Here is a 57,567-nt window from a genome sequence, read left to right as displayed (position 1 = left end):
CTACGAAGTTTTGATCTTGAGCGGAGTGACTTCCGACAGGAAAACTGCTCTTTTATAGTCAAGATTCCTACACTGTCCCACACTGTGGGAGACTTTAAGAAAAGTGTAGGAAAGGCTCCTAAAGGATTTCCTACAGATCCAACACCTCCCACAACTTACATTAAAGATAAAAATACAACATAAAACAATATATTTAAACACATATTACATTAAGCTATTAATTATTGAAATTAATAAAACATGAAACCAATGAAATATCGTTATTATGTGTAGAGATATGAAATTTTAAGATTAATAAATTAAATGTAACCCCACTTTGTACCCCACAGGTAAAGAAAAGTTTTTCACAAGATGATGATGTCATAAATCAACTAATGTGTGACGTCATATTTGTAAGCAAACAAAATGGCGGAATATCAATACAATGGTTACAAGTTAGAATGTTCTTCTTTGAATAGAGGAATAGTTAATAAATCTAACGGTAAAATTACTTGTGAATTATAAAGTTAATGTATCTCTTTGACTTTATGATAAACTTTGAACTTAGTTAAAAGAGTTTTTATTGATAAACACACAGTTTATTTAAACAACAGTTCATAAAAATGGGGTGGGGAGTGGCACATCACAATATATTGGTATTTATATTGATACTTATGGTTGTTAGGTTTCTCAGATTGACAACAATAACAGAAACATTAAACTCATACTCAAAAAACTTTAGAATTATTCCAAAAGAACTGAAAAAAAGAAAAAAAAGGACTTTAAAAGCAAATGATAAAAGAAAACAGTAAAAATTTCAAAACTAGAAGGACTTGAAAACTATAATCTCTAATCAAGAAATGTCAAAAAATCAAAACGCCTGTTAAAGATGTTCACACAAGGACAAAAGATATGTTTTTTAGTACAGATGACGAAGAGTTTAAGTTTCAACTTGGTGTCAACTTATTTCACAGAGCCCACATTTATGTTGTGTTTCAGGGGAGTGTTTGTTACACGAAAGCTACTGTCAAGACCGTCAACTACAAATGATTCATCCAAATCCATCTGAAATACATGTATATGGCAATTTATAGAAGGGAACTGGATTTATATATATCTTTTATAAAACCGTGTTTCAAAAAGCATATTGAAATCAACGGTAGGTGTAAAGCTTTCAACATGTTGAAATAGGTAATCTGCCAAAAAATCCTGTGCTGATCTTTCGAGGAGGATGGATTGATATGTGACGTTATACAACGGTCACGTCAAAGCCAACAACAATGCCGTTGAACTTAATATATTTAGTAGAAACGTTTATAGTACTTATGTTATATCTTAGCTGTATATCTTTTCAAAGAAAAATGAATGGTAAATGAAGATAAGATTTGTTGGTTGATAATTCCTGTCAAGAAATAATTTTCTTCCTAATTCATATTACCACCTACTTCATTCTGGTATTTCCATGGAAAGTGAAAGCATGATGAAGGTCGATTCATGTGCAGTGTTGGTTACTTATATAGAACTAAAAGATGTGTCATATGCTCTTGTGACACAATAACTTCATATTCTGCAAGATATAATTTGGAACATAGGACAAAACAATAAAAATCATCAAAAGTGACTCGCAAGTTATGGTTCAGTGAAAACACAAGTAGGGTACAGATCATTAAAATTGTTTTAGCAAGACGGGTACAGTTATCAGAATGTTTGCCTCTATTATTTACTATGTTTTTATCAATATTCAAAGATATCTTCACAAGTGTCTGTGCGGTAGCACGAGGTAAGACAATAAAGTTAAGTTTCAGATACGAGTTATAGTGAAATAGAGCAATTTTAGGCATACATTTGTTTGTGTAAACGGCGTGTGTTGACATAAACAAAACACGAAGCGAAGAGCACAGCGTTTTATGCGCATAAATTTAAAGAACCTGGTTATAGATGTATCTATAAGCAAAGAAAAAATATTTCTAAATATGATTCAAATGTTTATATACCGTCGCAGATTAAATTCAAGCCGTCTTAAAAAGTTTTATGGGTCACCCCGCCTGTTTGTACGGAACTGATGTTGAGATCTTCTCACAAGATCCGGTTGGGGTACAAATCGTTTATATACTGTGTTGTCTGTATTTGTAAAGAAATTGATTTGCTCTTTAATCATTGTTCTTTCACGGTAATGATTATGAAAAATCTATTTGTGTCATGTAGCAATACTAAACGTGGAATTGAAAACAGAAACCCTAAATATCGCCCAAAACGGCAAAATTGAAAATGTTGCAGGCTCGGATTGACTTAGCTAGCCTGTCCAATGAACGTGCACATTCAGGATCACTTCGATTTGTATGCTGTGAAAAGGGTTACGCCTCAACGCGGCAATTTTAAAGTCAAAGGTTATTCTTTTGTAAAGAGTTATTTATACGTATAACCATATATATATATATAAAGAACCTGTAGCAATGTTTTAGTATGATAGATTCAGCTTTTTAACACAGTGGCACTCGTTGATAAAAATATTTTTACATCCTGTTTCATACCCACGGTAACCGTTTTTCGTGAACTGGATATAACTTCGTTCACTTAAGAACACTATTAAACACACTATTTAACACTATCTATTTTATAATTGCATTTATTTCTATTGATAAACTGCATATCTGACAAATTTAGTTAATTATATCAGTCAACTCAGCTCACCAATATACATTGTAAAGAGAGGAAGGGAACGGAATATTTATGGTTTGAAAACATTTAAATCGAGTAGAACTTTTTAACAATAATGTCTCTTTCAACTGAATAAAAACGATAGGGCTATTTGGGACTATTTTTTATCGATGTGGTCATTGGCTTTAAATGCATGGATTATTGCACGCGGCATGACCTGCAGATGTCCAGGATTTTTGTAGCATTTTAAGATTTAAAAAAGGACCACACATTAAAATCTAAAACATGATAAACATGACGCATATACTAAATAAGTGAATTATCTGATATGTAAATAAAGAAGTAATTAAGTCATTTGACAGTTGAAGGATAAAAATTGAATATACTCTTCAAATGTAATCGTAATTTTACTAAGCTTATGTTAGCTATCAATTATTCAATGGACGCATCAGTGGTATATATGGACCCCAGTCATAGATCTTGCCGATGTTGCTATAACAGATGTTAATGTAAATATTTATATAATTATTGATTATTATAATCATTGTTATTTCCGTCTTTTTGAATGTTTTGTTTCAAGAAATTTGACTGTGATCGATGGCTGTTGGTTTGTAACATCATTTATCTGTTTACTATTTTTGAATTTGTTTACTGACGTTCCACATGGCGTCCATTCTCGTTCTTATTCATGGCTATTTTGGGTCTTTTTTATATATAGAGAGAATCACAAGTAATGCAACTAAGTAACAATAAGTTATCAGCTAGCTAGATTTACACGGCAAAGTTCCAAGTTCAAATTGTGATTTCGTTTATCAAACACTATACAAATTAATTATACAACAATTCCAGAAAAAATATATACCTTTTAAAAGTCTCTCTTTTGAGGACAGAAGAACCTATTCGTCACATTCAAGAGTGTCAGTGTTAGTCAGTTACTCTTTACAAAAATAAACTGAAAAAATACCTTTAGCTTTACAACACTCGCGTTAAAGTGTAACCCTACCCATAGCATACAAAAGTGTTTTTTTTTTATTTTAACTCTTACTCTCACTGAGACCACATATACATTGCATTTCTTATCAATTTCGCCATTGTGAAATAGAATAAAACACATTTTACTACATAGGATAAAATGAGCAATACTTTAAACATCTTCAAAACGAAACCAAAATATTATTGTCCAACAGGACTAAATCTACGCGATTTGACGTGCACTATTGCGATACAAGTAAAGGAACAATCAGTTTTTTCACAATCTCTCTGTGAAAGATCAACAATGAAAAACTAAATTGTAGAAAGAGAACGGTAGGCATGTTGCTTTGCATTTGCAACGGATTCTAAAATCTGCTTTAAACTGTAGTCCTTTTTTTTCGACTTGGAACTGGTGCCAGAATTGACAATTGAAGAAAAATTTAAGATTTATGTCATTCATAATAAAGTTATGAGCATATTTAGGTAGAAATCTAGAGTTTTGCCTGATTTTTCAGGTAGAGTAAACCTGACTTTTTAATCATGACGTAGACAAGATAACGCCAGAAAACGAAATAGCTTGCAACTGAAGCCCGCTCAAATACAAGCAACTTCCAAGGTTATGCAAAGTGTTTGATAAAACGGCTTATAAACTGACGAAGATCCAATATTCTGTGGAAAGCTTATATTTTTCCCCGTAGACTGGTGTATATCCCAAAGAAATTGGTACAGAAATGAAATATTCACGGCTACTTTCTTTTCCGAATAGAGCAACATTTATGGAAATGATGCCGAAAATGACGTCAATGTCACGTGGTATTGCCACACTGTTAAGGGAAACTACTCCGTTGTTTCAGAAACCGATCGCAACTACTCGGCCCTTTCCGTCAGTCTTCGGATAAGGTTATTATAGATAATAGCCCAGGCAGTTCCGAATGTTCAGAAACGCAAATTCCGCGCACCGGTTACGGTAATCAAGTTAGGGGAGATCATAAAATATATGGAAAAACAATGTCAGCTGCATAAAGGTAAACTGATTGAGTACATCTGTCATGATCACAATATCTTCGGCTGTAGTCCATGTATAACACTCAACCATAGAAACTGCAAAGTAGATTACATACCAGACGTCTCTAAATAGTACAGGACAAGTGACGAGTACAGAGAGCTTCAGACCTTCAGAAACAGTTCCAAAAAATAATTGAAGAAACAAAGGCTAACAAACAGAAAATCATGCAGGACAAGTCTTTGGTGAAAGATGAAATTAAGAAGTTTCGCCAAGAAATTAACGATATGTTTGACAAGCTAGAAGCAAGCCTTCTGAAACGTGCCGATGATATATATATATTTGCCAACGAGTCAGCAAGGATGGAATCTTTAGAAGCAAGGTCTGTCAAATTGGAGAATGATATTGAACAGCTTCAAAATGACACCAGCAAACTGGAAATGGCAAATCAATGTAATGTACTATACATCCTTTCCAAAGAAAACAAAGAAATTATACATAGCTACACCTCTGCTGAGAAACCAGCGCACAAAGACAACTACGTTAACGGCTTTGTTTTTACACCAAACATAAATCTAAAGGAAATACTGGGGTCAAAAACAGGAGTAGGAGAATTGCAAAATAGTGAGAGTGTTTGTATTTGCAAAAGTGTAAGAACTGATGCAGGCTACTTTGAAACAGTTCATGTCAAGTATTCAGGTGAAATAAATGTCAAGAGTCCATCAGATAAAAAAGATTGTTGTATTTCAGCAGCAGTGTTTCTTGCTCAGCCCTGCGTTGCATTTGTTGATTCGATTAATTGTGCTGTCAAAATAGTTGATACCAAGACGAGGAAGATAACTTGCAAAAAATTATCTTCAGAAAAGTCGTGAAAAAATATATTCCTTCCAAGTGTATCCATCTATTCTATTGTCTATATGGTATACTGTATGCCAAATGTGAAAAAAAACACGTGAAAATAAATGAATAGCTCGTGTCAAAATTTTGTAAAGAAGTCACAATTATACGTCTAATGTCCTGGCAGAACATTTCCACTCCACGAAGAACTATTAACATCTTAAAAAAATACCTTGCGCGTTCTAAAGTGATTCAGTTCACGTAGAGCTTTAAACGCCTTAAAATTCAAATAAAATGTATATTTGTCAATCCCAGCACACAATTACACTTATCAATATGAAAAAAATCTCGCTTAATATAAGCTGTTTTGAAAAAAAAGTAATATCATATTTCAACGTCTATAATTATTAGTGCAAGAAATCCGTGCATAAAATAGGGTGAATTGTGCACCTCTTGTGAAAAGCATGAAACTTGGCATGGTGGCAGGAAATAGTATTTCAATTCATTTTAGCCTGGGATCCACTTTTTAAAAATCCAATATGGCCGCCAAAATCCAAGATGGTCGCCATATATTTAAATTTTCAGAATATTTGGGTATTTCAGCTGTAGTCGTACCTAGAATAGTATAAAAAGAAAGCATCAGTTCATTATATTACAGATTAATTTATATTCAAGCCTCTGATCCAGGTTGTGCAAATTCAAAATGGCCGCCAAAATCCAAGATGGCCGCCACTCATTATTTTTTTCAAAATATTTAAGTTTTTCAGCTGTATTCTTTACAGTTCAGTATATAGCACCACTTTATTTTATTACAAATTTATATATATTCAAGCCTCGGATCCAGCTTGTGCAAATCCAAGATGGCTGCCGAAATCCAAGATGGCCGCCATATTAAAATTTTCAGAATGTAATAGTTTTCAGCTGTTGTCGTCATTACAGAACAGTATAAAATAACACCAATTTAAAATTTTGGCATTGCATATATATTTATATTCAAGCCTCGGATCTAGGTTTTGCATATCCAACATGCTTTCCAAAATTCAAGATGGCCACCATGTTGAAATTTTCAGATTATGTTAGCTTGCCAGCTGTAATCATTTTAAAATTAGTATAAAATAGCACAAATACATTATATTCGTGTTTTTAAAACATATCAGTATGAAGAAAATTTTTGGGAGACGTATTGTATTTGCCTTCGCCGTCTGTCTGTCCGTTCGTCCGCATTAAGCTTGTCCATCCTTCACAGGTCAAACTACAGGTGGGATTTCAACTAAACTTTACAGGAGTAATCACATTGTCGGATACCCACGATTGATAAACATGTCACATAACTGATAAATGTTAATGGTTCGGCCGTGGGTATCCGACGATGGAGTAATCAGTACCATCCCAAGTTGTGGACATCACCGTCACGTTCCGCTTCGCTGCACAAAATGGCCGCCAGAGCTAAAAACAGAAATATCTTGCCCGGTCTTCACTGGTCAAACTACTGGTTGAATATCAACCAAACTTTACAGGACAGAGCAGTACCATCCCTAGTTGTGCACACACATCACTTCGCTGCAAAAAATGGTCGTCATAGCTATTAATAAAAAAGTATTGTCCGGCTTTCACAGGTCAAGTTACTGGTTGGATTTCAATGAAACTTCACATGATTGACCATGCATAGTTTTGGGAGACATATGTTTTTGTGACAATAACCCATTTAGTTATGACACTGTTTTAAAGCATCCGATTCATATTGAAACATGCTCATAATTAAATTGCTCAGATTTATTTTTTAAAAGCATTTTACTTGATTAACGAAAACTCAAAAGAAACAAAAGAATATTTAAAACAAAAACTGGAAGTTAAACCATCTCATAATTTCATTATCTGCCCTTGAATAAAAATCTCTTTGCTAATTTTAGGTAATTTCAAGGGCAAGTAACTTGCAAACAAACTAAGCTGAGCCTTATTCCATGATATAATATGAAGCTGACCTCCTATTGGGTCATTGTGCAAGTGCTTAAGTAATGGTGTAGAAACTTTTGTATATTTTTACCAACAGCTATGTAATTTTCCCTAAAAAGAAAACACTTCATTATAATAATTTCAGAGAATTCTAGACTATGTAATTTGTATTTTGAAAAGAATAAAAAATTAAACGTAACTCAAGACTACTTGAGGTAGTTTATGTTCAGAGTCAAAATTGACCAGTTCTTAATAAAAATGTGGATACTAGGCTGGTAAATTGCTGAAAATGTAAGAAAAAATGATATTTCAACAGTTGTACCTCAGGTTGTTTTATACTAACTTAAGCAAGGAAATGTTTAAAGTGTTATCAACTAATACTAATCAGTATAAACAAGAAAACTTTAGTCAATTATTTATAATTAACACCTATTGATCTAGTACTGAAAGTCTGTCAAGTAAAGGTCAATTGTTCATTGTTATTGTGATTCTAGGAGTAAATAAAAAATAAAATAAAATAAAAATAAGCTGAACAAATGACAATCTCATGAATTAAGCTAAATGCGGCATGATTTCACTAGTTCTTGTGAACAGTCCTTTTATGACAGTTGTGGAAACCAAACAGAAATAATTTAATCTAAGTAAACAATTTATAATTTGTTAAAGTTTTTCCATTGATTTTGAAATACAAAAAAAAAACGAAAAACAAGTGAGATTATAAAACAAGACATATGCTTATGTAAGGCTTAATCAGACATTTCATCTGCTTTAAAATATAAAAGGGAAACATTAACAAGAAATTTAAGAGCGTTGCCTCTGGAATGCAGCCCCGAAATTCGCAGTAAGTCAGTAAGTTAGCATCTCAATCTTACAATTATAATCTCATATCAAAATTGTCAAATAGAAAGAGCTGCAAAAGTCTTAACTTGATCTTATATAAAGCAACGAATTACTAATCTTCATAATGCCAAACACTTAAGTTTGATTACAGAAAAACCCAAGATATTTTGTTCAATATCATTCTGCTTTTCTTGTTTATTCACAAGACTTTGCCAAAATAATGAAATAATAAGAGTCTGATTCCGTTATCTATGACACAAAATATATGCTGCTTAAATTACTAATGAAAAAGAACTCACAGCTGCAGTAAAACAATCACAAGGATGATGCAAACTAAATTTATTTAAAAGAATTGACAGAAGAAGAAAACCCTTACGTCTCCGACACTTACTAGTATAAATCATACTGAACATTTTGTTCGAATAAGCTAAGGAATTGTGCGCACAAAAATATAAAATACAATAGAGTATTATTTCACCCTTTTCATACATTAACATCTACAGAAGCGCGAGGACGCATTCTGAGTCCTCATTCTATGGGCTCAGGATTCAATTTCTGTAGATGTTGATGCACAAAATAATGTATTAGTCATTCTGTTTCGGTGATCTGCTAATAAGGTAACTAGGGATCATTATTAAAATCAGTGGCTTTTCATGGTATCAGAATCATGCACATCGACAAGAGCTATCGGTAGGACATCATAGAGCGCTCAACTGTTCTCGGTGCTTTAAAGCTAAACAAGAACCTAGATTATGAAGAATTCTCTATATTTAAAAGGGGCATAATTCTGTCAAAATCCATGATAGAGTTATTGAACTTAAACGGCGACCTCCTATAATGCTAAACAATAAGTCTATTAGGGTTTAACATATTCCAACAAAACCAACTTGCATGAAAAAACTTAGCCAAATTGTAAAGCTGACGCCTTTGGTGTACAATATCAGTTGCTCCCTATTCATTTAAATATCAAGCTAAATAACGTTATTTATAAATGCAAGTTTTTTTTTCTCTGTAAATGTACATCTGTGTATGCAGTTTTTATGCAAGATTGCCACTTTTTTTAGTTTGTTATATGTATGAAAAGTGTTGATGATACAAATTACCTTTATTATAGAAATTTGTCAAAATATCATCATTTAATGGCAGCCATATTAGATTTTGACGCCATTTTGAATTTTCTACCAATGCTACTTAAGTTTTTTTCCAAGAAATTAATATTTTTGACCTATAATGTCAATTTATATTATTTTCTAGTCATAAATATCTTCATTTTGACATGCCCTGTGTACATTTTACTTTTGGCGGCCATCTTGGATTTTGGCGGCCATCTTGGATTTTTAAAAAGTGGATCCCAGGCTGAAATAACTTGAAATACCATTCCTTGACACCATGCCAAGTTTCATGCTTTTCACAGAATGTGCACAATTTTTTCACAAATTTCTTGGACTATATAGACGAACGCCCAAGTTAAGGTATTTTTAATGATGTTCTTCTCTATAATTATAGATGTTAAAATTTGATTTTATTCCCAAACAGCTTATAGTTATAACTGTACGATGGCTTGCTCACTCACTGTATGATTGCTTGCTCACTCATTTTACGATTGCTTGCTCACTCATTCTCACTCATTGTACGATTGCTTTGCTCACCCACTGCATGTACGATGGCTTGCGCACTCGTTGTACAGTTGCTTGCTCACTCATTGTACGGTTTCTTGCTCGTCATTGTACGGTGTCTTGCTTGTTCATTGTACGGCTTCTTGCCCATTCATTGTACGGTTGCTTTGTTCACTCATTGTACGGTTGCTTGCTCACTTATTGTACGATGACTTGCTCACTAAATGTACAATTGCTTGAGTGCCAACTATTTTTTTATATATATTTTATTTGTTTAAGCTATTTGAGCGTAGGGCAGGATTTGGAACCATGTATCCGTCATCCGAGTACGTTGTCCATTTGCGACACACAAGTTCTGACCCCTTTATTTACAATGGATATTAATGGTGCCTGTAATGTTAACACAGTATATAAACGATTTGTACCCCAACCGGATCTTGTGAGAAGATCTCAACATCAGTTCCGTACAAACAGGCGGGGTGACCCATAAAACTTTTTAAGACGGCTTGAATTTAATCTGTGACGGTATATAAACATTTGAATCATATTAAGAAATATTTTTTCTTTGCTTATAGATACATCTATAACCAGCTTCTTTAAATTTATGCGCATAAAACGCTGTGCTCTTCGCTTCGTGTTTTGTTTATGTCAACACACGCCGTTTACACAAACAAATTTATGCCTAAAATTGTTCTATTTCACTATAACTCGTATCTGAAACTTAACTTTATTGTCTTACCTCGTGCTACCGCACAGACACTTGTGAAGATATCTTTGAATATTGATAAAAACATAGTAAATAATAGAGGCAAACATTCTGATAACTGTACCCGTTTTGCTAAAACAATTTTAATGATCTGTACCCTACTTGTGTTTTCACTGAACCATATAACTTGCGAGTCACTTTTGATGATTTTTATTGTTTTGTCCTATGTTCCAAATTATATCTTGCAGAATATGAAGTTATTGTGTCACAAGAGCATGACACATCTTTAAGTTCTATATAAGTAACCAACACTGCACATGAATCGACCTTCATCATGCTTTCACTTTCCATGGAAACACCAAAATGAAGTAGGTGGTAATATGAATTAGGAAGAAAATTATTTCTTGACAGGAATTATCAACCAACAAATCTTATCTTCATTTACCATTCATTTTTCTTTGAAAAGATATAAAGCTAAGATATAACATAAGTACTATAAACGTTTCTACTATTAAGTTCAACGGCATTGTTGTTGGCTTTGACGTGACCGTTGTATAACGTCACATATCAATCCATCCTCCTCGAAAGATCATCACAGGATTTTTTGGCAGATTACTTATTTCAACATGTTGAAAGCTTTACACCTACCGTTGATTTCAATATGCTTTTTGAAACACGGTTTTATAAAAGATATATATAAATCCAGTTCCTTTCTATAAATTGCCATATACATGTATTTCAGATGGATTTGGATGAATCAATTGTAGTTGAGGGTCTTGACAGTAGCTTTCGTGTAACAAACACTCCCCTGAAACACAACATAAATGTGGGCTCTGTGACATAAGTTGACACCAAGTTAAAACTTAAACTCTTCGTCATCTGTACTAAAAAACATATCTTTTGTCCTTGTGTGAACATCTTTAACAGGCGTTTTGATTTTTTGACATTTCTTGATTAGAGATTATTTTTCAAGTCCTTCTAGTTTTGAAATTTTTACTGTTTTTGTAATATCATTTGCTTTTAAAGTCCTTTTTTTCTTTTTTCAGTTCTTTTGGAATAATTCTAAAGTCTTTTGAGTATGATTTTAATGTTTCTGTTATTGTTGTCAATCTGAGAAATTGTTATTTTAAGCTTTTATTCTGATGTCCAAATTATGAACAATAGTGTTTCCGATTTTTTTTTTGAAGAGAAAGGGGGCAATGAAGACAACTGAATTCTTCCATTTTGCCTGTCAATAAACAAATAAATACGTTAAATAATTAACGTTCTCCATTAAATCTTTAAAAATACTCACAAGTCAGGGTACAGATAAAATTCGTAAACTCACAAGTAGGGTTCACAATCACCAGCAAGTAACGTTCAGTTTACGGAATTGACCTCCTTGCAATGCCTTGGTTAAACTGTTAATTTATTGTTCAAAATACAGCAATATTTTTTGCAGATGACTAAATTATCGTTTGTTATTGATTATTTTAGTAGTTCGATATCACAATTCAATGTTTAACTAAATAAACCTTGAAATAAGACGGATTTTTGCCAGTGTTCAGTGTTGATCACCTGAAAGCAGTTCGTGAGTTTCGATTATTTTATAGCTTTAATGCTAACATTTATATTTTGTATAACTTAAACGCTTAATAAAGTTTCTCTTCTACGATATAAATATAGATTAAATAACCTAACAACCATAAGTATCAATATAAATACCAATACAATGTATATTAAACAAGTTAAGCGTCAGAAAATGGCTGACACTGACATCTTCTCAGAAGATCCGGTTGGGGTTCAAATCGTTTATATACTATGGTTAAGGGAAACTACTCCGCAAATTCCGCGCACCGGTTACGTTACGTTCTAATCTAGTTAGGGGAGATCCAGTGAGATCACTGCTTGGGAGATTGTCAGAAACGTTTACCGTTAGAAAGCTATTTCATTATTGTTTTATTTTAAATTGTAATTGTCCACATTTACCTCACGGAGCCCCCGCCGTTCCATTTTTTAATCTCGCTCCGGGCCCTCGCTAATTAGCGTGTTTCCGCTCGGCGTCCCCGTCATTTTAACTTGTTAATTTGGCGGGGTCGCGGGGCGAAAATACGAATGGCACAAATCAGCCACCATACTTTTAGCGGAACGTGACTTGCCGATCTGTGCAGATATTTTGCTTGACCATTCCATCAAATTCTATCATATTTTAACTGCTTTACCTCAATTAACAATTTTCATGGAAATAAATGTTATTTCAACCGTAACTATTTTCAATAATAGCGTATTTTTTTTGGCAAAATGACGTCATCCTAGCATTCAAATAAGTCTAAATGACATTATTTTAACGCGGTTTATTCATAAAAGCGTTAAAAAGACGCAAAATTTTAAGTGAAATATTGATTTCAGCAGATTAACTTTTGAAAGATTTCAATGTTTCTTTCTATATTTGGCATGTAAGTATTGCGCCCTGCGGAACGAAAAAACGACATTGCACAAATCAGCCACCATTAATATCCATTGTAAATAACGGGATCTGAACTTGTATGTCGCAAACGGACAACATAGTCGGATGACGGATACATGGTTCCAAATCCTGCCCTACGCTCTATGAAATAAGATACAGAAGAATTATATCTAAACAATTATTTAATGCAAAGCTTTAACATAAATTAACCGTACAATATTTTTGGTATAATTGCCCATTTCCAAAGCATTGACATGTAAAATCAGACAGGTTCAGAACAATGTATTAGTATCTTATATGTACACATCAGTACACATCGATACTTATTTCAATACAATATTAATGTCTCTTTCATATTTTAAAACAGCAATTAAAATCAGATGTAATGAATGAAGTTTATTTGAAAATCGGAACATTATATCTCATATTCCATCAACTTTCTGTTTCTTTCTTTCAATTATATATACGTTTGAAATATCTTTTTTACAATAACAACATAACACTTGTTTATTATTTATTTAAAACCAAAGACAGAGCAGTACATATTTTTCTTCAAAACAGCATGCCTACAGATTCATATTTTTATTTCTGAATGTATTAGATATAAAAAGTAAAATACCGTAACTGAGCAGATTGCAAACGACACTTAAAATCTATGAAAAATACCAATAATAGTTTAGAATATGTAAACAAAAACTCTGACTGCATTAGTCAAGCATGATAAGTACTGCACAGTCATTTATTGCCTAGAACATGTAAATTATTTTTTGTATTTGGCATTTTTTCTCGATGTTGATTTTCTTGAAATATTTCGACTTATCTGAAAGCATACAGTTAGTCTTTAGTCTACCTTGTTTCTTAAGATATCGTTTAGGTCATGAAATACTGTATGCAGTAATTGCTTATGATATAGATACAGGAAATAGCGCCATCTGAATGATTTTGAAAAAGATACTTAAGAACTGACAGATTATAAATTGTTTATATATATCACAGAATATGAGATGCTTTAATAATAATAATATATATATATATATATATATATATATATATATATATATATATATATATATATATATATATATATATATATATATATATATATATATATATATATATATGTGCATTTCATTACATTTAAACAATTCTTGCTTTATCAATTTCTAACAGCTAGTAAAAGTCTCTTGTTGCACAAAAATACAATACCATTAATGCTTGTATTGTTTCTGAACAATAGATAATGCAAAGGATTGAATATTTGAAAAAATGAGTACTATTTTTCAAACATTACAGACATAAATTAAAAGATTAAAACCGTTTTGAATAATTTTCCAATTACTGAAAGAAAAAAACAGTTTGCTTGTTAATTCAAATCGTAAACTTTCAAAATATTACACGCGTTACCACTTCCAAGATACAACTTGTTTTGTACTTTATCTAAAGCCAAAGACCAAGGACAGATAATGTCATCTATTTCCACAAGTAACACTCTACCTTGTTCCATGTTTTCTGATATAAGAAAAATGCTGTTGTTTCCACTACTGCACACCAAAATACATCCGTCATCTAGAACAACCATACCACAAGGCCTAACAAGGCGTTCATCTTTGAATCCCTTTAATAAATCTCCTTTAAGATTCATTCTTGTAACTGTACACGTCTTCCAGTCTGAGATGTAAACGTTCTTCTCAACATCAACTACTACATATGGACACTTCAATTCGTTACCATAGAAATCTTTTTCTACAGTTTGATAAACATTACCGACTAAGTCCATGATCTGAACTTTCCCAGGCCATTCGAATGTAACAATTAAATAATTGTTACAATAAACTAAATCGTTACAGCTTCTTACCATTTTCAGACGACGGACTACAGACAATCCATCAGTTATTGATAAAAGCGTTATCATTCTATCACTAGCTACTGCAAGTAAATCATCAGGAAGTAAATCTAAATTTCTCGAAGTTTCGAATAATTTTTTCTTGCAACTTATCTTTTTTGTCTTTTGTATCAACTATTTTGACAGCAGTCTGCTTTATTGCTTGAATCAACAACTGCAACGCAGTGCTGAGCAATAAACCCTGCTCCCGGAATACAGCAATCTTTTTTATCTGAAAGACTTTTGATATTTATTTCATCTGAATACTTGACATGGAGCGTTTCAAAGCAACCTTTATCAGTTCTCTCAATTCTTACAAAGTAACTGTTATGCAGTTCACCTATTCCTGCTTTTGATCGAAATATTTCCTTTAGATTACTATTTGGTGTAAAGACAAATTCGGTAACGTAGTTGTCTTTGTGCGCTTGTTTCTCAGCAGAGGTGTAGCTATGTATAATTTCTTTGTTTTCTTTGGAACGGATGTATAGTGCATTAAATTGATTTGCAATTTCCAGTTGGCTGCATTCATTCCGAAGCTGTTCAATATCCTTCTCCAATTTGATAAAACTTGATGCTAAAGATTCCATTCTTGCTGACTCTTTGGTAAATATTTCATCGACACGTTTCTGAAGGGTTGATTCTAGCTTGTCAAAGATATTGTTAATTTATTGGCGAAACTTCTTAATTTCATCTTTCACCAAAGATATATTCTCCAGGATCTTCTGTTTGTTAGCCTTTGTTTCTTCAATTATTGTTTTGAACTGTTTCTGAAGGACTGCTAAAGATCGTAGAAGCTCTCTGTACTCGTCACTTGTCCTGTACTCTTTAGAGACGTCTGGTATGTAAACTATTTTGCAATTTCTATGGTTGAGTGTTATACATGGACTACAGCCGAAGATAATGTGATCCTGACAGATGTACTCAATCAGTTTACCTTTATGTAGCTGACATTGTTGTGTAAGGTCATGTGGAAATTTTAAATGGCCTGCACTCTGAGATTTTAGTATTTGCGTCTTGTCTAGTAGTACATGGTTTCTGCATGGCGCTGGTTTTCTATGCGTTTTGTAACAGCTCTCGAATAAGTGTTCCATACAATCGAGGCAGAAGCCATGTGCAATTAATCTTATACCATCTTTGCAACATGGGTCACAGTATATTTGTGTATGTACCCCAGATGCAGATCTTGAGTCTCTCCTTTTCCCAGACACTTCCATTTTCAAATTAAGTAATCCTGAAAATTCATAAAACGTTTATCAAATTATTGTTTTAGCTTTAAGACATATCCAGAGATAAATTTTACCGTGTATAATTAAAACTTTTCCAAATGCCATTTTGTGAACATTCAATGAATAAAACATTTCTGTTTCAGAATCAAATATAGAGCGCCAATGTAGTTTATTGACCTAAAGAACAATTAATGATAGTTTGTGTCAATTGAGAGGACTATTGGATTTCTTAGTGATTTTTCTTTCTGATTTTAAACAAAACTTTATCAGTTGCATATTATTGCGCTCACTTGGCAGCTTAGTAAATACACGCTTAAAATGTGAAAGGTATTGAAAACGTTCGGTCGATGCCCAGGAGAATACAATTATACACAATAATTTATAATTTAAATATAATGAAATTAAACTCAAGAATAATTTCATTTTAATATAATGTAAAATGAATATAAATCGTGTTTAAGATGTGTCTGCGCACATTTTTTCTTAATATCTTGTGTGTCTCTCTTTTACTGTCATGTAGAATATAGGAATATACAAGAATATCAAGTAAAGAAATTCATGAAATGGAAGGAGGTTGTCACAGCTCATAGCAAATAAGATGTTTGATTGTTCGTTTGTACAGGACCAAAATTAAAACGACTTCTCTGAGGCTTTAAGACATGACCGGGCTAGAAATATGTTTTGGAAAACAGTGTTCCATCTGATGAAGGTCTGGGTGCAAAATTTCAGATCATTCACTCAATCTGTTTTTCTTAAATGATAATTATAATTGCGAAAAAAATCTAGAATCAAAAGCGTTGCTACGCTTTTTACTAAAAAGGGCTAAGAACAGCACACGTATATTATTTTTAAGTGAGTTGTTAGAACTCTTCTTAATTATATTTTGCATATCGTTTGTTTAAAGCACCCAAATTGATCTATGTAAGATATTCAAGGTTTATATAAGTAGATATTCAAAGTTTATATAAGTAGATATTCAAAGTTTATATAAGTAGATATTCAAAGTTTATATAAGTAGATATTCAAAGTTTATATAAGTAGGCATTTGAACCTCAATGCAGTTCCTTTAACTTTACAGTACAGGAATAAATTATCCAAAGCACACACCACGCAGAACTTTATTGATACACTTTAAATAAAACTTGTTTTAAATTTTAATCAAAATATATCGATCATTATGCAGTTATGTGAAGCATTGTCTTGGAAACTTAATTCAACGGATTTATCTATCTGCCATGATTTACTGTTTTGAACATTTGACAGTCATATTCATCCAGATTTATCTATCTTCCATGTTTTTGATCTTTCGGTTGACGATTCCGTAAATTAATGCGCATTAAAATATCGAAAAAACAACAACAATTAACAACACCAAAACGGATTTATACGGTACTAAAAATTAATCATGTCAAATGATTGGTTATTTAAAGAAAGTTTTCATATATTTTGACTCATTATGATATATTTATAAAGTCGCCAACGATTAAATGGTTTGTCTTTTTTTACACAGTTAGGTTACTTACTTTTGAATGTCTTTCGGTGATGCAAATCCGTTATTTAAGTGTCGGCATAATGTTCTCATTTATAAGCTTCCTATGAAAATTTCGATTTGATTAAACTCTTTTTTTAAGTAATTCTCTTTGAATCTTAAATGACATTCAGAATTATACATATCGCTAAATAACTTCTGTTTCAACCTGAAACGGTGTTACATAAAATTTTGCATATTGATTCGACTAATGAAAACTTTGGTCGGAGAGGAATTGATTCGAGTGATTAAGAACCTTCTGATCCACTATTTCAACTTGACATAATGACATGTTATTAACTATGTTAAAATGTTATTTAAATTTTAATTCTTCTTTATGTAATGAAAATCTATTCACAAATTTCACCTGTTTAAATATATACATTCAAGCCATTGTCTGTTGAATGTTTTGTTTTTGACGACGGAACTGTCGGAGGGGAGACAACTCAATTGTTTTAACGCTTACAGTGAAGTATTTGTCCACATTAATCTCACAGATCATTAACTATATATTACATTTCAATCTGATTTAAACTTTGATTAAATTGAATAGGTTTTCAAAGTCTTTGATTTACAAAACGTGTCCATAACTAGTAATATATCTATATATGTTGCGGTTCAGATTGGAATATCCGTCCCATTGGTTGCCGATGTGTGCAAATATTTTTTCTTGCATATTCTATCATATTCTATCATATTTCAACTGCTTTACCTCAAACACTTTTTCATTGAAATAAGTGTCGTTTCAGCCGTAACTTCTAACAATAGCGTATGTTACGGGCGAAATACGTCATCCTAGCATTCTTTTTCTTTCTTAAATAAATGTACGCCAACATGACATAAGTTTTAAGGCGTTTCATTCATAGAAAATGCTTAAGTGACGCCAATTTTAAAAGTGAACATATTGGTTTATGCAGAAGGATTTTAAAGGATTTCAAAGTTTTTTATATGTGGCATGCATGTCATGCTCCATGCTGAGCGAAAATTCAGCATAGCACAATAAGTCAACATAAATATCCTTCATTGTAAAAACAGGATCTGAACTTGTGTCCGATATCGGGTCGTCGCAAATGGACAACGTAGATGGAAAACAGATACATGGTTCCAAATTCTGCCTTTGAGTTGCGGCGTAGCTGAGTGGTTATCGCGTCGGGTTAATAATCTATGGGTTGCTGACCGCGTTGGTTCAAACCCTGCCATGGGCAAGCCGTTGTTTCGTTAAGCCAGAAACATTACATTCATTGCTTAGTACTGGTTGGTTTCAGGAACGGATTCGAGAGCTTTTCAATAAGCTTAAAGCTTCCAACACAATCGAACTAAAATAAATTTGTATTAACTTAATCCTGCATTACGCTCTATAAAATTAAATACAGAAATATTATATCTGTCTTATCTAAATTTGTAAAAGTAAGAAGCTAAGATCTTTTTTGATCTCAAAAACACCAAAAGCAACGTAAACCCTATCAGCAAGCTTCTTCCCACACGTACAGGTCTGTACGGTTTGAACACGGATATTCATCATCTATAATATCACCTTATTTCGTACGACTGTCGTTTATTATGTTCTTATTAGCGTCTTATAAACTTTGTCATTTACCAAATTTTCGAAGTGTTTAACCAGACGGACTCGATGTTTCAACAGCTCAAAATAAAGATAACATGGGGGACAAAATCCTTCAAACTAAGCTCAAATGTTCATCTCCGCTGTACCAGATGAAGGTCAAGGTCATTCTTGATGGTAAAATGTCATCAGTTTCATGTCGGCACTGAAAATTCTATACTCCTTGAAAGTCTATGTTCAGAGTTACCTCAACGATTCTCTTCCAAAATAATGAGAAATGGACCTACAAGAAATTCTCTTAGAGATAGTCGGTAATTCATCATTCATATTACAGACTGGCAGCTATAGTTTTACCTGAAATCGTATAATTTGCGAAAGAAAAAGATTGATACAACGTTTCCCATACGAGCACTGTAATTCATTAGGTGTATGTACTGGCATACATGTGTCACGATTCTTTATATGATATATAGCAAGGGTTAATCAATAAATATATTCTTCCTGGAAAAACACATGCCGAAATCTAATACATTTAAATCTGGAGGAATAAAATCCAGTTCAGTGGAATTCTAAAAAAAAAAGCAATCTTGGCACACACGCCAAATAGCACATTTCTTTTTGTTTCTAGAACAAGGAAACCGCACGGCTTTTGTCTCAAGAAAATTGTCACAAACATAGAAAGCTCAATGTTTGAGTAATGCTACTTTGAGCTTCATCAGACGCATGCATGATGGCGGAACGTTAAAGCTTCTGTAACTCAATTTTTATGGTTTTGTATCATAATTCTGATGCTCAAATGAAGTTTTATCAATATTGCAAGTTTCAAAAAGCATTAATTGTAAAATATTTCCGAATTTACATTGCATGTAAAGAAAGGGAGGTAATTAGAAATTTATTTTCATAAAGTCTAATTCAATGTTACAATAAGAAACGAATGAATAGATTTTAACTTTTATTTATAATGCGAATATACATTTTTCAGAACATATCAATCATATTCTCGGATGTTCAGAATTTTTTATAGAGGATATAAAATTTCACATAAGTGTGGTTACATCCTTAATTATAACATACAGGATCTTTAAGTGGAGATCCCGTGATACATAACGTTCTATGAAACATATTCAAGCAAAATCGAAAATTGAAGACAGTTCAAGGGTTCTTTATACAATTACAACCAACTATAAAGTTTAATCATGCTATTATCAATCACTCGTCATCATAGTTACTTATTAAAATTCAACAGGTACCTCGATATCAACTCGTATGGTCGGAATTTATTTATTTTTATATTTTTTACATTTTCATAATTTTATTTCAGAATATTATTATGTTAAATATTAGTAAAATACAACAGATGTAAATCATCATTAATTATTAATCGTTTGTGTCTTAAATATTTGTTTTTATGTAGAATAAATGTAACTCATGTGTTAATTTCTACGTGTCGAATTTTTAGACACGTATATGTCTTATTAAAGTTCCTACCGTAACTATTTAGAAAAAATAAAACAGGTTTGTAAATTCACCAGACAGGTTTAATACAATGTATTAATATCCAATGTTTTACTCTTACATGGACACATCAGTACATATCAATACTTCATTCAACTAAAATACAATATTAATGTCTCTTAAACATTTTTAAACAAAACAAAGTCAGATTGTATAAAGTTTAAATCGTATATTTGAAATCTGTCATATGTCACACTTTATCAAATTTCTGTTTATAATGTTATTATTCTTACTTACAATTTTATGAAACATTTTTTTTTACAATTCCAAAATAGCCCCTGCTTTTTTATTTATTTAATAGCAAAGACCAAGGACAGAGCAGTACATCTTTTTCTTCAAAATTGCATGCTTCTAGGGAATTCGTTTTTTAAATGTATTAAAAAGTTAAATACCGTAAAAAAACTTACACAAATTGTAAACGGCACCTATAACATCTATGAAAAATACCAAAACATAGGTTGGAATATCTTAAACAAGAGGGTCCAAAGGACCCTTGAAGGCTCACCTGAGAAAAAGGTTTAAGTGGAGCCCCTTTCACCCCAGAAGAAATAGCGAAAATCAAATCATCGCGAAAAATACAGGATTTACAGTACATATAATGAAAATCAATGATCCCTGGGGCAGGGCCAATTTTGATCCTAGGGCTTTCATTTGAAACTTGGTAGGCACCCACTAGATGTTTTATGCAAAATATCTAAGCTCCAACTCTTTTGGATTTTCACAAGAAGAGTCTTAAGTTTTAACTATAAACATGTATATATAAGAAAAATCAATGACCCCCTGGGGCGGGGCTAATTTTAACCATAGGGATTTTATTTGAACAAACTTATTAGACACCCATTTGAAGATATTTCATGCTTAATATCTAAGCTGCTGCTCTTTGATTTTTTTAAGAAGATTTTTTTTAAAGTTTTTAATATAAACATATAAGAAAATATCAGTATCCTCGGGCGGGGCCAATTTTATTCCCAGGGCTTTTATTTGTACAAACTTTGTAGACATTTACCAGAAGAAGTCTTTACTATATACATATAGGGTAAACAATGACCTCCGGGGCGGGGCCATTTTTAACCCCAGGGCTTTTATTTGCAGAAACTTAGAAGACACCCATAAGAAGATGTTTCATGCTAAATATCTCAGCTCTACCTCTTTGGGTTTATTAAAAGAGAAAATTTTAAGTTTTTACTATAAACATAATTATAGGGAAAACAATGACCCCGGAGCAGGGCCAACAAACTTGGTAGACACCCATTAAAAGATGTTTCTCGCTAAATATCTAAGCTCTAACTCTTTGGGTTTTTAAAAGATTTTTTAAGTTTTTACTATATACATATATGGAAAAACAGCCGGCCAATTTTAACCCCAGTACTTTTATTTGTACAAACATGGTAGAGACTCACTGGAAGATGTTTCATGCCAAATATCTAAGCTCTAGCTCTTTGGGTGTTTTAAAAGAAGATTTCTTTAGTTTTTTTTCTTTTGGTTGCCATAGCAACCAGAGTCCTGCATGGAATTAAATTCTTTGAACAATTTTAAAGATGACCACCAAAGGAACATTCCTGTGAAGTTTGGATAAAATTGGCTGAGCGGTTTAAGAGGACATGTCGTTTAAAGTAAAAGTTTACGGACGACGGACGGCCGGACGCTGGAAGAAAAGCGATCACAAAAGCTCAACATGTCACTTTGTGACAGGTGAGTTAAAAAGCTTTGATTGCATTAGTGACGCAATAGAAATATGGTGATGAAAACTGCAAAATTAGTCGTTGATTGTCTTGTGAAACATTTCTTTAATTGTGAATCTATTCCTTTTCTTTAAATATTCGTACTTACAGTTCCAGTTTCAGTTTTCATTAAACCAAGGCATATATGATATGCAACTGGTTATAACAAACAAACAAACAGAAAAATAACAGTCAAAAAATCCCTTATATCACAATAAAAGAAGCTAATTAAACAAAAAAGGAGATCATATTGTTCATTTCAAGTACTGAATTCAATACAACATGTATTTTACATTGTAACAAATGGGAACGGAGAATGAGAAGTATTTATCACCTAAATTTTAACATAATGTTTTTACAAAATAAAGATAATTTTAGTAGAATCTTTTTATCACAACTATTCATTAATCTGTCAAGTTTAAAAATATTGGGATGAATATAAAACCTGGGAAGAAGAGATTTACGTCTTATGACATAAAAGTACGAGCATTCAAATACTAGTAAGTAGGTTAGAAAACAGGTTAGAATATGTAGAAATATTGCTATCAGCGTTTGTCACGCACTAGAAATATGGTGATAAATACTGCTAAATTAGTTATCAATTGCCTATAACTTATAAATTATTACTTGTATTGTGAATATTTTTACTTTTCTTAAATTTAAATATTCTTACATTTTTGTCAATGATGATTTTCTTGAAAAAATTTCGACTCATCTGAAAGCATACAGCTAGCCTAGCTTGTTTCCTCAGATATCGTGAAAGTTATAAAAGACTGTATTGAGTTATGCCTACTAAAACAGTCATCTGGTTGAAAATATACTCAAAGCATATTGCATTGTCAGATGATAAAATTGTATATACACCTGTATGTCACAGGATATGAGATACTTTAATAAAAAACTGTGAAATATATGCATTTCATCCACATAACGGCAAGTCTTGCTTTATCTATTTAAAATACATACATGTACTAGTAATAACTTAATAACAGTTAGAAAGAGTCTTAGGTTAAACAAAAATGCTAAGTAATAGACACGAGTTATTAATTCAAATGATTTAAAATTTGACAGAAAGAGTACTCTTTCAAACATTGCAATAAACAATTAAAAAAACTGCATTGAATATTCTCTCCAACTACTGACAAGACAATTTGTTAATTCAAATCGTAAATTTTTAAAATATTACATGTGCCACAACTTCCAACATACAGCTTGTTTTGTACTTTATCTAAAGCAAGAGACCAAGGATTTAACAAGCCATCTTTTTCCTCAAGTAACACTCCACCATTTTTAAGGTTTTCTGATATTAAATGAATGCTGTGGTTTCCACTGCTGCACACCAATATAGATCCGTCATCTAGAACAACCATTCCACAAGGTGCACGAAGGCGTTTATCTTTGTAACCCTTTAATACTTCTCCATTAAGATTCATTTTTGTTACTGTACACATCTGCCAGTCTGATATGTAAATGTTCTTCTTAACATCAATTACGACACATGGACTTTTCAGTTCGTTACCAAAGAAATCTTTTCCTATGGTTTGATAAACATGACCGTCCAAGTCCATGATCTGAACTTTACCAGGCCACTCGAATGTAACAATTATTCTATTGTCATGATAAACTAAATCCTTACACCTTCCATCTACTTTCAGACTCCCGACTTCAGACAATCCATTTGGTATTGATAAAAACAAGATCTTTCTCTTAATACTAAAAGACACTGCAAGTGTTTCATTCGCAAGTAAGTCCAAATGAGTTGGGCTATCGTGGAATCGTCTTTCAACGGTTACCTTCTTCATCTTCGTATCAACTATTTTGACAGCGCAATTTATCGAATCAACAACTGCAACGCAATGCATGGTAATAAACACTGCTCCCGGAATGGAACAACTTCTTTCATCTGACGGACTCTTGATATTTATTTCATCTGAATACTTGATATGAAGCGTTACACTTTTGCAAGTACCTACAATGTCACTGTTTTGCAGTTCTCCGATTCCTGTTTCTGATTCGAGTATTTCCTTTAAATTAACATTTGGTGTAAAGACAAAGCTGTTAACATAGTTGTCTTTGTGTGCTTGTTTCTCAGCAGAGGTGTAGCTTTGTATAATTTCTTTGTTTTCTTTGGAAAGGATGTAGAGTGCATTAAATTGGTTTGCCATTTCCAGTTTGCTAATGTCATTTTGAAATTGTTCAATATCCTTCTCCAATTTGACAGAGTTTGACGCTAAAGATTTCATTCTTGCTGACTCCTTGGTAAATATATCATCGGCATGTTTCTCAAGACTTCTTTCAAGCTCGTTCAAAATATTATTTATTTCTTTGCGAAACGTCTTAATTTCATCTTTGACCAAACATTTGTTCTGCAAGATTTTCTTATTGTTAGCCTTTATTTCTTCAATTATTGTATGAAACTGCTTCTGAAGGGCTGCTAAAGATCGTAGAAAATCTCTGTACTCGTCACTTGTCCTGTACTCTATAGAAACGTCTGGTATGTAGTCTATTTTGCAGTTTCTATGGTTGAGTGTTATACATGGAATACAGCATAAAATATTGTGATCCTGACAGATGTACTCGATCAGTTTACCTTTATGCAACTGACATTGTTCAGTCAAGTCACCAGGAACTTGAAGATGTTCAGAACTCTGAGTTTTAGGCATCTGAGACTTGTCTAGTAGTACATGGTTCCTGTATGGCGCTGTTTTTCTATGCGTTTTGTAACAGCTCTCACATAAATGTATAACACAGTCCTTGCAGAAGCCATGTGCTGATAGTCGCAAACCGTCTCTATTGCATGGTTCGCAATAAATTTGTGCTTTTGTCTCAGTTACAGACTTTAAGTGATCACCATTTGCCTCTTCCCTTTTTCCAGACACTTCCATCTTCAATCGAAGTAACTCTGAAGTTATGTACGTCGTACGTTCTTAGACAGTGTTTTTAACCTTCCTGAAATAATTTAACATCTTCATAAAAATGACTAGTGAACTGCAGATGATCTGACGGATTGATTGCGTAAGATAGATAAGATATTTTAAAGATATTTTACGCTCTGATTGCTTACAGTCTCTTTTTAAATATAAAATAATTATCTTTTGAGAACATAAAAAGTATATATCCCACGTTTTTAACTTTACACATTTTACCTAAACACAACTTTTGAGTAAATTAATATATATTATTCAGTGAACTCACCCCATAACTTATATACACAATATATACACCATTTTTCCTACAACAACGCCCACTTTTTTTAAAAATAAACTATCTACAACTGCAAAAACTGATAATGTCGGTATCAGCGATTTGTTATCTAGTTTTATAATCGTTTACCTGTCTTGTGACGACTGTACTGGTTTGTATCTGGGTAAACCATGTTCATATATTTATTTTTTTAAATCACATCGATCCAATTTGTTTTTCTCTCTGGTTTATTTGTTTAAGTTATTTTCAAAGTTACACAACATAAAGAAATTTAATACAATATCATGATAAAGTTGATTGAACTGATTGATTATAATATTCTTGATCAGTGTCTGGGTTATCGGTCATGATTTAATTTTTAAACATGTTGAAGTAATCTTATTGTTATTCAATTTCTGCCTGCTTTCAAAAAAGGATGTACTCTCTTTTTTAAGTATACTGACTTTAACAAAAACAACTTTTAAAACATGTTACACTTTCAAATGCCCGCATGTAAATTTGATAATGAAACAGATTTTTATGAAAAAGTGGTTATTTTTTTAAAGAAATGATTAAATAAATAAATTAAATGTAAATAAACGTAAAAAGAGATGAAAGAACATGCGCTTGGCATGTTCAGTTAGTGTCCTAAACTTCCCAGCAAAGGTAATTTAAAGATATTTTTAATGATTTTCGGGGACACTGTTCGATAATATTTTCAGAAATATATTTGCCAAATATCTTGATATGATGTACATATCACCTCATGCATATTAAATATTATTATAATTTGTAAAGAATGTATTCTTAAATCATTCCTATGCTTTTGATTATGTAGTCAAATTTTTAGATGAGTTGGATGTTACAATGGGGTGGGGTGGGGAGTGGTGGGATGGGGGGGGGTTACGTTTGTATTTGAAAGAATATACAATCAAGACTTGAGGAAGAAATTTTAGAACTTAAAAACAAACTTTATCATTTTTGAACAATGAACTCTCTGTTATTACCACATCACTTATCAAACATTATTTTGGATAAATCCATACTATCTATGTCTTTTTAGCTCACCTGAGCCAGCTCAGGGGTTGAATGTCCGTCGTTCGTCCACATTTGTTTGTAAACACTCTAGCGGTCACATTTTTAGTCAATCATCATCAAACTTTTTCAGGATGTTTGTCTAGGTATTGCTCGGATGAGTTCGAACATTGGTCATTTCGGATGAAAAACTAGGTTACAGAAGCTAAAAAAAGAATAGACTTTAGGGGCTTCTGTTTTGACCAAAATATCCTTGAGTTTTGTCTGAAAGTTTATTTCGAAGTAAAGTTTGAATATGAGTCACTTGGGGTCAAAAACTGGTCACATTGCCAAAATATGGGAAACCTTTTTTTAACACTCTAGTGGTCACATTTTTTAATCATCATCAAACTTTGTCAGGATGCTTGTTTATGTAATTGCCCGACTGAGTTTGAATATTGGTCATTTTGGATGAAAAACTAGGTTGTCAGGATGCTTTGTGAGGTGAGCGAGTTAGGGCCATCTCATTTTGGCCCTCTTATTAAAATACTTGAATTTTCATTACTAGTATCACTTTATATTAGTAGCATTGTTACTTACCTATTTTGCGTTATAAAAATGCCCTTGAAATTTTTGATTAAACCACTTTTGACCCCACCACTTTCGATGATGGGAAATCCGTCAGGTACTTTGAATACTTTCACGTCTTTTCAGGTAAAATGATGTTTTGAGGAGTGTCTGAGGTCTTCCTCCACCAGTTGAATTGGAAATTTGCCAAATGCCGGTGTTACTTATAACCCAACTAAACAAACAGAATGGAATTATGATATCAGTTTGGAAATTCCCTAATTGCCTTCTGAATTCACGCTACACTTTATGTAGGTTCAAAGGTGTTTGTAGAGATTTGGAGGCGAGTAGGTACGAAATATATCTGGTTTGAATAGTGTATCTTTAAACCCAGCGTGTTGCCAATACATAATCCGAAAATGACGTTCAAACACTATTTGACGGTAACTGAGGATTGTACTCAAAACCAAAACTTTATTTATCTGGTTATTCAGAATGTATTTGCTATGTATAAGATCAACGAAAGTAACAAATCATGAAATCAACACAAGAATATATTTTCAATCAAATATCAACACAAGAAAATCTTTTTCAGTCAAATATCAACACAAGAAAAATGTTTTCATTCAATTATCAACACAAAAAATAATGTTTTAATAGGATAACAACACAAGAACGGTTTTCAAAAAGATATCAGCATAAAGATGTTTTGAAACATATATATAAAAAAGAAAGAAACAAGAAGAGAATCTCCAAAGAACGCCCAAAAACTGGATAAAATTCAATTACAATTTAGTTGAACGTTAACGATGTGTTGTGGATACAATCTGATACCTATTTCTTGCATATGCTTACAATTGAATGATTATGAAAGCTCTCATTAAAGCTGCACGCCTCCAGATGAGCCAAATATTTCAAGAAATTTAATCTTTAGAAAAATGTATTAAGATCTTAAGAAAAGTAAAAAGATTCAATATTTTATTAATTGAGCGATTGATCACTGATTATGCTGTATCAATCACTATAATCTACTGTGTAACTAACACAGTAAGAGGTTTTTATGTATAATTTGACCACTTTTTGGTAATTTACGTGCATTGTAAGTGTCGTTTGCAATGTATAAATTACTTTCTTTGCTCAATAGCTGTATTTTGCTGAAGTCAGTCCTCCAAATTTTTTTTTCTTTCAGTATTCAAGGAAGATTTTATTTTTTACAACATGTTTAGGTTGAAAAAAAGACAAATCAAATAAATGATGACCCAAGATGTATTTATGACCTTTCTAGAGACATGTTAGATATATTGTCTTTATTGCGTATATCTTTTAAAAAAAAAATATACCTATCATATGGATAGAAACCTTTTGTTAACAAATTTGACAATTGTTACAAATTTGTATACCTACTACTTGATGCTAACATCCACTGAAAGAATAGTTTAAAAAATCTACGAAATAATCATAAATTGAATTAAGCGCCAGTTTATAAAGCACTTAAATAAGTAGACAATTAGGTATCGAGTATTCTTAGATTGTGTTAACTGTTTCTCAACAAAAATGTATTACCTTTCCCTCGTTGATCTAAGCAGGATAAGTGATATTGGACATACTATAATGCGATAGCAGATACTTTTTCCGGCTTAATCATAAATGGAATTCATTAATAACGCTATAAATGATAAAACTAAAAATGTTGCATGCTCGGTTTGATTTGGCTAGTTTATGTACGATGGTGAAAATTCAAGTTACTGTCCATTTGTTCTAAACCAGACTTAAGCAAGCAAAATCCAACATTTAAATATCATAATTGTGACATTTTAAATTAAGAAGTGTTAACTTTTAAATATGAGTTTGTAGATACTGAAATCCGCTTCAGTACATTATATTATTATACTATCGTTTAAGATTTACATGTATACATCATACTTGGTTATAAAATGCAAAAACTATGAAATATTCGTTCTCTTGGGCCATGTTCGATAACCAATTAGGAACAAATGTTGAAAGTTGTTTCATAAATAAATGTAGTTTAAATGACATAATTCATGTGCATGTTATTTCTTCACAGCAATGGGCGTCTAAATCACATTCTTTCAAATTTCTGTTAATTTGTCTATAGAATGTATTTAATTCAAATCATATACTTTTTAGAAAGTTCCAAAATTTACCACTCCCAACATATAAAGATTTTATCTCTATCTAAAGCTAAAGACCAAGGACAGAGCAAGCCATCTTTCTGATCAAGTAACACTCTTGTTTATTCAAGATTTTCTGATATCAAAAGAATTTTGTTGTTTCCTCTGCTGCACACCAAAATAGATCCGTCATTTAGAACAACCATACCACAAGGTTGAACTAGGCGTTCATCTTTGTACCCCTGCTAAGATTTATACTTGTATTTGTACTGAAGTCTGAAGTGAAAATTTTCTTCCCAATATCAACTATAACAAATGGGCCTTCAAATCCATTAACATGGAAATAAATCTTTTTTTATCGACTGATAAACATTGCCTGCTAAGTCCAAAATATGTACTTTTCCAGGCCACTCGAATATAAGAATTATTTTATTGTTATGGTAAACTAAATACGTACACTTTCCATCTTCTTTCAGGCAGCAAACTTCAGACAGGCCATTAGGTATAGACACCAATATGATTGTTTTTCTTTTTATTACAGTGACTGCTAGTGCATCATTTTTAAGTTATTTAAAATCATATGGATAATCAAATAATCTTTTGTCGGAATTTATATTTTTTATCTTTGTTTTAACAATTGTTACAGCACTATTTTTAGAATCATTTTTGCAACCGTGTCCTTAATAATAAACACTGCTCCCATAATACAACAATCATTTCATCTGTTGGACTCTTGACATCTATTTGATCTGAATACATAACAGGAAGTGTTTCAAAGTAATCAGCCTCGGTTCTTACTTTTCGTTCAATATCACTTTTTTTGCAGTTCACCGATTCCTGCTTTTGATCCGAGTACTCCCGTAGATTCATCTGTGGTGTAAATGCAAAGCTTTTCATGTAGGTTTTTGGACGATGGTGGAATAATCAAGCTTCTGTCCATTTTTTCTGAACCAGGCTTTAGCAAAATTCAACATTTAAATACAATGTATAATAATTGTGACATTTAGAATTAAAAACATCTGCAGATGCGTTCATGCGGCGGTTATCATTGAACCATTTTTGTGACTCGTGCTTGACCTTCCAACCAAAGCGGCCACAAATTTAAAGACAAGACATGCTCTTACGGAAAGAATTAAAATAAAAATTTTAAAAAAGTTTTATGAAGCCAGTTTATCACTGGCATACGTCAAAAAGCAGACAGCATGTCACAAAGGCGATTAAACATTATTTAATTTGAGAATATTAGAACCACCCAAAAAGAAATAAAAACTAAAATATCACAAACACAAAAGTAATGTAATGAACGGTCATAAATCTTGTAAATGTGTGTTCATTATTAAATATGAGTTTGTAAATACTGATAACCGTTTTAGTACACAATGTTAGTACACACAGTTTTAAACTGTCATGTTCACACCAATACTTGGTTATTACATGCACAAATTAAGAATAAATAGTTCTCTATGGTAATGACGAATAACCAATTAAGCAACAGATGTGGAGAGCTCGTCATAAATGAATGTAGTTTAAATGACATAATTCATGCGTGAGTTATTTATTCACGACAAACGTCTATATCCTATATCGCAGTCTTTCAAAGTTCTGTCCATTTGTATATTATTTAATTCAAATCATATACTTTCAGAAATTTACAAAATTGACCACTGCCTACATATAACTTGTTTTTTTCTCTATCTAAAGCCAGAGACCACGGACAGAGCAAGCCATCGTCTTTATCAAGTATCACTCTACTTTTTTGAAGGTTTTCTGATATCAAAATAACGCTGTTGTTTCTACTGCTACAAACCAAAATAGAGCCGTCATCTAGAACAACCATTCCACAAGGTGCAAGCAGGCGTTCATCTTTGTACCCCTTCAATACCTCTCCATTAAGATTCATACTTGTAATTGTAGATTTACTTTTGTCCGAGATATAAATGCTACTCTTGATACCAAATGTGACATACGGAAATGTTAATTCGTCACCATAGAAATCTTTCTCTACAGCTTGACAAACATGGCCATCTAAGTCCATGATTTGAACTTTACCTGGCATCTCGAATGAAACAATTAGTTTATTGTCGTGGAATACTAAATCTCTGCACCTGCCATCTACTTTTAGACGCCGGACCTCTGACAGTCCATTTTGTATTGACAGGAACGTAATTGTTCTTTTATAGGGAATAGTGAATGCAAGTTTATTTTCCGGAATTAATTCTAAACATTCTGGACAATCATGTAACCTTTTCTCAGCGATTATCTTCTTTATTTTTGTATCAACTATTTTGACAGCACAATTATTGTGATCAACAACTGCAACAGTGTCATCAGTGATAACCACTGCTCCCGAAATACAGCAATTCAATTTATCTGACGAAGTTTGGACATCTATGTCATCTGTATACTTTATTTTTAGTGTTTCAAAGGAAGCAGCATCGGTTATAAAACTTTTGCGGCGAGGTCCTCTTATTTTAATTCTTTGCAGTTCACCGATTCCTGCTTTTGATCCTAGTATTTCCTTAAAATGCAAATTGGGTGTGAAGACATAGTTGTTTATGTAGTTCTCTTCATGTGCTTCTTTCTCAGCAGATGTAAACTTCTGTACGATTACTTTATTTGCTTTAGAATGGATGTATAGCGCATTGGTTTTATTGGCCCTCTCCAGTTTGCTGATTTCATTCTGAAGTTGTTCAATATCTTTCTCTAATTTGATAGACTTCGAAGTTAACGATTTAATTCTTGCAGTCTCATCGGACAAAATGTCATCGACATGTTTCATAAGGCTTGTCTCTAGGTTATCAAACATGTTGTCAATTTCTTGTCGAAACTTCCTGATTTCATCTTTGACAATTGATTTGTTCTGCATGATCTTCTTTTTGTTAGCCTTTGTTTCTTCAATAATGGTTTTGAACTGTTTCTGAAGGGCTGCTAGAGATTGTACAAAATCTCTGTACTCGTCACTTGTCCTGTACTCTTTAGAGACGTCCGGTATGTGGTCTATCTTGCAGTATCTGTGGTTGAGTGTAATACATGGACTACAGCCGAGGACATTGTGATCATGACAGATGTACTCAATCAGTTTACCTTTATGCAACAGACAATGTTGTGTAAGGTCATGTGGAACTTGAAGATGTCCTGAACTCTGAGTTTTGGGCATCTGGGACTTTTCTAGTAGGACATGGTTCTTGCATGGTGCTGATTTTCTGTGCGTGTTGTAACAGCTCTCACATAGATGTTCCATACAGTCTTGACAGAAGCTATGTGCTGTAATTCGCGAACCATCTTTACTGCATGGATTACAATATATCTGAGGATCTACCTCATCTGCGCAATCTGAATAACTTTCAACTGAATCTTTCTTTTTTCCAGATACTTCCATCTTTTAGAAGTCGAATTTGCCCTGAAATGATTAGTTGAATGATAGTATTGTTATATTAACCCAGTCTTAATTTTCTTGAAATATTTGGAATTATACATATTTTTTAATACTGAAAATACATTGTTCCAGGGAACCATACTTCTAATTATTTATTATCTATTTGTTTAGGCGTAAAATTGACTATATAACATCGATGGATAACGGACATTTTTAGATTCATATAAATATCACTGTTTACTCTACTTTCGACAACAAAATTAAAGATAGATTTCACGTTCCATTTTTGTATCCAGATACATGTAAGGAAATAAATTTAAAAATATTCAATTTTCCTTCAGGCGATTCAAAAGGGTAATAAACAAATCTAACCTGATTAAACGTGCATTTACACGCCATTTTTACTGTTTAAAATCACATTGATATTTTTATGAATTCCTATTTCACCCAGAGACAACTCCTTCTAAAGATACTTTTAAGTTATCAGTTGTTTACATTTTTGTGTTGACATAAAGCAAAGAAGGGACAAAATTTATCGAACAAATGTATTTTATATATAAATTTGCACGTCCCTTAGAGCTAAATATCTGTTTAATTTATGTTTATTCTCTTAACAAAATAAATTGATAGTAAAAGCCCAGAAGCATTTTTGTGGCATTACTTTTGATATTGTGAAGTGTTTTCATTCAGCAAATTCTGCATACCGGTATGTGATGATGTATATAATGTGCAAGCCATACATGAATGAAGATGTTCTTGTTATTCAAGTCCTGCATTGTATGTGTGCATAAGTATTTTGTGCATGTCTTGCACATGTAAGGATGAACTTATTTTGCAAGCCCTGCATATGTGAGGATGCACTTTTTGTTTATGCACTGCATATATGACGATGTACTTATTTTAATCCACTTGGAATTAGTTGAAGAGAGGAAATATTTGAGATTTGTTTATCTTTAAGCAACCACAGCATCTGCGTTGCAGTGACATTTAGCGACTAGCCTCTTTGTGTGTGTGCGTGTTTGCGCGCGCATGCAAGCGTGTATGCGCGTGCATGTTATGAATATTTAGTAAACTTAAAAAAAGTTCTCCTTACAAACCACAAGTCCAAAGTCAACGAAACTTGTCAAGATCGTACCTTGAGTTGAGAGCCTCCAAAGTTGTTAAAAGAATTTCATTCCATGCAAAAAAAAACAAGGTCTAGAGCTTAGGTATTTAGAATTAAATATTGTTCAATGAACCTGTACTAAGATTGCATTTAGCGCAGCATGCTGAACTGTGACCTTAAACGTGGCCTTCATGTCACATAGTGTAAAACCATCACTGGTCTTCGTATTTCAACATTAGATGCATCTTGCACATTGTTTTTCATTTGGCATACTGAAATGTGACATTGACCCACCGCCCCCCCCACCCCCCCCCAAAGTTTACTTAACACTTACGAAATTGCACACCTCAATTGTATACAAACAAAAATGAACTGCTTCTGTTCCTATATTAAGTGTTATACAATTGTGTGATATAGCATTTTTTCAGAAATGCAATCTTGTTTAACCTAATTTCGTTTTCATATTCCAATTAAGATATTTTCCTTCGCTTTTAAATCATCTGACTGATATTGGAATGTAGTAAAATACAAATTTAATACATTTTGTTAAAATGAAAATGATTCACAAAACTTACCTCATTACATAATGCCTGTATGTTTTGTGTTTCTTTTTATCACTGTGACACCTTTAAAGCCCGGGTAGCCCGTTTTGCAAACGTTGTAACTTTATCGACTATACTTAGCGGGAGACAATAATAAGTCATAGATTATAGCATACAGTTGTTCACGATAGCTTTGTTATTTGTAATGAGTTGTAACAGGCTACTTAAACACACAGTAAAGATTTCAAAATATTTCATACACCACTACAACCTGGCTAAGATTAGAGGATATTTGTTTAGTTCAGTGTAAGATCGGAATAGATTTCACCGAGTGAGCACCAAAAGGTATATATTTCACGAGTGGCGCAGCCACGAGTGAAATATGAACTTTTGGTGTTCACAAGGTGAAATATATTTCGATCTTACACTAAACTGAACAAATTTTCTTTTTATTATATGCAAAGAAAATTAAAACATTAAACCTAATACTGAATGAAAAGCGCGCCAAATAATTATACAACGTGACGTCATTTACGACGTCACGTCATTAAGTTGGTCCCCAGTACTGTGCACGCTGGTATTTCACTGAAACAACGTAATAGAGGATATTTGTTTGTTTTGCATGTAAGATTGAAATATAATTTCACTGAGTGAACACCAGATGCAATATTTTCACGAGTGGCGTAGCCACGAGTGAAAATATAATAGCTGGTGTTCACGAATGAAATATATTTCAATCTTATATGCAAAACAAATAAATTTTCTTTTTATTTCATTCCTTTTAAGTGATTTTAAGTATTTTTTTACTGATTTTGCCGCGTAACGTCGCGCATTCTACTTTGTGACGTCATCACATCATGACGTCACATCATCAATTTTGAAATATAGTTCTGTTAAATTTCTCTAATTTTGTTACATTTATAACATGATGTATGGTGACATCGACTTTCTTTTCCTAAAGAAGCAAAATTTACGTATGAAGGCATTTATTTCTGCCTGATATTCCATTTTGTTATGATTTTCTTTTCATCCGCATTCAGATATAGTCCGGCTACAGTGAAAATTATATTTTATAAATTTCACTAGTGGTTTATCAGAATATAATAATCTGATATATTACAATAAAACACTGGAAAGCATGAAATAAAGGGGCTTAACTTCAAAACAGTGAAATTATCAAATTGTTTAAAACAGTGAAATTACCAGTTTTATAGGCTATCACTGATATATTTCTATAAACCACCGAAAAGCATGTAATAAAAGAAATTGTTTATATTTAAACAAGTAGATTTATCTTTGTTTTGCATTTTTAAAGTTGTTTCTTTCTACTATACACGAGTTTATTATAATATTGCTATATGAGTGTGTATAATTTGATGGTATTATTTAATAATTTCACGATTTAGGCATTCCCATTATGATTTCATTATTATTTTTTCGATGATACATTTCAGTTACATGATGCGATGATATATCTAAGATCCGAAGTTTGACGGAAAGGGCCGAGAAGATGCGATTCGAATACAAAAAGAATTTTCATTGTTTTAATATGCCGTGACGCCTTTCACTATTACCCGAAGTAAGCCCCTCAAGTATCGCGTATACATTGTATATCTTATATAATAACATATCAAGTAATCTAAGAAATACGCCGATAATTGTTTTCAGTTTCCCCCTCCCTTTATTACCGTGGCAAAACGCCATAGGTCACCATTCAAAGTTGATTGAGGTCTGTGAAAGTATAAGGCTGTGTTTAATGCGAAAATTGATTTCTTGATAAAAAAAATTTAAAACACTCTTTCCATTATATAACTAAAAATGGATGCCACAACATCCATGGTTATGTCGTGCCTACGGTCAAACAAACAGTAAGACAATGATCCAGTTTGAAAGCGGACCGGACAGTCTTTTGTTAGACCTTCACCTTACGTGGGGGCAAAAACATTGGAAAAAAATCCATGTCAATGGAAAGATATGTTTATCACGTTCAACAGATACCTTTAGCATAATTTTAACAGACAATTAAAACAACAGAATATTCCCTTTCAACATTTCAAAAAAAGAAAACAATAAAGTTTATTTAATGGCACATGACATTACATCATCTATGTGAGTTTTAGATTCTAACGCATCATACTTATCGAAGGGCGCCCTGTTTCAGTGCCGGTCCAGATTTTTGTGACTTTTTAAAAAATGGTGTCGTTTTGGAAATGCAAACTTTCGAAGTGTTTATCATTGCAATACTGTCTATATAAACATAATACCATTTGCGCCAGAAAAAACTGTGTAACAGCATACCGTTTAAGTTGTTTCCTTATTATTCATGTCATTGTTCTACATGAATTTTGTTTTACACTAGCAGTGCCCCTTTTATTGTTTTACACTAGTAGTTTTCACATTTTTGTTTTACACTAGCAGTTTCCTTATTATTGTTTTACACTAAGTTTTCTCATTTTTGTTTTACACTAGCAGTGCCCATATTATTATTTTACACTAGTAGTTTTCATTTTTGTTTTACACTAGCAGTGCCCTTAATATTATTTTACACTTGTAGTTTTCTAATTTTTGTTTTACAACTGGCAGTTTCCTTATTATTGTTTTACACTAGTAGTTTTCTCATTTTTGTTTTACACTAGCAGTGCCCTTATTATTATTTTACACTAGTAGATATCTCATTTTTGTTTTACACTAGCAGTGCCCTTATTATTGTTTTACACTAGTAGTTTTCTCATTTTTGTTTTACACTAGCAGTTTCCTTCTTATTATTTTTACACTAGTAGTTTTTTCATTTTTTGTTTTACACTAGCAGTTCCTTATTATTATTTTCACTATAGTTTTCTCATTTTTGTTACCTTATTATTGTTTTACACTAGTAGTTTTCTCATTTTTGTTTTACACTAGCAGTGCCCCTTTTATTGTTTTACACTAGTAGTTTTCTCATTTTTGTTTTACACTAGCAAGTTTATTGTTTTACCTAGTAGTTATTTTTGTTTTTACACTAGCAGTTTCCTTAGTAGTTTTTCTCATTTTTGTTTTACACTAGCAGTGCCCTTATTATTATTTTACACTAGTAGTTATCTCATTTTTGTTTTACACTAGCAGTGCCCTTATTATTGTTTTACACTAGTAGTTTTCTCATTTTTGTTTTACACTAGCAGTTTCCTTCTTATTATTTTACACTAGTAGTTTTCTCATTTTTTGTTTTACACTAGCAGTTTCCTTATTATTATTTTACACTAGTAGTTTTCTCATTTTTGTTTTACACTAGCAGTGCCCCTTTTATTGTTTTACACTAGCAGTGTCCTTATTTTTGTTTTACACTAGCAGTTTCCTTACTTTTGTTTACATTAGCAGTTATCTTATTTTTTGTTTTACACTAGCAGTGTCCTTATTTTTGTTTTACACTAGCAGTTACCTTATTTTTGTTTTACACTAGCAGTTTCCTTATTTTTTTTTTACACTAGTAGTTTTCTCATTTTTGTTTTACACTAGCAGTGCCCTTATTATTATTTTACACTAGTAGTTTTCTCATTTTTGTTTTACACTAGCACTTTCCTTATTATTTTTTTACACTAGTAGTTTTCTCATTTTTGTTTTACACTAGCAGTGCCCTTATTATTATTTTACACTAGTAGTTTTCTCATTTTTGTTTTACACTAGCAGTTTCCTTATTATTGTTTTACACTAGTAGTTTTCTCATTTTTTGTTTTACACTAGCAGTTTCCTTATTATTGTTTTACACTAGTAGTTTTCTCACTTTTGTTTTACACTAGCAGTGTCCTTATTATTATTTTACACTAGTAGTTTTCTCATTTTTGTTTTACACAAGCAGTGCCCCTTTTATTGTTTTACACTAGTAGTTTTCTCATTTTTGTTTTACACTAGCAGTTTCCTTATTATTGTTTTACACTAGTAGTTTTCTCATTTTTGTTTTACACTAGCAGTTTCCTTATTATTGTTTTACACTAGTAGTTTTCTCATTTTTGTTTTACACTAGCAGTGCCCTTATTATTATTTTACACTAGTAGTTTTCTCATTTTTGTTTTACGCTAGCAGTTTCCTTATTATTATTTTACACTAGTAGTTTTCTCATTTTTGTTTTACGCTAGCAGTGCCCTTATTATTGTTTTACAATAGTAGTTTTCTCATTTTTGTTTTACATTAGCAGTGCCCCTATTATTGTTTTACACTAGTAGTTTCCTCATTTTTGTTTTACACTAGCAGTGCCCTTATTATTGTTTTACACTAGTAGTTTTCTCATTTTTGTTTTACACTAGCAGTTTCCTTATTATTATTTTACACTAGTAGTTTTCTCATTTTTGTTTTACACTAGCAGTGCCCTTATTATTTTTTTACACTAGTAGTTTTCTCATTTTTGTTTTTACACTAGCAGTTTCCTTATTATTATTTTACACTAGTAGTTTTCTCATTTTTGTTTTACGCTAGCAGTGCCCTTATTATTGTTTTTACAATAGTAGTTTTCTCATTTTTGTTTTACATTAGCAGTGCCCCTATTATTGTTTTACACTAGTAGTTTCCTCATTTTTGTTTTACACTAGCAGTGCCCTTATTATTGTTTTACACTAGTAGTTTTCTCATTTTTGTTTTACACTAGCAGTTTCCTTATTATTGTTTCACAATAGTAGTTTTCTCATTTTTGTTTTACACTAGCAGTTTCCTTATTATTGTTTTACACTAGTAGTTTTCTCATTTTTGTTTTACGTTAGCAGTTTCCTTATTATTGTTTTACAATAGTAGTTTTCTGATTTTTGTTTTACACTAGCAGTGCCCCTATTATTGTTTTACACTAGTAGTTTTCTCATTTTTGTTTTACGTTAGCAGTGCCCTTATTATTGTTTTACACTAGTAGTTTTCTCATTTTTGTTTTACACTAGCAGTGACCCTATTATTGTTTTACACTAGTAGTTTTCTCATTTTTGTTTTACACTAGTAGTTTCCTTATTATTCATTTGCACTAAAGTTTCCTTATTATTCATGTCATTGTTTTACACTGGCATAATACAATTATATAGTTTAAATGAAAAGTTTTGTAAATTTGAATGTCTGTGTATCAGTAAATTAAGCTGATTACAAGAAACCTATTAGCAAATGATGAGGGTAAGATTCATATATTTTACATATTAAACTAAAATCGGAAACAATCTTAGAAGTTAAGAGTTTTTTTTTTTACACTGAATTTATTGAAATAAGTATGTAGGTATACACAAGATCGATACCAATAAATAAAAACCGCTTTTGGTAGCTAATGTTTCTAGGTACATGTATGAAGTTAGCTAGAGGCCATTTAAAAACGGGGCCCATTGAATATTTGTATTTTCAATAAGTTGAAGTTGTCTTTAAGTGATTCCGAAAAAATATTTGATACTTTTATACCCCTGAAGAACTTTAGAACATATTATGTTATGTCGTTTTGTGTTTGTTGGTCTGACTGACCGTCCGTCCGTAGAAAATTGGTTTGCAGCACAACTTTTGAAGGATCTCAGTCATCATGTTTATATTTGGCATATAAATAAATGTGTTATATCAAAAGTCAGGCCAAGTTTGATAATTGCTAAAATTCAGCTCATAAGACAAACTGACCATTTTGTCGTATTTTCGTTCTGTGGGGCGCCAGGTGAAAAAAAAATACGAGAAAGTCACCACTTGTCAGGTTGCTCTGCGGGGCGCCAGACAAAAACACGAAAGTAAGAGAAAGTGATTACTTTGTCGTGTTTTCGTTCTGCGCCCTGTGGAGCGAAAATACAACAAAGCACAAATCAGCCACCATAAATATCCCTGGGATACTAATTTGTGTCCGATATTTGGCTTTCGCAAACGGACAACGTAGTCGGATGACGGTTTCAATTAGATACAGAATGATTATATCTGTTTAATTTTAATCATGTAATAGACGTTTATAAGAATTTTAACAGCTCAAAAGATGCGCATAGGAGCGACTGATGTTTATTTTATTAGCGTCTCATATACTTTGTCGTTGACCAACTTTTCGAAGTGTTTAACCAGACAGACGCGTCGTTTAAACGAATGGTTAAATAAACGCTGTTAAGGACAGTTTATGTAACAGTTCGACGCTAGTAAGAATGAATCAAACGGTTTCAACAGCTCAAAATGAAGATGACATGGGGACAATATTCTACATACAAGACGAAGTGCAGAACTAACGCTGACGCGATGCCGACTCAAGGTCATCCTTGTAGGTCAAAATTAATATCAGACAATTTTGTATCCCATACCCCTTAAAGGATTCTTTAAACTTAGCTCAAATGTTCATCGCCGGTGTACATACCGGTTGAAGGTCAAGGTTATTGTAAAATGTTACCAGTTTTGTGACCTATACACCTTCTTTTCTGTTGAAATTAGGTCAAATATTCTCTTTCAAAAATAATGCTAAATGGACGTACAAAAAATTCTGTGTAATGGAGAAAGTGGGAAAATTCATCATTGCAGCTCTAGTTTAACCAATATTTTGCGAAAGGCAAAGAAACATATAACGTTTTCCATTGAAATTCACTATGTGTGAGTACTGGTATATACATGTCAATGTGTCACGAAGTACGAGGGACGGTCAGAAAATATCCGGACTTTTTATGCTCCTCTCTTTCCACGTGCAGCTATATACACACATTATATATTGGTGAAAACTACATTCATTCGCCAATAACGTGGTCAGTTTATTTTCAATGATAGTTGTGTATACACAGTTTTTTGCCCTCTGATATATGATAGGTGTTTCGTCTATCATGGACTCTTTGTTAGAGGAACAACGCTCTGTAATAAAGTTTCTGGTTGCAGAAGGTGAAAAGCCCTGCAACATCTTTCAGAGGCTTAAAAAAAAGATTTTCTGATAAATGTGTATCACGTTCATACTTCTACAACTGGGTTTCTCAGTTTCGTGAAGGCAGAACAAGTGTTTGTGACAGGCCTAGGACTGGGCGGCCAGCTGAGGCGGTGACCCCAACAATGGTAGCAAATGTTAAGCTTTTGTCAACAAAAATCGTCGATTAACTTTGGAGGAGGTAGCCAACAAGTTTAGCATCGGTAAGGCATCGGCACACAAGATTTTACACAAACACCTAGGCATGAGCCAGGTAAGTGCCAGGTGGGTGCCTAGACAGATGTACGTCCGCAGATCAAAAGGCAACCAGAGTAACCAATGCAAAAGAACATTTAAGTCGTTTTAATCGTGAAGGAGATAAGTTTTTGAACCGCATTATCACTGGAGATGAGATGTGGGTTCATTATTCCGAACCTGAGACAATAGCTCAGTCAAAGCAGTGGAAACGAGCTGGTTCCCCACCTCCTAAAAAAGTTTAAGCTGTCTCCTTCGGCTGGCAAAGTCATGCTTGTTGCCTTTTGGGATTCACGAGGAATGATACTTACTCATTTCATGCAAAAAGGTCAAACTGTCACCGCCAAATACTATTCTGAAGTAATTCTGAAAAATCTCAGAAAAAAGCTGAAGCGTCCCAGGTTAGCACAGAAAAATGTCCTCCTTCTTCACGATAACGCCCCCTCCCATACCACCGCAGCTACAGAGGAGGTTATCAACTCTTACAAATGGCAATTGTTGTCTCACCCTCCTTATAGCCCAGACATTGCCCTCTGTAACTTTTATTTGTTTCCAGAACTGAAAAAATTGCTTGCAGGAAAGAAATATAAGACCAGGGCGGTTTTGATATCTGCTGTTACACAGTACCTAAAACATAGGTCTACGTCATGGTTCACAGCGGGAATACAAAAGCTCCCACGAAGATGGCAAAATTGCGTAGACGTAGGTGGAGAATATTTTGAAAAAGAGTAGAAAGATTTTTTCTATAATGTTGAATGGTTTTCGAGAACGAGTCAAAAGTCCGGATATTTTCTGACTTCCCATCGTAAGGGTAACTCAATCAATATTTTCTTCGTGGATAAACATGTACCGAAACCCTGGGGGAATGTAATGAGTTCATGTGGAATTGTAACACAGGCGTAAAATATCGCTTTTTCTGTTTAAAAGCTGAAAGCAGATTTAAAGACCGCGTACAGCTTTTTGCTTTGAAAATTGTCACAAACATAGAACGTTCAATTAAGTATATATAAGTGTAGATCTTATGCAAGAAAAACATGATTTTCATAATGTTCTTTAAAACATATTTAAGTAAAATCGAAGACTGAAGACAGTACAAGGGTACTTTATACAATGATTTTCTAAGACTTCCAGCAAACTATAATGTTTTTTTTTTCATTTCATTGTCAATCACTCGTTATCATAGTTACTTATTATAATTCAACAGGTACCGCGATATATCAACTCGTATGGTCGGAATTTGTAACAATTTCATGATTTTATTTCTGAATATTATTGTGTTAAATAATAGTAAAATAAAACAGATGCATGTATGTCTATCAATCGCTTGTGTCTTATTCTATTTGTTTTTATGTAGAATAAATGTTTCTCATTTTGTGGTAAATAAGTTAAGTCATACACGTGTGAATCCCTACCTGTCGAATTTTTACGCATTTCTACAATGTAATTATTCCTACAAATAAATAATACGTGTTTCTAAAGTCACCAGACAGATTCAGTACAATGCACGTATTAGTATCTTATATGTACACATCAGTACACATCGATACTTATTTCAATACAATATTAATATATCTTTCATATTTTAAAACAGCAATTAAAATAAGATGTAATGAATGAAGTTTATTTGAAAATCTGAACATTATATATCTTATTTTATCAACTTTCTGTTTAGAATGTTTTGATTCTTTCTTTCAATTATATAGTTTGAAAAAATATTTTTACAAGAACAACATAACACTTTATTTAAAACCAAAAACAAATGACAGAGCAGTAGATCTTTTTCTTTAAAACATTATGCCCCCAGATTCATTTTTTATTTTCAAATGTATTAAAATGTAAAATACCGTAAAGTGAGCAAAAAAAGCAACTTCTAATTGCAAACGACACTTAAAATCTATGGAAAAAATAGGTAAGAATATGAAAAAATTAGCTTTGTCTGTGTTAGTCAAGCAGTAGAAATATGGTGATAAGTATTGCACAATAATAAATGCCTGTAAAATGTAAATTAATTCTTGTATTGTGCCTATATATTGACTTATCCTAAAGCATACGGTTAGTCTAACAGCGTAAAAAAAAATGAAAGACTGTATACAGTTATACCTAATGATAATATACATGCATGGATAGTGTCATCCAAATGAAAAGATACTCCATGCATGGACAGATAAGAACATGTTTATACAGTGAAGCTCAATTATAACTCGGATACAGCGTTATAATTAAGAAACTCTTTCGATTGGTCCCGATTTTTTCTATTCTTTATCTTATATAAAAAGTCTTTGTTTCTAGCGAGGTCGCTTATAGCGTACCATCGGTTACAAGGAACTACACATTGCGGTCACAACCAACCATTTACTACAGTAATTCAGTTGTTTATACATGTTACAGCAAATTGTGATTTTGTAATTAACATGCCTTCACACCTTGACGGGACTTAAGTAGCAAAGACGGAACGATACAGTCTAAGTATGATACATGTTTATCAGGCAAGTAATCGATAACCAGCGATTTTTGTATAGCAAAAAGTAAATTAAGATAATTTTTGTCCATTATAATATTGGAATGGGCTGGCAAGATTTATGGAAAGCCTTGACTGTCTTATGATTATAAACAAGAGCCACCGCCGGGCGGGGGCAACGCTCGACTTTTTACTTTTTCTAAACGCAAACATAGAAAGGTTTGAACATATCTTAATGTTTCCTTTTTATAAATTTAGTTGGTCTGTCTTGTCACATTAGTTTCGTTTATATATTTTGTATATATATATGAATAGAAACATTACGCAATTTCTAAAAATAGCAACATTACGCAATTTCTAAAAATAGCAACATGATGCAATTTCTAAAAATAGAAACAATGACGCAATTTCTAAAAAAGGCAACAATGACGCAATTTCTAAAAATAGCAACATGATGCAATTTCTAAAAATAGAAACAATGACGCAATTTCTAAAAATAGAAACAATGACGCAATTTCTATAAATAGCAACAATGACGCAATTTCTAAAAATAGAAACAATAGCGCAATTTCTAAAAATAGCAACAATGACGCAATTTCTAAAAATAGCAACAATGATGCAATTTCTAGAAATAGCAACAATGACGCAATTTCTAAAAATAGCAACAATGACGCAATTTCTAAAAATAGAAACAATGACGCAATTTCTAAAAATAGCAACAATGACGCAATTTCTAAAAATAGAAACAATGACACAATTTCTAAAAATAGAAACAATGACGCAATTTCTAAAAATAGCAACAATGACGCAATTTCTAAAAATAGAAACAATGACACAATTTCTAAAAATAGAAACAATGACGCAATTTCTAAAAATAGCAACAATGACGCAATTTCTAAAAATAGAAACAATGACGCAATTTCTAAAAATAGAAACAATGACGCAATTTCTAAAAATAGAAACAATGACGCAATTCTATAAATAGAAACAATGACGCAATTCTATAAATAGAAACAATGACGCAATTCTTGTTGTTGTTGTTGTTGTAAATATATATATATACACACACACACACACACACACACACACACACCAATAAATACATAATTATGGTCATTTAATGCACAAATCTGAGAAAATTCAGTAATTTAACCTTCAATGTCAAGGTCATTAAAGAGCCCAAGCAAATTTGGGTTTGATAAACAACGAGGTCTGGTCCTTAAGAATGTTCTGTTATAATATGAAGTTGATCCCTTCAATAATAGCAAAGTTACAGTCAGTTACCGCCAAAACAATGAAAAAAATTCAATAATTTGACCTTCAAAGACAATGTCATTAATGAGTGGAGGTCAAGGTCTTTCGGTATATTTTCAACAGTTATCTTTGAAGATTATTATGTTCAAGTTTCAAGACAATCCATTCAAAAATAACAAAGTTACAGCCAATAATAGCCAAAAAAATGAAAATTTCAATAATTTGACCTTCAAAGTCAAGGTCATTTATGAGTGAAGGTCAAGGTCTGTCTAGTTATTTTTAAGGGATATCCCCGAAGATAATTATGTTCAAGTTTGAAGACAATCCATTCAAAAATAACAAAGTTACAGCCAATAACAGCATGAACAAGCAAAAATTGGACTTTTAACCTTGAAGGTCAAGGTCATTTATGGATGAAGGTCAAGGTAAGTGTGGTCTACTGAAAGGTCTTGTCCGAAGGATTGATGTGGCCAAGTATGAAGACAATACACCAAGAAATAAAAAAGTTATGATCCAGGTACAAGTTTGCGGACGGGAACGGCAACGGCAACGGCAACGCCGACCTGACTATAACAATACCTCTACTTTTTTTTTCAAAAAAAAAAAGTCGAGCTAAAAATGAACGTTGTTGTGTCACTCTTTCTTTATACAATGTGCACTCATGAATATATTATGTTGATGCGTCCTTATATGAAGTCAACTGAACAATATATGATGTCAATGTGTCTTTATTTGATGTCGACCAATCATTATACGATGTGCATTTATGAATATATGATGTGGTAGAATCATTATATACAGTCAACTTATCAATATATTATGTCGATCTTTCATTATACGATGTGCATCTATTATTATACGATGTGCATTTATGAATATATCATGTGGTTGCATCATTATATACAGTCAACTTATCAATATAGTATGTCAATCTTTCATTATACGATGTGCATCTACTGTTATACGACCGCTGCTTTATATGAAGTGCAAACATCATTATATCGTGTGCTTCTGTCATTATACTGATGGGGTAAAATTTACCGGGTTATATCTCACTATGCACCGTTCGTGGCGACATCAAAGTAAATGTTAAGCTGACTCTATATAAAGACACTTCTACATAATAAAGTGTTGTTTTGACTCTATATAAGAATGGTTCCACATAATATATTCGTAATTGCACATCATATAATGAAAGACTGACATCATAAAAGGACACATACACATCATAATTATCATGTTAAGTTGACTATATATAAAGATGGTTTCACATAATATATTCATTAATGCACATCGTATAATGAAAGATTGGCATCATATAAGGACGTGTTGACATCAAATATTGTTACGTTGACTCTATATAAAGACAATTCTACATAAAATAATGTTATTTTGACTCTATATAAATATGGTTCCACACAATATATACAATAATGCACATCGTATAATGAAAAATTTACATCATATATTGTTAAGTTGACTCTATATAAAAAACGATTCTACATAATATACTGAAAATGCACAGTGTATATTGATAGATTGACATAATTTAAGGAGACACTGACATCATATAATGTTGACTCTATATAAGTATTATTCCACATAATATATTCAAAACTTCACATCATATAATGACAGACTGACAGCATATAAGAACAGACTGACATAATATATTGTTATTTTGACCTTATATAAGAATGGTTCCATATAATATATTCAAAAATGCACATCGTATAATGATATATTGACATCATATAAAGACACATTGACATCATATATTGTTCAGTTTACTACATATAAAGATGGATCCACATAATATATTGATGAGTGCACGTTGTATAAGGAAAGGTTGACTCAATATATTGCTATTTGGACATAACAATGTTCAGGTTTATAATTATAAGACAGTCAAGGCTTTCCATAAGATTTACATTTACCTTTTGGTATACAGTAACTGTTTATTTTTGTTGTTATTTTGTTTAAATAAAGTTTAGTGCATTTATAACGTGGCCGTTGATACTAAATGTCATGTAAATAAATAACAAGAAAAGCATTGATGCAAAACATCAATGGGCGTCCAAGCAAGATATGCAGTAAGTGAACATGAACTAGTAAATATCTGATGACCAGATATTTTTATAAACGTTTCAATGGTTAATTGGTTTTAACCAGAATTGTATATCATTTATGAATGGGTGGACGAAAGGCATTGTTCATCATAAACTTTGGTAGGCATGCTACAGATTGGAATATAAAAGGTTTTCTCCACAGGAACTTTAAATTCAATCAATATTAAGTTAATCAAATTAATCAATATTAAGTTAATAAAGAAAATATCCAAAATAAACAGGTTAATACAATATCCAAAATATACCCCCTATCTGGTATAAGTTTATTTATACTATATAGGGGGTATTTTTGGATATTATCATTAATGGTTATTTGATAGAATTTCAAGTTCATGTGGTATTTTCTTTGGAACATACAAAATAGTAGTCAAAATGAACAAAGTCTGTTAATTGATTAATTGGGAAATCAATCTACTATTCAAAAGCCACGTCTGACCCACCAGCGTGTTTACATTCCTATAGTAAACCCATAACAACTCATGTTAAATTTGCAGACGAAAGTTTCTGTTAAAATGTCACAATATTCCGCAAATCAACATTCCACTATAACTACCATAAAATCGATTGCCTTACAGCACAATTTCGGGAAATCAGGTTCGATTTAAGCTAAAGAGACTTGAACAGCGAATAGGTTTTATACTATACTACTGCTAGACCTGTTAGCTGTTGTACAACCGTCTCCGTGGTCGAGGTGACTTCAAATCCAGTTACCTCTCTGGCGTGGGTTCGATCCCCGGGAGATGCTTTGGTAGGAAGGTAGTCTATTACTGGTGTAACTCTCCAGGAACGATGGTTAGGAAGCTACCCGCCTATATGACTGAAATACTGTTGGGAAAAGGCGGAAAATGAAACAAACAAACACACAAACAACGTCAAAATAAAAGCGACATTTAAAGTTATGAACTAGGTCTATTTAAATATTCACGGTAAAAATGTCATAAGTGCAATCAGGGTCGTAAAAAAGAAAACCAGAAAGAACCTACGAAAATGACTATTTCAAGATGATAATACTATGATATAACAGTTCGTAAAAAATGCCCACATAAAGAGTGCAATTAACTGTTTGAATATGTTTGCATCTCATTTCCTTCAAAATTCTCCAGTTCGTTATTTATTACCATAGCGTAACACAAATGACCGTTTCGTTAAATTAAAACTACATCTATAAATAGATTTTCGGACTTACACAATGTTAGGGGCATCATTCGATTTATAGGTACAACAATAACATACATAATTACCTACTGTATACTACAAAATGATTAATAAAAAGATTGATTGACGGATAGAATAATTTCATTTGAATATGTTTGCATTGCGAAATTCTCCAGTTCGCTATTCATTGTAGATAACGCGACTTTTCATTTTTGATAATCAAACACTCTCATACTAATTGGAAAGATCAGCAACTATGACCGACAAAAGGCCCAAGAAGTTGCAATTGCCCTTTCACAAAATCTGAGTTCAATCCATAAAGGGCGTCGCACTTCGGCACGGACGCCAACAATAAATAAAGTTAATCTTGTTTTATCAAATACCCGCTCCCGAAATGAAATTATTATGATTTATAATTAGGTTAAAAAAGTAGAACTATGTATATGCGTTGTAAAACGGCAAAAGCGCAAGTAGCATGCGACATCAAAATAAAAAACAATATGATTTTTTAAAAAAAAATACGATGTTATGAATGTGTAAGTAAACGGACTTATGATTTCACTGTAAATTTATGTCTTATGATAAGAATAAATAACAAATATGTATATCAAATCGTCGAACTTGTGAGTTGTTCGTTACATGTTTATGTTTGCTATACAAGTTGTTTATAAGATACTATTTCCTTATATTGTTTATAAGAAACCTCGGATATAGCGAACTATATGTCATGGTCCGAAGAATTCCTTATAACCGAGTTCCACTGCATATGTCACAGTATATGAAATACGTTTGATGATAAAAATCGGTGAAACATTTGCATTCTATCTACATAACGGCAAGTCTTGCTTTATCAATTTAAAATACATAATCAATTCATTACAGCTCGGAAGAATCTCTTGTTACACAAATATACAATACCGTTAATGCTTGTATTATTTCTAAATATTAGATGATTAATGCAAATAAATAATATTTGACAAAATTAGTACTATTTTTCAATCATTACAAGCATAAAACAAGAGCGATGACTGACCACATGTGTTGTCTGATGTCACGTTTTGTTACGGTCTAACTGACATAAAGACCTAAAGAAGTGATCCCCACAAGTTGTGGCTACTTTGTAACATGTATCAGCTTCTGTGTGACTGGCAAGACAAAAAATCATTTGCAGGCCTTAACACTTTTGTAACTCAGCCAAAAAATATTCAACTGGAAAACATGTGTAATAAATAAGCCAAAGTATTTGAGTAATCTAGCAATCATGAAATGTTTCATTGAACTTGCATTAGTGATATAAATGGGAAGAAGTCCGAACAAAATTTAAAAATTGCACCTGTAGTTTCTTAGGAGTAGTGATCTCCATATGCGGCCGCTACCCTGCCGCAGGCGAAACAAAAACGAAAATGAATTATTTACAATCACTGAAAAAGCTGTTTTGCTTGTTACTTCAAATCGTAAACTTTTAAAAGATTACACGCACCACCACTTCCAACATACAGCTTGTTTACTTTATCTAAAGCCAAAGACCATGGACAGAGCAAACCATCTTTTTTCTCAAGTAACACTCTACCTTTTTCAAGGTTTTCTGATATTAAAAAGATGATGTGGTTTCCGCTGCTGCACACCAAAATAGACCTGTCATCTAGAACAACCATTTCACAGGGTTTCACAAGGCGTTCATCTTTGAAACCGTTTAATACTTCTCCATCTAGATTCATTCTTGTTACTGTCCAAGCATTCCAGTCTGAGATGTAAAAGTTCTTCTCAACATCAACTGCGACACATGGACATTTCAATTCGTTACCATAGAAATCTCTTTCTACGGAATGATATACATGACCGTATAAGTTCATGATCTGAACTTTACCAGGCCACTCGAATGTAACAATTATTTTATTGTCATGATAAACTAAATCCTTACACTTTCCATCTACTTTCAGACTCCGGACTTCAGACAAGCCATTAGGTATTGATAAAAACGTTATCATTTCCTTACAACTAAAGGTCACTGCAAACAAATCATTTGGAAGTGAATCTAAATTATCTGGAGATTCGGATAACTTTTTCTCGCAAGTTATCTTCTTCGTCTTTGTATCAACTATTTTGAGAGCACGATTTGTCGAATCAAGAACTGCAATGCGATGCTTAGCAATAAACACTGCTCCTGGAATACAACAATCTCTTTTATCTGACAGACTTTTGACATCTATTTCATCTGAATACGTGACATGAAGCGTTTCAAAGTAATCTGCATCAGTTTTTACATTTCTTACGATGTCACTTTTATGCAGTTCACCAATTCCTGCTTTTGATCCAAGTATTTCCTTTAGATTAACATTTGGTGTAAAGACAAAGCTGTGAACGTAGTTGTCTTTGTGTGTTTGTTTCTCGGCAGAGGTGTAGCTTTGTATAATTTCTTTGTTTTCTTTGGAAAGGATGTAGAGTGCATTACATTGATTTGCCATTTCCAGTTTGCTGATGTCATTTTGAAGCTGTTCAATATCCTTCTTCAATTTGACAGAGCTTGATGCTAAAGATTCCATCCTTGCTGACTCCTTGGCAAATATATCATCCGCATTTTTCTGAAGGCTTGCTTCTAGCTTGTCAAACATAATGTTAATTTCTTGGCGAAACTTCTTAATTTCATCTTTCACCAAATATTTGTTCTTCAGGATCTTCTTTTTGTTAGCTTTTGTGTTTTCAATTAACGTTTTGAACTGTTTCTGAAGGGCCGCTAGAGATCGTAGAAGCTCTCTGTACTCGTCACTTGTCCTGTACTTTTTAGAGACATCTGGTATGTAGTTTATTTTGCAGTTCCTATGGTTCAGTGTTATACATGTACTACAGCCGAAGGTATTGTGATCATGACAGATGTACTCAATCAGTTTACCTTTATGCAACTGACATTGTTCAGTCAAGTCATGTGGAGCTTGAAGATGTCCTGAACTCTGTGTTTTTGGCATCTGAGACGTGTCTAGTAGTACATGGTTCCTGCATGGTGCTGGTTTTCTATGCGTTTTGTAACAGCTCTCGCATAAATGTTCCATACAATCCTGGCAGAAGCCATGTGCAGTTAATCGTATGCCATCTTTGTTACATGGGTCACAATATATATGTGCGTTTACCCCAGCTGCATATTTTGAATTACCTTTAGTTGGGTCTTTCTTTTTTCCAGACACTTCCATCTTCAATTGAATCGATTCTGAAAATATATAAAACGTTCTTTTTTTAAATATTGTTATAGCTTTATCACATACACAGATATAATAATACATGTACCGTGAATTAAAATTTTTCCTAAATGGCCATTGCATAAAAAACTTGAACTATCATTATGTGTAATGAATAGGCTCCGCAAACGATTTTATTGCTAAATAAAAAGACCAGCCCGAACAGAAGCAAAACCTTTTTACTTTTTATCAAGTGAAAAATTTACTGATAGAGGCCTTTATGACTGAAGGTCTGTTAATGGTAAATGTCATTTGTATGTAACAACATTTGAATGTTGGTCGTAAATGGCGCTTTGTCCAAGTACAAACAAAATATATCATTTAATAACAGAGTTGTAGCAAACTTGATAAATTGAGAAGATGCCTTAAAGATCATTTAAAGATTTAAAGACGTTTTCGGTAGTTTTCTGTGCGCATCGTTATGCGCTTCCAAAAAAGATAATCACGGATAATTACTCTTCAAATGAAGGTAAAGTTGAATAGTATTCGGATAAGTGTTTAAATTTCGGCTGTAAGCAAATAATGAGTAAATAATACAGAATAGATATTTCTAAATGTTCAAAAGGAGATCGGTTCAAAAGAATAAGAGGTCGTTTAGACAAAATCACATAAAGGATTTCTCCAAGCATTAACTACGACAGCATTGATGAGAATTCTGCGCGCGTTACCCCACCCACTTGTGTTATAGTGACGAAAGTGCGTCGCGACTTGATTACTGGCAGACAACTGGGCAAAGAAGTTTAAAATGATATATTTTAAAAGTGTTGAATAAAAAAACAAAATTAATATCCAAGAAATGTTCCGAATTTCATTATTTTCTTTGTATATTTCTGAATACTTGCTTACTGTTCGGGTATGTAAGTCGAGTGAAAAAAATAATATGGCCCTAGATATGTTTTAAAAAGATATTCAGTATCATTTACTTAATATAACATCAAAAGAAAAAGAAATTTTTATTACAACATGTTTTTGTTGTATATTTGACAATACATTTAGTAGAACACTGATATTTCTTAAGAAAGCGTGGTAATTTTGACAGTTGGCATATGCGGTAACCATGGAAACTGCCCGTTTACAAAAAACTAACACGTCAACATATATATTTTATTTCTATTTTTGAATCCACCATCAAATGTTACTTGATAAATCAATAATGTAGAAAATTATATGAAAGAATTTCTTTATAGCTTTAATTTTTTACAGAATTCATGTTTATTTTTCTCATTTTTTGTTTAGTTAAAAAGCATGAAAACTCATTTTTTAAAGAAATATGTTCAAATTATCGTTTGTTTTATACAGAACCTTAAGATAAAGCAAGCTTTGTATAAAATTATGTTTATTGTGAGCGGAATAAGCTATTTTATACATTATTATAACATAGTTTGGCTATTTTGACAATTTTGAGATATACGGTTACCATGGAAACTGCCATTTTTCAAAAAATCCAACACGCCAACATATATTTTTCTTTTTCTTTTTGAATTTGTCATTAAATTTTACACAACAAACAAAAAAATTAGAAAATCCTATGAAACACTTTTTTCAATATGTCTAATTATTCTGAGAATTCATGTTCATTTTTCTCAATTTTTGTTCGGTTGAGGAACATGGAAAACTCATTTTTTAAAGAAATATGTTCAGATTATCATTTGTTTCATACAGAATCATTAGATAAGGTTATCTTTGCATAACACAATGCTCGTTGTGTGTTTTAAGCTATCTTATACATTTTCTATTCGTTATAACACAGTTAGGATATTTTGACAGTTTTACCATTTTACAAGAAATCCAACACGTCAACATATATTTTTATTTTTATTTTTAAGTTCGTCATTAAATTTTACTCATCATACAAAAAATTTAGAAAATTCTATGAAAGGATTAGTTTTTTATGAAACTGTAGAAAATGTCTTTAAATCATATTTACTAAAAGCAGTATGGTGATGTTATCAACAACATGTTCTTTGGTCCAGTTTTTCGTAGCTTTGCTAATGAATTTAATAGTGGAATTCTATGAGATTATAGGTAAACATTATTTTGGATACGTCAACATGGCTTTAAAATACGACTGCTAATAATTTTGATGTTTATCATTCTAAACAATTATAGATAACTTTTTAAAGTAAAACATTGCGATATATGAGAAAAATATAACAAAAATAGATGACCATTGAGAGTATAATTGAGCCGCGTCACGACAAAACCAACATAGTGCGTTTGCGACTAGCATGGATCCGGACCAGCCTGCGCCTCCGCACAGTCTGATAAGGACCCATGCTGTTCGTTTACAAACCCTATAACAAGTAGAGAAACTGATAGCGAACACCATGGATCCTGATCAGACTGCGCGGATGCGCAGGCTGGTCTGGATCCATGCTGGTCGCAAACCCATTATGTTGGTTTTGTCGTGACACGGCTCATATTTATATATTATAGCGTATTTGATTTGACTAATGAAAACTTTTGTCGACGAGTAATTGCCTCGAATGCATCACCTTCTGATGGCTAAATGATTTCAACATCCAAAGCTAGATTCTAGGGCACTTTTGTTCTATATGTCATATGTTGCGGTTTGGATCTGAAAAACCGTCCCGGGGTACCCGTTCATTTCGGGCAAGTTTACATCTTTAAACAGGCACTATTTACATTTTCTTCGTGAATACAATAAAATATTTTAATACCGAAATGATTTCTGCAAGTAAAATCAGATATTGATGGACCTAGTATCTTTTGAAAAGATAAAGTTTAAAAATGTTTAAAAATTCTTTTCAGGCCTAAAATAAAATTTAATTTGTTTCCCCTTCCCTACCTACCCAACAAATTTGTCCCTACCCAAAAGATTTTTTCAGGTTCTTAGGGGATGAAAGTATTTTTTTCTTTCAGAGTACAATAAAAAGGTACAATATAATCTGATATTTAAGACAGCTAGCATAGTTAATAAATTGTTGCATATTTCAGTTGTGAATATTGTAATATATTATGAATATGTATATATAAATTTCCTACCTACCTACCCACCCCTTATTTAAATGGGTCGGGAAGGAGAAACAAACATAATTTCATTTTTGGCCTCGTGTTGATATTATAGCGTTATTTTACTTGTATATAAACATGGATATACTTTTAGATGTATTACAAACCTCTGATATTAAGATGGTATTGAACAATAACATGAAGGTTTCGATCTTCATTACGCATTACCAGTGATAGATTATTTCATAAAGAAATCTATATGTTATTTGAATGACAAATTTTTGTAAAGTATTATATACTTAGTTTCATGCATACATAACAAAATTTTGTTAAACTTGCCTGGAATATATATACAGCTCATACTAAAAAGACGTTTTACTAGCTAACTGCAAATGTGACGGTTGATTGATCATAATAAAATTAATTTCAAATATAAATAAACTTTTCACAATGGGAATTTTTGTTATCCCTGTACATGCACTTGCACCCTTTTCTTTTAATTGTTTAAAGTTAACATTTCCTCCTTTCATTTTCAAAGGCGAATTATCGGTCTGCTATCAGTTAAAATGAAATTTATTGTAGATATTTGCTCACAGGTAAACCCTACTTTCGTTTTCAGATTTCAAGGTTAGAAGTTTGCATTTTCCATATCTGAAGGTGAATAATATTTTACTGTATAGAAAATCAAAGAAAATAATTGATGAAAGTATCCCCAAAATTTGTCGAAAAAATAGCAATTTACGATTTTGCGTTTTTATTTACCCTACTTTCGTTTTCAAAATTGGCCTAAAATATTATTTAATTGACATATAATGAAATGTAGCTATAATATTTATTAAAAGTTGTTTAACTTTTAATTCTTCTTCATAAAATAAAAACTATTCACTTATTTTACCTGATTATATGTACATTCACGCCATTTCAATGTTTGATGAAATATCCGACTTCCTGCTTTGTTGTGGTTACGAATACTGTAAGGGGAGATCACCGTGTGGAAAGTGACGACGTAATATTAAGGGAGACAAATTGCAACTCATTTGTTATTCCATTATTCTATTTTGTAACTGACGTATTTGTCCACTTTAACCTCACAGATCTTTTATTTAATCAAATGAAATGTAATAATATGGTGGTAATTTAAACTTTGATTAAAGAGTATAGTTTGATTTAACAAAACGTCGTTCGTTTCCTCAGGGGTGTTTAATATAATTTTCATTTTGAAACAGCTTAGATCACTGGAAGCCTTAAACCACTCTACACGGAACTCCATTTTTCGTTTTTCAAATAAATACATCTTAAATGAATCACTAGAGAAAAACATAAACAATACTTACAATTAGCCGTTTAAATCGGCATTCCACTCGATTTCTGAATAATTAACAATACAGCACTTAATTAATGCGCGAGAGAACTATTGTATATTATCCTAAAGGTTGAAAGAGAATGATAATCATAATAATTATCTTATCCGAAGATTGACGGAAAGGGCCGAAAATTGCGATTTGTGTTGTGCTAGGCTACCCTTGTTGCAAATTCGCGACGATGCGTACTATAAGGGGAACCTCGTAATCTAGTCGTAAAGTCCCATAAATTCTAATTAAATTTCAAATTGCAATTTTCATCTCTTTAATTTCGAAAAGTTAACTTTGATGTGTTGAAATACATTATATTCTTTGTTGACAAAGAAACACAATTATTACATGAACAATTTACAAACCTGAACATTTAGTTAAGAAATTGGCACATAGAATAATAGAAATAGAAAATGGGATACAGAAATAAGAAATAACGACAAATAATATTTAAATATCAATTTAGAATTATATCAATGTATTTTATATGTAAGAATAAGTAATTTACATGAATGAAATTGTATTTGCTATGGCGGATATCCCCTTCTCCATAGTCCTTCTCACCTGGGACATAAGATATCTGCTGTCCCAGTTCTCACCAAGCGTCGGCGGCCTTGTTTAAGTATTTTTTTTATACTTTTTCACTATATAGGATCTTTATTTCTTAAGGTATTTACTTCAGATATATGTTTCTGATCATCAAACGCATCATATGGGATACTAGGGATGTTTCAAGATTCACCCTCTATTTGTCTTTCAGTCCGTCCGTCTGTCTGACCGTTTCTAAAAACTGTTTCCTAATCATCCTGAGAAAATTGGATCTTATGAGTATCTATAGCATAAACATAAACATGTGCTGAGATTGACAAATATACATTTTATTTGAATTTTAAGGCGTTTGAAGCTCTACGTGAACAGAATCACTTTAGTATTTTTTTAAATGATGTAATATGTTAATAGATCTTCGTGGAGTGGAATTTTCTGCCAAGACAACTTATCCATTTATTAATACGTGGTTATTTATTGCATCAGTTTTGGCATGGTTAAAATTTTAACATTTGGCATACAGTGTCTAGACGAAGCTGCAAACTGTCTGACGTTTTATTCACTTGTAATATATACGATATAGACAATAAAATATATAGATACACTTGGAAGAATTGTATTTTTTCACGACTTTTCTTACGATAATAAGTAAAATTCATTCAAACTGTTACTGACAGGTTTTATCAATCGCAACTACTCGGCCCTTTCCGTCAGTCTTAATAACAGCCGATTGAGGTTTTATAACACTTCACCGAAAAAAAAATATCTGTAAATTTTGTCGTAACACTGTTATGATGACATATTCAAGATACATATGTATTATCGACAATGAGTGTTACCTACTATATTTAAGGTATTATAAAAAATGCTTGTAATTGTAGATTTGATACTGTCTGAGATATAGATGCTGTGTAATTGACACTTTTAAAAGGCCTTTAAAACTTTGTTATTTAACTTGACTATATTCCGGGCATAGATCTAGATACAACAAAATAAAAAAGTTAACCGTCTTGTTTGA

At 32.3% G+C, this 57,567-nt stretch overlaps 3 protein-coding genes across 3 annotated transcripts; all 3 read right to left on the bottom strand.

The window, feature by feature from the left end:
- Positions 1 to 23,471: 23,471 nt before the first annotated feature.
- On the bottom strand, positions 23,472 to 25,840 carry LOC132717703 (uncharacterized). Its single transcript, XM_060701253.1, has 2 exons — positions 25,639 to 25,840; positions 23,472 to 25,392 (listed from the first exon to the last, which is right to left on the bottom strand). Exon 2 carries the CDS (start codon positions 25,326 to 25,328, stop codon positions 23,598 to 23,600), a length of 1,731 nt encoding a protein of 576 aa, XP_060557236.1. The 5' UTR covers positions 25,329 to 25,392; positions 25,639 to 25,840; the 3' UTR covers positions 23,472 to 23,597.
- A 4,016-nt stretch (positions 25,841 to 29,856) lies between these two features.
- LOC132717702 (uncharacterized) lies at positions 29,857 to 34,526 on the bottom strand. Its single transcript, XM_060701252.1, has 2 exons — positions 34,396 to 34,526; positions 29,857 to 32,739 (listed from the first exon to the last, which is right to left on the bottom strand). The coding sequence occupies exon 2, from the start codon at positions 32,716 to 32,718 to the stop codon at positions 30,961 to 30,963; it is 1,758 nt and encodes a 585-aa protein (XP_060557235.1). The 5' UTR covers positions 32,719 to 32,739; positions 34,396 to 34,526; the 3' UTR covers positions 29,857 to 30,960.
- A 13,465-nt stretch (positions 34,527 to 47,991) lies between these two features.
- Positions 47,992 to 55,635, bottom strand: LOC132717701 (uncharacterized). The gene is made up of 2 exons (XM_060701251.1): positions 55,547 to 55,635; positions 47,992 to 51,650 (listed from the first exon to the last, which is right to left on the bottom strand). Exon 2 carries the CDS (start codon positions 51,631 to 51,633, stop codon positions 49,891 to 49,893), a length of 1,743 nt encoding a protein of 580 aa, XP_060557234.1. The 5' UTR covers positions 51,634 to 51,650; positions 55,547 to 55,635; the 3' UTR covers positions 47,992 to 49,890.
- Positions 55,636 to 57,567: the final 1,932 nt, after the last annotated feature.

This window comes from Ruditapes philippinarum, unplaced genomic scaffold, assembly GCF_026571515.1.
Source record: "Ruditapes philippinarum isolate M1 unplaced genomic scaffold, ASM2657151v2 ctg3714_1_1_1_1, whole genome shotgun sequence".
NCBI lineage: Eukaryota > Metazoa > Mollusca > Bivalvia > Venerida > Veneridae > Ruditapes > Ruditapes philippinarum.
The sequence above is the reverse complement of the archived record's forward strand: the minus strand, read 5'-3'. Positions and strand labels throughout refer to the sequence as shown.

Excerpts from the sequence above, each read along its gene's own strand:
- LOC132717703 (XM_060701253.1), bottom strand. The coding sequence starts at position 25,328 with ATGGAAGTGTCTGGAAAAAGGGAAGAGGCAAATGGTGATCACTTAAAG.
- LOC132717702 (XM_060701252.1), bottom strand. The coding sequence starts at position 32,718 with ATGGAAGTATCTGGAAAAAAGAAAGATTCAGTTGAAAGTTATTCAGAT.
- LOC132717701 (XM_060701251.1), bottom strand. The coding sequence starts at position 51,633 with ATGGAAGTGTCTGGAAAAAAGAAAGACCCAACTAAAGGTAATTCAAAA.